Raw genomic sequence first — 72089 nt, 5'->3', positions numbered from 1 at the left:
ATTAAACAAATTATATGTGTTTGGTTTAATAGATTTTCCATTTCTTTTATTTGATAAATGAATTTAACACACTTATTTTGTCTTTAATATATTTTCTCATGTCATTGAAGATTTTAAATATAAGTTAAAATTTTCATAGTTCCAAATTATTTTCCTAAGTGCTACTGAAAGAATTGTGATGTTTATTTATAGATATGTCATTTAATATATGAATTCCTTAAAAATAGATTTCAAAATTATGAAATAATCAATACATTATTTTAAGTAGATTGTTTGTTATTCAGATTAATGGGTGGCCATTAGAAAATCTTTAGATTTATTTATCGAACAAAGTTAACAAAATTTTCTTAAATTATTTAAAAAATTAAGACTATCAAAATGGAACGGATGGTAGAAATAACGAGAGGGAAAAAAAACACACTTAATAAGCATGCAAATTAAGAAATAGCTAAATTAGTTTTATTAAAATTAATGAAAAGTATTAGAAGCCTTTGAAAAAAAAACTTAGGATTTTTTTTGACGATTGGAAGTAAATTTTATTAAAAGTTACTAAATTTAAGTAGATAATTTTATTAAATCATTACTTTTTATAAGTGTAAAATTAAAATTTGATACAAAATTTTAACACCAAATTTCGTCCCCAAGCTTTGTATATATAGACAGACAGAAAGATAGCGCCCTCAACATTAAATTAGTATTATTATTCTTCTATATAAGGTTCGTCCAATAAGCGTTCACTCAATAATCTTTTATCAAGGGAAACTAAGGAGAAGAAAAGTGACTAAATGACGACAATTGTAAAAAGAAGAGTGACTAATAGTTGTGCTTATTAGTGAGTGTCCTTAGGTTACATACTCGTTAAAAAATCCAAAATCATGTTAAAAAAAAGTTCATTTTTCTTTATTTTGGTTAGTTCTTTTTAGTATGTGTTTCTCCATGCTCTTCTGGGACTCTTCAGCTTTCTCTTTCCAGTACTGGTCGAGTAATAATGATGACAGGGATTCATTCAATTAATTTGTTTAATCATCACAAAAAGGAGTAAATGGCGAAATGGCGGCTGTGGCTGCGCAGTCCTAACGGCAGCAGTTGCGCTCTCCCCGTTTCTCTCTCCCACTCTTTTTGAGGATTTTAATCATACATATCTTCCACGGGAAAGGGGGCGTTACCATCATGACCCCATTTGTAATCATTACTCCTCCCTCTCTCTCTCTCTCTCTCTCTCTTGCCTTTTCATATACGCGTAACAAATCTACGTGTACATTTGTCTTCAGAAGAAATGGTTGTTAGATTACATGTTTGTCAAATGTATCAAATGCATAGTTATTAAACCCTGCCCGGAAGGGGATCGACGAATGAGTTGGGTGAACGGGGTTACTGGTTTAATCAGTGGGCGAGTGGTTCAACCGATGGGTCATAAAATATATTTAAATATTATATTTTATAATTTTTGATATGGTTAAAACTGTAATAAATTATGTCATAGTAAATATTCAATTAGTCTAATTTATTATATAATCATTAATTCTTATAAGAATTAACAAAACCTAAATTCAATTAGTAATTCATCAAATTTCAAGTATAAAATTTTATCTAAATATAATTATCTAGTTTATTTATGAATTTTAAATGCAAAAGTTATTAGGAATGATATTTGCCTTGGAATGAATTGTGTAATATGATATTTTTTAAATTCATTTCATAATTTATAAAGTTTTGGGAGTAATAAAATTTATTACAATATTCCAAATAAATTTTGTTTTGGAAAATTAAAATAAGAATAAAAGTCTAATATATAATATAAAAAAAGACTGAATAACAACAAATGAGCTGTTGGTGTAGTGGCTGTTGCGCTTCCTTCAATACAAGAGGTCGCTGGTTCGAGGCATCACTCCAGCATTTTTTCCATGCAACCCGGTGAACCGCCGGTACGTTGAAAAATCAACGGTTCACTTGCAGAAACAATCTAATTAGCGAATCAACCCGATTCCATGGTCGGTTCACCGGGTTGACCGGTCGAACCGCCGGGGCGGGTCAGGTTTAATAACTATGATCAAATGTATGTCCAACGCTACTGCATGTTCGTTCGAAAGAAAATATTAAGAATTACTCCCACAGGTTGGATTGAAGATCTGGGACCTGTTTGGCACTTGAGTTTTTTTTTAAAAACTTTAGCTACAGTAATCTCTTAATTAGGAGGTATACCTTCTTAATTGACTTCATAAGACTAGAACTTTCGGAGTTATTGTTTTCTCTAAGTAAAATTTTTTTTAAAAGAACTATTAGATTTATGGAATCTATACATGACACAATTGAGGGTTCAGATGTATTTATTTTGAATTTCGATGGGGTAAAGTTAATTTGGTACAAATTAATTAATCATAAAATTGATTGTGTTTTTATATGTTACTATTTTAATGTCTATGTTTATTGGGTTGGTATCTAAATATCTCATTAGATTGACATTTACATTTGTTTTGATAGCATATATATAGGTTGTGTAGTAAAATTAAAACTAACAATTGTGTCTTGAATAAATTGAACTTAGGCTTTGTTTGATAATTCAATTCAGTACTTAAATTTAATTGGTTTCAGATCTTAATATATTCAGTTGTATTTGATAACAAAAAATAGAATATCTGAATTAATTAAGTGACACTCAATTTTTTAAACAAAATTTGATTCTAAAATAAGTGATAAGTTATTCATTTATCATTTAATGTGATATACAATCAAATATATCAAATTGAGTACTTGATTAGTCAATAACTTAATGCATTCAAACTTCATATTTCAAATTTCAGAGTTCAATTTTATCAAATACACTCTTAATAGCTGTGAGAATTTTAAGAATCCTTTTCCGACCGCTCAGCCAATACCAATAATTTTGCGTCTTGATTTTTAAATGAAATTGCTTATGCTGTATTGATACTTGACAGGACTCCTCTATACGCCATTTGTTTCGAACTACGACAAACAAGAACATATATACGACACACAAAGTTAAATTTATATTTTGTTTTTGGTTTTTTATGGAGTCGGGCCATGCATGGATGTTGGTCTGTATATTGTCACTTTCATGTGGGTCGTCATACGTGTTTTTCATGACTTGTTTTGTGCGTTATTCTTTTTATTAATGTGCTTGGCAAAAACACTTTTTCTTTGGTGCTACATATACTCTCCAATTTCGCTCCCAAGTGTATTTTTCAGCGATTATTGCAATACTATGATATTATTTGGGTCATAATCCATGATTAATCAAATTTGAGTTTCTTTTTAGTAAATAACTCAGATATTTTACAATAGATGAGAAGCAAAAATAACGCAAATTCTTCAAACATATCTTCCAATCATTTTTATATTGATTTTATTATTTTTTTTAATATACATCAAATCACAAAAAGTGTTACAACGAATAAAAGAAATTTTTTTCTAAATAATCTTCAACCCAAACACACTACTATAACTTCTCTTAAAAAATGTAATACTTTCACTCTCAGTAATTCGAAACAAGAACTTAAACTCCAGTAGTTGTAAGCATAGAATGATAGTCGAGCAGTCGTGCCCATGTGAAATGTGTGGAACCGTATGTCTTGAGCCCTAGTGTGAAAATTATTGGCATGCAATAGAGAATTCAGGTGCAGTCTTTCAAATTTAAACCCTCCCCACCATGGTTCAAAGTTGTGGTCGTGTTCGTCGCTCAAACTGTTTCATATCGATCGCGGTCTCGATGAAACGCAAAATTTTGAATATTTAATATTCTAAAAATTGTAAAAAAATAAGATAAATAAAAATAATAAAAAATTAGTAAAAAAATAAAAGTTCGAGTTAATTCGGGATAACTCAGGTGATTCAATTGTTTCTATGCGTCTGGAAGACGTCTTGACGATTCATTATTTTGGAGTCATCTCGTCCCGATATCGGAACGGAAAGCCTCATTTCATTAACGACTCGACTGAGTCTTTGAACCATGCTCCTCACCCCCACCCTAACAAAAAAATAAAAATAAAAATTGCTGCAATCAATTTATCAAGTGCCTCTACAATGACAATCTTCTGATGTTTTTATCCACTTGTAATTGTTTAAAAAATGGAAAAGTTTAAATCTATTGGAGGAAAAGTACCTACACAAATATACGCGTATCTAACTTTGACTTCTTTTGGAACGTTAGATTTTTCCAGAATCCCAATATCAACTATTTGAATGCAACTGTAATATAAGTGCGTACTCGATTTATATTGATTGACTAGCACTTGAATTCTTAGAATTTTGGGATGGTCTCTCAAATTAATATGTATTCGCTGATTCTTTGAGAGAACCAACCCTTTGTATCACTCTCTCTTAAAGTTACTGTATTGCCAAGAGTTGACGATGGGATATCAAGAGAAAATTATTTTGTAGTACTAAAAATATGATAATAAGAATACGTGTGACTCGGGGATTATAACCCTACTTATAATAGATAACACTTTCCTGTTATATTTAGATCCATATTTTAGTCCATCATAAAAATAAAAATTACCCTTAAAATTTGAACACCATTGCCAAAATAATAACACTCCCTGTCACAAAATTTGAACGGCATTGCCAAAATAATAACGCTCTCTGTCACGAAATTTGAACGGTAGAAAAAATAACGGTTTTTCGACAATGATTGGATTTTCTAAGGACGCAGTCGTCATCATAAAGCATGATTACCAATTTAATAAGCAGCATTTGTTACTTGGTTTCGAACTAGCATACGCAGTTACACACAGGTGAGTGGGGCATAACAACCGTTTGATATTATTAATTATGTAGTAAATAAATCTCATTGAAAATGGCCTAAAATGATTGGCAGTGCTTATCTTGAGAGCCAATGAAGTGAGGGAAAGGTTTGAAGTGAAATTTATTATTGTGTCTTGGCGGATACCTGACAAAAGATGTGACTACTAGTAGTCCTAAACATTCTAAGATATAGTAGAAGAAAAAAAATGTTATATTATAATAATATGGAACATAATTAGGCAAATTTTATAGATTGGCACTTTCACTAATATTGGCAAGAGGGCAGATGGACCACATCTCTGTTTTGTTTTTACCTTTTTGGTGCCATAAGATGCTAATAAGAATAAGAGTGGTGGACATTGATGGAACAATTGGGAAACGTCCAGGACGCCAGGCAAGGATAATGAATTATTTTGTTCGGCCCCATGAATTGCGTCTATCATGAAGATCAACAATATACTCATGAGATATATAATTCTAAGTACATTCTATTTGAGTTGACACATCAACGTAATTCGATAACAACAACAACAACTAAAGAGCACAAGAGTTTGGTCTGCGTAAAATAGTGTAAAGAGTTAGTTTTGTCGGACCACAAGTCGTGAAATGAAATGTCTCATCACTCCGAACGCTTTCTCTTTCTCTCTCTTTCTCATCACCCCTGGATATGCATTCAATGTTATGTGTCGCATCAGCAGTATTAGTAAGTGAAACTACGTAATTTTGCATTCGACAGGAAAAATGAACAGATATAATAATGGACAGAGGATCCCGTCTGTTATGTTACGAAGGAGTTTAGGGTTTATCTTACTAATTTTCTCCCTTTGTTCTTTCTTATTCGTCTACCCCATAGCTCCCATAGCTATTTCAATTTCCAAACTAATAAATAGGATCAAATATTTGATGTGATCAACCACGATCCAAAAAATAATAATCTGGAAACTAGTAGAGTCATTAGACTTAGGTTCATATGCTAATATTATTTCCCTTAAACCAAATTAGGTCTAATATCATCACGAGTAAGTTATATTGACTTCGTCAACTGTATATGGCGTTCATCTTCCAAATCATCAACGTAGTAGCATTCCACATATTCTTTTTTTTTTTTATATAAAAAATATAAGAGTACAAGTAACCCAATCAATATTACAAATTGATTATAACCAATCAACTAGTTGACCGTACAACTAATTAGCCCACAAATAATAGGATCATAACTAAGACAAAGCATTCCGCATATGTAGATGGATCAAATTGGCGGCTCAGTTTTTTAATCAGATTTTCTTTTTCTTTTTTTGGTTTCCCTCGCTGGGTAATACCTCAAAAAAAAAAAAGGAAAAAAACTTCTCACTCTATAATTTAATAATATGCGAACAATTTATCCCTAATTATAATGGATTTAGAAGCACATTTTGCCAATGATCTGTGTTACATGACTCATATAAACAAGCTAAAAAAAAAAAAGAAGAATAGATTGACGAGGAAGTCTATACAAGACAGCAAGATGTTGAAAATGCATAGGTTGTGTACCCTCCAATAAAAGTTCAGGAAAAAGATAGAAATAATGCAATGATGACAGTAGTATAAGGACGTGATCACGTTGTTGAATTTCATAATCCCGTGAACAGTGAACCATCTGCGGAAAAACTAAAATTTAGAGAGTTTAATCATTACAAGAGTTCTTTCTACAGATCGATGACTAGGAAAGTAGCAATCCAAAAAAGAGGACTACATAAGGTTCTTTTCGACGGATAGTGCATTGGCAGTCAAAATGGAATGAAGCATAACAATTGCGTATAAAGATATATTCTCAACTAGCATAACAATTATTATTATTGTTCTAAAGAAATTGGGATCCGAATAAAGTGAAGAAAAAAAGAAAGAAAGAAAATCTGCAAATTATGAGGGCAGAGGAAATATATTCTTAGCCGTCAATAAACTATACGCTAATCTGCACTATTGCGATATGAAACTATTAGTGTAAAAGTTTGATCATAATGCTATTCGTTAATTGTCTATGCTGATGTAAGCCCTGTGAGATATGGAATCAAGTTTAATGCGATTTCTTCAAGATTTAAAGGTTGTAATACCCTGATTTGGTTTATTAATTAACTCGGAGTGCAAATTTAACTATAGGAGAACAGTTAGTGAATATACCCAAGACGAATCTCCTTTCGGACAAAATCATCAATTGGTTATAGTTTAATTCGTTAATTGGAATATTAGACGTTAATTTAAGCAGCTGATTCGCCAGGATCTAATGATGATGATATGCTGATGAGAAGATAACAGTCGTAAAATATATAGTATAATTATAGACGGAGCGGCATATTTGGCTCTGGTTTCGTTTTTATTGTGCTTCCGCTTTGATATACTACTGTTGGTTTTAGCAGCACACATCAACAATTGCTAGTTGGGACAAAATCATCATTTTTCTTCATCAAAGAAAATTTTTCACCATAAAATTCTAGGATGGATGAGAGATTGACCGCAACGTTGTTATGGTCGACAGACCCTCTTACCATCCATCTTACACCATCATCGAGTTCATAGTTGACCAAAACCAAAAAAAAAAAAAAAAGAGTTCATAGTTGACAAATGTTTTAAACCTTCCCGTCAGCAATTTTCTTTTCTTTATTTTTTTTTTAAAGAAAAAAAATGCCAGTAGTGCAGGTATACAAACATATTGGGGCAGGCGAGTCAATTGAAGACTGGAGAGGGGAAGAAGATGGGTCCGGGGAGAGGACGAAGACGAGCCATATCTGAAAAGGCTTTCAACGGGTAAATGATGGAGCAAAAGAGAAATGGAGGAACTGCAAACAATTAGAGACAAAAGCCTCGAGTATGATAATGCCTAGGGATCTTGTTCCCTTTTCGTAATCTATCTTATGCTCCGTACGTCCCCTTTTGCCCAATCATAGTCCCACGACAAATCAACACCAAGCACGACAACCTTTGTAGGCCCCATCCCGAACATATACCAGTCCTCATATCAGCCACTGTCCCTTCACCAATTTCACATGCCTAAATTAGTAAATTTATAATAGTCTTCTACATACATGCATCCATGTCAAATTTGGGAAAATACATGTAGGACTAATATCCATCTATCTAATCTTTATTAAAATTAGGCTAGTATTAAGAAGGCCGAACAATGGACCGTTTTTTAAGTATTTTTGGAGTTTTATAATTTTATCTGTTTTGTAATATCTTTTTCTTTCAGATATTTGATATTTATATGCAATTTTTACTATTAGCACGTATTTTAATAAAATTATAGTATATTTTTTTTTTTCAAAAACAATGGAGTAGATAGTAATTAAAAGCTCTAGATATGTCGCATGATCTTTTTCACCATCTAAGCATATATATTTTTAGTAACAGATGATAATGTCTAACTCAGCTTAAAGATGCTTGGGATTATCTTGAGCTTTGATCTAATATTAGCAAAAACAAAAAAAAAAAAGAGCAGTAAAGATGAAGATATTACGTGTAACTCCTTTTTATCTATGGCCTTATTTGGATTGTAATTTTTCTTCAAAATTTTTTATATATATTTTACGAATATATTTTTCAATCATTTTTTTTATCTCGTATACATTAAATTGCTATCATATGGAGTATTTTTTTAACAAAAATTTCAAAAAAATAGCAATCTAGATCATAAGGAGAGCAAAGTGTTTGTAAATATTGACAAAAATGCACAATGAAATACTCCCACTTGGTTTTCTATTCTCGTTGAAACAGAGATGTTTCGATTAAAAAAAAAACCAGAAAGAAGAGCGAGTTGGGAAACATGTTTACCCTCAATTTGCTGATACTGTCGCCAGACAGGAAAGTAGAGTTGACAAAACTGTTAATGATAGGCTTAGAAAGTTGGGAACCAGGATTTGAACAGGTTGACCCCAAATTAGAGAAGGATCATGTTCATGGTTGATGAGTGGGTGGTGTGGCTCGAGGAAAACAGCGGATTTGATTAGAGTTTAATTTATGTTCAGTTAGTGCTCGCTTGCAGAAAACACACATAGCTGGCTGCCGATTATGTGTCAGTCAGAGTCTCCTCCACCAGATCTTCTGCTACAAAAAGAAAATTATTTTGACCCGGCAAAACACCTGGTCAATAAAAGGAATTCAAAATTTGCGCTTCCCCGAGCCACTCATGTCTAATGGGGACCTTTGTTTCCTCCTCCATGCATGCTTTAAAAGCAAAGGGTCGGTCACATAATACAAGCAAGCGACCTACCCCAGAAAAGAAAAACCCTATCCAATTACTGCTGTGACTTATACCCGACTCATTAACGAGTTTGACCGACAAAGCAACGACCCGTTTCTTTCTTTCTTATGAGCAACGACCCGTTTCTATATTTTCTTCTCAAACACTCGAGCATCTGCATGATCTGAAGTAAAAAAAAAAAAAAAAAACACAAAATAAATAGTACCGCATCATCTCCTTATAGCCTGGTCACCGACAAGAAATCTATCCGATACTGTAAAATTCAGTTGATTTGTAATCAAAGCAAACATGTCATATACAGTGGCTGGCTGGCTGGCTGGCTGGTATGCCTACCCAGATCTCTGCGTGAAACCAATTTGTATAAAGATGATTTTTACGTACAATAAGACGCGAATTTGTCTCAATTGTAATAAGAGTTTCGTGGAAGTGAATATTGAAACAGGAAAGACTAGCTAGTGTACCCCATTTATTTATATATGATGATTTTTACGTACAATAACATGCGAAATTTGTCTGAGTCTTAATAAGAGTTTCGTGGAAGCGAATGAAATTGGATAACAGCAAAGATTAAAAAGTGACTTCAAATTCTATCTGCTAATAAGTAAGCCAGTCGCGAAATGGCCTTTCCAATATTTATTATTGTCTGATACTTAATACAGTAGTGTATATATATATATATTTATATACTAATAATTGCACAGCTATGAATGTTGGGTTCTCAAGAGAAAAGCGTGCCAGAAGTGGGTAGGGCTGTGGAGACCAGAACTGGGCGGATATACTGGGAGGGAGTTTGGCGTGTACTCTTAAAAGTTGTTACTAGGAAGGAGGATAGGATAGGCGCAGGAGAGGTAAGTGTGAATTTGGGAGGCTTTGAGGAGCTGTCATTTCCTTCCTCCTCCCACCCACTAATAAAATTCTAAATCTTTGTTCGGCTTTTGGCCATTTGTAAGCTGAGTGTCCGACACTAGGGTGCGGCCGCGGCTCGGCCGAATCCCCTGGATTATGCACCATGTCTCCTCTCACTGACTTGCCAGTTGCCCCCACCCACCCCGCGATTTTTTGCCCCATCACTTTTCCTCACTCCCTAGTCCTCTCTCAGTCACTCATGAGTCATGACTCATGGGGGTCAAGACATTTTTTTTTTTTCGAAGTGACCGTTCATGAACATCGATGACACTCTGCGTCACGCAGAGCCAGGTGGATCGAGGGCTAATATACTACACAATACAGTACTACTAGCCTCTTGTTTGTTTCAGCGAATTGATGTGTGATTGGAAACTCAGGATAGCCATACCCTCATTTAATGCTAATTTGTGCATCACCATCTGTCTCGTACGTCCATCTTGCATATTTCTGGCCACGCCAAAACCTGGCCTTCAATTTGTCTTCTTGATTTCTTGTAGCTTTCGTCTCATATCTACATAATAGTACTGCATCCGATGAGTTCCATGTGGCTGATTCAGAGTGTAACAACTACAAACTCGATGGCTACTTCGCACATGTCTGTCCCGTCCATCGTGACAGATGGAGATAACTATACTTTTGCCTTCATTTTCTTTTACATTTCCTTTGATGAAGATTAGCATCAACTCGGATTTAAGTTTGAAGTAGCAATTAACAAGCAAATTGTCAGAAAAGTCGCTAGAACGGATGTACATCCGCAGTCAAGAATGTGATGAAATTCAAACGTTCATGCACAAGAGCGGAGCTCACTTACCAGTAATTGGTATACATTAAATACACATGCAAAGATAAGATTTGGGCTTGTCAAACTTGTAATGCTGGAAGTAGACAGGCTCGAGCAAGCTAGTAAATGTGACGGGATTCAGCTTTCTGATGTGTCCCTTTAGGGTTCTCCAAACCCTAAACATGGCCCCTCCTAGATGCTGGTTTTATTAGTATTCAAACACACAATTAAAAAAGGAGACAGGGAAGCAATTTAGGGTTCGTTAACATGTGCCACGCGTTGTTAAGCTCATTTTCTGTGATAAATGCAAATTAAATATTTCTTCTTGGGCTTGGGGTATCAAATCAAGATAATTCAGAGCGTTTTCGATTATCTACCACATACATTGTAAGTGGAGGATGATACAGGTAAGACTCGATTTTATGTTGGAGATGTGCCGTTAAGCAGAGAATCTTCTGGGAGGCAGCTCTAGAATCAAGCCATCGTGTTTAGACGATTTCTTAGCCTGCAGAGGAAGTGCTTTGTTTAGCATCACCAAATCAAAGTTTGTTTGACTGCTACTGACAGTTTACTGCATCTGCCTAACGTATGTACACTGACACAGACAATTTACTGTGCCTCTGACAACCTATGTACATATAGTAAATACCAGAATTCGAGCAGATCGAGGGTTTTATTTCCATTTCTAAACGATCAGTAATCCCCTTTGGATTGAATATTGTCAAAAATTTTAGCTATGAAGAATTAAAGGCTAATAATCTTGCTCAATTTGTACAGCCAGCTAATTTTTTTGCTAATTGTGAAAAGAAAATCGGTAGAGGAAATGATACAGGAGCTTAGAACTGCAAATTCGCAGGAAAAAGGGTATATGAATGGAGCCGCATAACAAGAAGGAAAGGAACGTTAATTCCCTTAATCCCCTTTATTACCTCTAATGCGTACATATATCAATCCAAGCGCCGGAATTTAAACAAAAAAAAAAACCATGAATGGTTATACTTCAAAACTATGGTAGTCGATGTAGAAATTCAATTGAAGCACTCCATCGAGTTTCTAATCTGTGAAGGAAAAACCAAGAAAATTCTCCTATCAATTTATGTCTAAGCTTTTCCAGTCAAGGAGAAAGGAAAAACTACTGTAGAGTTAAGCTTCAAACTGTTATTATTGCAACGCATAGTATTTCAATTGAATTGCATTATAAATTAACAAATGAATTCGATGCAAGGGCTAAGGTCATTATATATATATATATATATATATATATATATATATATATATATTTTAAACCCAAAGGTTGAGCTACCTTTACAAAACCTTGTTCCGTTAAACTTTGCAACCTCTTATTCTGTTAAAGTAAACATCAGCTAAACCGGGAGATACGAACATAAGCTAATAATAGAGTATTTCTACTTCCTTTAATAATTTTTGGCCAATTTGCAGTATATAAACAAAACCTTCAAGATTTCGAACACAGAGCATATGACACGTAGTGGTAGTTGTTCCTGACTTTATATATATATATATTTTTTTTGCTGACGGAGTGGGTGTCCGGGTCAATCTTTGCGGGGCCCGACTAATCTCACTCCGAGACGGGAGGAGAGGCCTCATCCCCCCGAACACGATAACCACGGGACTCGAACCATTACGGGCACTGGACATCAGCTCCTAAGGAGGCTTGCTGAGACCAATCGAGTTGTCCATGAGAAGCAGACAATTTGGTGGGAAGCAAGGGTTGAATCCCTGACCTCCCACCCCACCAGGAGAGGCACCCCACCAGGTGAGGCGGTGGCGCTGAGCTAGAGCTCAGTGGTTTCCTGACTTTATATATTCATGGTTAAACGGAGGAAGTATCTCGAGGACTTGCTTATTAGACTATTCAGATAAGATAGGTAGCTTTATTACTCGTTTCGGACATTAGTTTTATTGATTTGAAAGCACGGAGGAGAATTGCTGAATTCCAACTTGTGTGCCTGAATGCGTAGGCCCCCTTTAAAAGATTCCCGGCAGCGCAGAACCCTTTGAAAGTTGTAACAGAGAAATAATTTCAGCTAAAATGACCCCATCGCTTTTGTCTGTTTAACAATTATTCTGCTAACTCTGTTGCGGTGAACGATAAAAGAGGCCTAACGAGATCTTAATTCCAAAAATTATACAGAAATTTAATTTAAAGAACGTCAAATAACACACACACATAGAGAGAGAGAGAGAGAGAGAAGCATTCTGAGAAGGAAGACTACTACCCAAAATGAAATTGCAGAGCAGAAGACATGCACCCTTTTTACCAATGTTTTTAAACCCGGGCTGGGAAGTGAACCGGAAACTTTTCGGTTCACAGTTCGACCGGTTCGACTGCGGTTCAAAAGTTTAATAATTTTTTATTTATTTTAGCATTAAATATTTTGAATAAAATTAAAATATTTATTTTAAAAATAAATACTTAATAAAATCGGTTGAACCTCCTGATTTTTTTCCGTTTTGACCGACTCAATTAATTCTTTGAGTTTTTAATTGAACCGGACCGACGGCATGACCGGTTCGCTGTTCAACCGATCGAACCGATCAATCCGGTCCGATTTTCAAAACATCTCCTTTTACTAGATTGATCAGTATAAATGCACACAAATTGATCTACACTACTAATTGATTACTCGAGAATTGGTCTACTACACTAGATCCCTCTCATCATCTCCTGTTGAAATCTAAAATTTTCAAGAAAAAATAAAAATAAAATGCATTTTCTGACCGACAGAGGGAGAGAGGAACAAGGATCTATTGAAAGTGATATTACAAGAATGCCCATAATTGATTGGATATGGCCGCTTCATTAGGTTTTGGAGTGGAGCACCAAGCAGGTTCCATTTCGTTAGATTCTTAATATTCATTGGTTGAAAAGGTCTTTCGATTGTCACAAATGGACAAAAAGGTAGTGAAAGAGAGAGCATGGAGTCTCGCTTCCTAAGGATAAGAACAAATATCGGATTGCATTTGCACGAACTGATGAAGATGATATTTCATAATACTCCATTATTTTTCGTGTGTGTGCATATGTATATATATATATATTTACGTGTATTTATTTACATCATAGTAGTCTACTTTGGCCGTAGCCGTATCCCTTTTGGGGTAGTGATCCTACGTACGATGATGTGTATGTGGAATGTGGATGAATGGTCATGCGACGCATAGGTTAGGAGTTAGGAGTCATGAGATGTGATGTTCTAAACACAAGACAGACGTATCGCGATGCACAGGCATGCACATGCAAAATACTATCTGTCCTATATATAGAGGAGTATTGGGCACACGTAATTGTATTGGGATTATTACGTATGTAGTAATAGTAATTAAATGTACTCTTTTGCATGTCTATGTATTTTCTATTGGCTAAAGGCCGAAAAGGAATGAACCAGTAACTAGCTAAAATCTCCAAGATCAAGCTCAAGAGTGAAGAGTCGAGCCAAAAGGTAAAGTCTATTTTTAAGAATCCAAATTGGGATACCAATGCAACGTATATCTAATTTAGCATCACCTTTCCTTTTCTCACAAATGGGTACGGGTATTGACCTGTCTCGTCACGTTCCTTTTCAACAGCTACAAATAATTCTCTGCGAATCGCTTATTCAGCTGAAAGCTAGAAATCACAAACTTTCTCTGGATGATTTTCAAGGATCGAAAAAAGCTGAAAATATCAGATGCTATACTCGAGACTCTTAGGAGAATTGAGAGGCTCGGGTTAGAAGGATGTGCCCCTTTAAAATCAGAAAAATACTTCTTAGATTCCTTGAGGATTCTGCTGCTCTTCAAAACAAATGCATTCTCCGGTTGTCATTTTGTCATCATCATCTACGTACACCCGCCCATAGCGCTTGAGGTTCGAGGTGCTACATGATGTCTCCTAAAATCCTAATAATACATATATATATATATTTCTTACTTCTATAATTCATCCAGCACCTCACCGAGTCATGAGAACCATACGCAGTTATTGCAAATTAATTGTGTTCGTTTAACTAGGGAAAAAAAATGGTGTCAATTAACTGCGGTTGTACAAGTTAATTCAAATCATTTTCTTGTCCAACTCTAATTGGTGACCCACAAGGCTACAAGGTTAGGTTTCCTTTCCCCTACTTTCAAGATTTTTAAGGTTGACCCATGCTGAATTATAGTTTGCAGTAGTAGTAACTAACTTGGTGGTCATATCATATCATATGTCTAGTAACTTTTGTTTAGATAGATACTCATACTCCAACTAAATACCAGTAGCAAGATGCTTGGTAAAAAGGAGGATCGGACACTGGAGTTGAGTGCGTTACGTAAGGTGAATGGTCCCTTCAGCCAAGTACTTTCACATCGGATTGGATGCCAAATGTCTGATTAGCAAGGAGAACCTGGATTCCTCTGTCCTTAACCTGTCTCTCCAATTACTGGATCCCCAATGATATAGTAATAGTAGTAGTATTCTTACTACTCTTCATGGCCCGTCTGTAATTTCTTTAAAGACAGACCTTGGAAGAGAATCCGAAATCCCACAAGTTTACACCGGGGACCACACGTCTAGCAGAAAATAAATACTCCGTTATTTTCAAATTCCGGCTTCAAGAAGATACCCCTACCCGAAAATCCATGAATGTTCCAGTTCAAAAAAGATGGTGGGTAGAGGAGATCTTCTTGGAAATTATCTGGCGCATTTGTGCGGGGTTACAAAATGGCATGAGAAAAGGTTTTGGAGGTAGAGCTGTCTCTGTCTCTCTCAAATGGTCGGTCATTGGTTCGGTTTTGGTCTAAAAATTATTTGCAGGTTTGTTTGTGCAATGTCTAGTCAAGCTTCAAAGTCCAAAGTGCGAACTCAGTAAATGTCCAATAATTTCTCGCCACTGGAATATATATAAAAGAATGTGGGAATGTGTTAATGTTGACCTTCAGCAATTGTTAAGGACAGAATTGAATCTAACAACTATTGACTATTGAGGCCCTTGTCCGACTATAGCCAGTTTGACCCTAACAATCAATATGCTTTTTGGTTGAGTCTTGACACCCTCATGATTTTTTTTTCCCCTCAGCAGCTCATACAATGTGACGTGTGATGTGTTAATAAATACCAACCTCGAAGAACGTTTCCAGAGAATACAGGTAGCGCTGATATTATTGTATGATTAAATCATAGTATGATGTAACGGATGCTTTGCAAATAAAAGAATTCCAGAACCCGCAATAATGTTGGCATCTTTGTCTCTAATCTCTGGTCAACATCAGTGACTTGCCCAATGAAAAAGACCATATCCTATGCCTATTCCTCCTCCACTCTACCAAACTGGGCACATCCATGAACACTCAAGTCGTCTTCACGCAGTACTAGTACAGAAGCTTCTGCACATATTATCATCCAACCCACTACTCTAAAGGGAACCATTTTTTATAATTATTTAGAAGTGATCAGCTTGTTTTCAATAATCCTATGTGCCGACTCTCGTTTGCTTCGAAGTCATTTGAACTGTTGGAATGTTGTTTTGTACAATTAATTGTTCCGCAAATTATGTATAAAAAAGGTCAGCAGTTTGTTCTTCTTGTCATTTTTTGGTACTTTAAGAATGGTAGCAGTTTGTAACAAATCGGTGGCAAAAACAGAAATGACGACCGATGCCATAGACAAAGATAATGCCATATTGCTTGCCTCAATTCTGTTAAGAGGCAAGCAAAGTTGACGTTACTCACAAAAAATTCTGGTACTGAGATCCCCAAAAACATATAATAAAATACTCTATTATAAATTAAATCAAGAGTAACGATTCTAAACCTTGTATTTTTTTATTTTTATTTTTGTGAACTGTGTGACAAGAAGTTTTCTTTTTGTGTCAGCATTCAGCATTATCAGCAATGTTGTTATTAGTTTCTTACACTTTCCATTTTTTTTTTATCGAAACCCAGAAAATGTGGGAAATTTTACGTCAAAAAAGAAAAAGTCCAGTGTGTCTTGGTGAAGTGTCTTTTTGTTTGAAATTGAATGAAAATTACTTACAAGAATATCTCGAAGCAACCATCCCCTTCAGCTAAAATATATTTAAGACGTTGAAAGTTACAGCTACCTCTTCCACAGTATGAGACTGCGATCGTGAGAGGGCCGAGTGTGAGGACTTCATCGTGGTCAAACTCCAGTCTCTTTTTTACGATAATTACCCCCATTGTCTGATGATGACTATGTTATCTATTTTGGATAATGGCATCGTTCTTGTAACAATAATATTACTTGGAAGTCGAGTCATTAACCTACATTAACTGATGCCACCAATACATTAATGGGGCCGAATTAGTTTAAATTCGATCCATTTGCCTCGCAAAAAGCCCAATGAGCTTTATGGTAAATAGGATCGAATAGAGTTTGAGTCTAAATAAGACACTCAAATTAAATATGAGTCGAATTTGGGTCTTGCTAGATTCAAACCCGATTAAGGTCTAGTCCATTTTATACACACACACATTTACATATTAAATGATACATATAATATATAAGTATACATATTATAACGTTAAAATATTAATAATTTATAATTATGTAGATAATTATAAACTTAGGTTGAGCCTAATATGAGGCCGAAACCCATATTAAACAATATGAGTTGAGCTTAAGTTTTCTAACCTAGGTCCGAGCCAAAAATTCTAGAAGCTCGAAAGCCCCAAACTTGTCAAAACCTGACACGTAGAGTCCGATTGTCACCCTTGCCAAGTACTTTATACTACTATTATTCTTCTAGTAATGCTTATCGAACGAGAAGAGGGTAATTAGCTGGGATGTTAATGTTCTCGTTAATTTAGAAAGATAAAGCAGCCGAAAGTCAGCATGACAAGTGCAGCAGGTGTCAGCTTTGATGCGTGTCATTCATTTAATTCTTGTTTTTCTTTTTCTCTTTTTTTTTGACACAGTTTGTTAGATAGAAAGCATATGGTAATTCATATCATTTGTCGCCTTCCCCAAAATATACTAACAGTAGTGTGTGTGTTTTTTTTTTTGGGTAAAAAAATACCAACAGAGTTTATGCTACAATAGGCAATGGACACAGGAAGAAAAAAGAGGATGACCAGATAAAGGGTTTAGGAGCACTGCCCAAGGCCCGGATAAGATCACAACCCACGCAATCTTGGTGGATGGAGCCGGGACAATGTAAAAAGCTGCTACCGTCAGCCAAGGACTAGAGAGGAGGGGGGATTCCGTCCCCCCACAGCACAGCTGAATCGCTGCTACCAGCCTAAAGGCTAAAGCCTATCTCCCTTGTTTGGAAGGAAGCTGCCAAACCCAGATTTCACTAGGTTCCATGTCAAAGACCTACTACTACTGACACAACATCAACCTTTCCTCGTAGACCCAGCAACCACCTCCCATAAATGCCTAAAGGCTAAAACCCATTTTCCCTTTCCATTTTCATCACCTATCCACTCCTATCCTTCCCCACTTCTCACTCTTTTCTCCAAAATGGGGACAAAAATCGTGCATATCATGTATAAGTATAGCAGTCACCTACAAGTATTTGAACTACTCTATTTCTTTCAACCCAACCCTTTCATAGGTAGGTTTAAGCTTTTGACATGACAAACCTCAGCAGGAGGACTGCGTTGCAAAATCGTTGATATTCTGTCGAGTAATTTATACAAGCAAGAGCAAGCACAAGAGCTGAACCATTAGGCATACCAGACAAAAAAAACACCCTAATCTAAACACCACCGCTCTCACCGAGACATACCATAAATACTACAAGCATTCCCTTCCACTGAACAATAAGCAAGAATCTGTGAATCCATTTTTATATTTCGTCTAGCATTCTAGCATTTTGGCTAACTATGCAATGCAAGGCAAGTCCAGCAAAATCACTATTCGCCGCTTCTCTCCCCAATATCAATGTGGCACGAAACAACATTCAATTCTACCACAATAAAGAAAAACAATTGGAACATTGCCCACAAATCCTCATTAAAATATTTCAAAGCAGTTGTTATATGATATTCCATATACAAAACTTCGCTACAAACTGCAAGTAGACATGGGGCAGCTGAAGGAATTAGTGCTGCCTGAAACTAATTCAGGAGCATTGAAGGCTTAAACTTTTGCTTGAGAACTAGGACGCTCAAAGGTGAATAAAAGTGAACAGAGACTTCAAAAGCAATGGCAACTCAAACAAATTCTAGAAAAAGTAATTCAGAAATGTTACAAATGGTACAGGAAAAAAATGAGATTGCTGAATCTGAATCTGATTTTATGTTCGAGTTCTGCTACTTTCCGCATTTCTTACAGGGTAGAAGTAAGGATGGGCCTGCAGAAAAAGCTCCAGTATTACAAAACAACTCACAAAACTTTCTAATAATTAAACATGCGCCACTAAACCCATAGCCTGAGGGTCTTGCCACTGAGTATATGTAGCCTTAACCAGACTTGGAGAGAGGGCACTTTAATGTATCAGAACTCTGAAACTTTGCAGCTCATAACGAAGCATATAACAACTACACAAAGGTCTGTGGTTCTCCTGCTAAATTTAATATACGTGGTCTCCTATGAAACAAAGAAAACCCTGATCCTTAAAACAAAGTATTCTTCCCAACTCATAGTTGAAAATAAGTTCCCTAGTCAAAAGGAAAGAGTTCGGAAAAGAAGATCAAGAAAGCACTGGCATTGGGCCTGTCAATACCAGACATTACTGTCAATGTAATTTGACAAAAATCTGGCATTTTCCTAAACAGAGAGAGAACCAAATAACAAAATAAATCAAAAGTTGCTTCTTGACCTATAAAGGAGGGTTAAAGAATTTTACCATCGCTTCTTTTGCAGTAGGCCGTTCTTGATGGTCATACCGCAGCAACTTGTCAACAAAGTCAATTGCCTTGAAAACAGAATACATACAGAATCAGCAAGAATCAAGTCTAATTTGGCTCTTCACAAGTAAGACTATGTCTCCTACCTCAGGCACGGCTAAATGTTGATTATCAGAATTAACGAACTTCATCCATGGTTTCCTGCTATGCCTGTATAACAAGAATGACCAGATTCTTATACATAAACTGAGAATGAAATATACGAGAGTTAGTCAACATTGAGGTTTTTGCATTAACCTCCCAACAAGTGTAGCTAGTTGTGGGTCTAGTTCCAAGCGATACTTGTTCAGATAAGCATTTAACTCATCAGTCCCCAACACCTATCATCCATGAAAAACTAAACTATTATCACTCAAATGTGATCATCCAAATTATTCCACTCCAGAATTAAATGGCAAGCTATAACTTGCCCATGATGCATGTCAATGAAAGCAAATGCAAATTAATGCTAATTAGATTTCCATGGCCATCACCATTGACAAATATGGTTCACAAGTATTTAAACTAAACACCATTGATAAATATAGTTCACCAACGTAAACAAGTTCAAGTAGACTTAGCCACATCATGCCCAAAGTAATAACCAGATGGATAGCCAACCCAAATATCAGTTATGCTACTCTTTAACACATTCATGATTGATGGTGTATCCTCACGGTAGTATTTTCTGAATGAATACTATTCTACTTACCTTAGCAATCTTAACCAATTGATCATAATTGTCATGCCCATAAAAGAAAGGCTCCTTCCGGAATATCTGCCAGCACAAGCCATCAAAATAAGCATCAAGTAAAAGAGACAAGTCCACATTATTAATCTAGTCTGCCACCAACATATAACAGTAAGAAATCATCCAGATATAATCAACCTATCCCAATTCTGTTTATTGTATGAGCAAGGTGACACTCAAAATTCAGGTACATGAAAATGAAAACAAACAAAAAATGGGTATGTGCATTTGCAGGACAATCATATCAAACATTCATCAAAGAAATGAAGATAAGAAAAATTTAAAACCAAGCAGATTGCAAAGAAGAAAATGGTTGATTACCATTCCAGCAAACATACAGCCAAGACTCCACAAGTCCAGTGAGTAATCATAGTCTTGCAAATCAACAAGAAGTTCAGGCCCTTTAAAGTATCTGCAAAGTAAATGGTAAAATAATTAAGTAAGCTTAATGCAGATGAAAATGAGTACTTTCAAGGTGGGGATTACAAACAAAATGATAAAACCACTCTCCGAAAAGATTATATTTTAAAATGGCTCTTGAACTTCTAATTAAAGTTGTAAGCAGGCACCAAATGCTCCAGAGTTTAAGCCATAGGTCTCTAGAAGAAATAGAGAAGCCTTATCTATGGCATCCAATACCAATAAAATCATTATTTTGATCCGCTGTCAATACCACCAGGAACAAGAAACAAAACTTCAGCTATACTGAATGAAAAGAATTAAAAAACAGAAAAATCTCACTACACTCCAACCAGAGTACTCAATACACCATACCAAACTCGCAAACCATCCCGCTCTAACTTGGGCTTTAGGTTAACAAACATCATGTCAATTTTCAGTCCAAAGGTGCAACCCATCCTGCTCTAATTTGAGCTTAAGTTTAACAAATATCATGTCAATTTTCAGTTCAAAGCCATTCAAACTTTTCAAATTTACTTCTTCTAGACTTCTGAATTGATAAAAGGTCATTTCCCCACTCCAATCTATTAGGCTTGAACATCAATTCCATCAGCTCAATAATGAATCCAGTCAAAAGTCAGAACTGTACAAATATCATGTCAATTTTCAGTTCAAAAACGCAACCCATCCTGCTCTAATTTGAGTTTAAGTTAAACAAATATCATGTCAATTTTCAGTTCAAAGCCATTCAAACTTTTCAAATTTACTTCTTCTAGACTTCTGAATGGATAAAAAGGTCATTTCCCCACTCCAACCTATTGGGCTTGAACTTCAATTCCATCTGCTCAGTAATGAATCCAGTAAAAAGTCAGAACCGTACAAGTTGATTCCTTTTTTTTTTTAAAACTTGTCTCGAAATGAATCATATCATTTCTCATCTCTTTTGTTACTTCCCTTATGCATCAGCATAAGAGTTACTTCTCATCAGTAATTCTGCAATTGAATGTGCCATAAAAGTCTAACAGAATTCTTTTAGACTAGCGTGTCCTTCCTTAAAAAAAGGGTAGGCTCCATTACTTTAAGTAAACTACTAGCATAACCCTCCGAGTTTCAGGAAAAACTCAAAATATCATGGCTTTGGACTATGATTCTGTAATGTACTGGAGATTTCTATGAGAATTAAAAGCAACCTCAATTAGGAAGGTGAATACCAAAAAACTCTGGATGGCAATTGCTATCATTCTTTTTATTTCATCATTTGGCAATCAGCATCTGAGGCCCTAATAAGAAAGCATTTCATCCTCCAAAACTTCTTTCATGCATATTTGACAGCCAATGCAACACAATACTACACCAAGAATCCACAACAGACATCCTAAATCTAGATTACAAAAAGTACATAAGAAAACACATTACTAGCATCATATGCAATCTAACCACAACAATTGGAAGGAGGCAAACCTAGAGGCTACACGAACATTGTATTCTTTTCCAGGATGATAGAATTCTGCAAGTCCCCAGTCTATAAGACGAAGTTTACGCTGCTCATGATCAATCATGACATTATGGGGCTTCACATCACGATGCATGATACCTTGAGAATGGCAATAATCTAATGCCTGCACATAAAAGGGAAAGAAAACCTCAAAATTAGGATTCTGAAAGATGACATCTTTATATGTTGGTAACTCAATAGGAACTGGAAAATGATGTCAAAGGAAAATAAAGAGATTAAAAGATTCCAGCGCACATAAGAAAATCAAATCAAATGTCAAAAAAGTCATAATCTAATTGATCAAAAACTCAGCATTTTGACACCTAACCTTCCTCAATTCTCATAGCCAATGGTGAGGCTCATTTACCAGGCTCAAGGAAGTAAATTTTATACCAGTGCCACTGAAATTTTTTTATAACAAAGGTACAGATACAGCTCTTACCTGGAGAATCTTATTGTACCAACAAAGTCAGTTTGCAATCTTACTGAATAACAACCCATGAATATTACAGAGAGAGACTCTTCTTCATCAACCTATTCTTCTAGTTGATCACCAAAATCTCTTATTGGACTTTCAGGAAACAAAATAAAAGACAATTCATGATTACTTAGAAGACACCACTTTCAATTTTTTTTTCTACTGATATCAGTTTAATCAGCATTCAGCAGCAACCTTCCACTGACCCCCTTTGCCCGTGCCCCACAAGGCAGGTTGGCTCAGAAATATGTCAGTCACTCAAAGAAACATAAATTTTCTGACACCATGTCCTATTGTAGTGAGGCTCCCTTGTTGAGAAAGATATGATAAAAAATTACTTTTAACTCCAGTTGCGGTGACAAAAGATCAGCATGCCAGCCATTACTATTCCTATCAGTCATTGTATTATGAGATACAGGTCAAGAAAGAATGTCAGGAGCAATGATCTTCAAAAACAAGTATTCAAGCATACATTACAAGTAGAGTTTTGGAAAGCTCTTGGCAGCACTTATGATAAGTCTCAACAATATCCCAATGCAAATCAACAACCACCTAGACAAATTAAATGATCAAGGTAGTCAACCCAAAATAATCAGCAGTTTACTTGCAACCTTTTGACACTAAAAGCAAAGGTCTTCCTCTACATTAGTTAAAGAGAGAGAACAAGAGGCTTGCCTTCAAAAGTTCATAAATGTAATAGCGGATATCAAAGTCTGATAGTGTGGGATAGAGCACTTTAAAATCTGTGTTGTTCACATATTCGAATATAAGACTCGGAGTCTTTGACTGCTGATCCCTAACAATATCAAGCAACTTTACAATATTTGGCCCACCACAAAGATTCTGCAGAATCTTAATCTCCCTCTTGATCTGCAATGCATGACATATAAGTAAGTTTTACAAAAGGACATAAATTAAAGAGCACAAATGAGTACTTGTTCAGATACTCGGAAAAATTCAGTCAGATTATCCATGCTAAATATATCATGCTACTACCTTAGCAAATATAGTTTTCCTCGAAACTGCACAATACCCTCAATACAATTATAAGATAAAACAAAAAATAGTAATTTGCTTCTTTGGGATATGCTAGGAGGTAAATTAGATTGCTAAAAGCATTAGACGAAGAATTTTAACCGAAGCTCTGCTGCCAGTAGTGACAAAATCTATGCATTCAAAGTAAGTGAGCGAGGAAAGTTCTCTCCTTGTGCTCCTCTAACAAGTAGGCAATTGTGAGAAAGGACAATTTTGACTATGAATATTAATAAGAACATGATTTTCTAGAAAATTTTCTAATTCATTAAAATGCTATAGTAGAATGACTACCAAATCACTTTACATGTATTCAGCTACCAATACACGAGTTTGCTTGCAATCAAATTACTTATGCCAGCTTTTCCTCTTTCAGATAAATGAGGGGAATCCCATACTATGCTCCATTTTACAGAACTAATAGAGACTAAGAAGGAAAAAGAAAACATACAAGGATACTTCAGGCATTCATAAAATATCCATTAACAGGATTTCCCTTCCCTTTGTTTCCATTCGAAAATGCGAATACACTAAAATTTTGAATAGTTTACTTTAAACCTCAAATTTCATTTCTTATCCCCATCAATAATATCCACATACACAACACAGGATCCTTCCAGGCACCTCTCTTCTGTTTGCCTTCCATTTTTATCTAAACAAAGACGTCCCAACCTTTTCTAACCATGCACTATGAGAGACTAAAAGCCCAAATACTGACCAAAAACAACCAATCACAGGAGGCTTACGCATTACAAGGAATTTAAGACGTAATTCTCAAAGAAAGACAAGAGATTGGAACCTTAAATACGTTAAGAGGGCAGTCAGGAGATGCACCAAATAATTCTTCACAAAGAAAGAAGAGAACAAAAAATTGACCTTTTTCTTTTTAACAGGCTTAAGGATTTTGATAATGCATTTCTCATTGTTGGTAGTGTGAACTCCTTCGAAAACCTCACTGTATTTTCCTCTCCCCACCTTCCTTACCACCTCATAATCATCCTGCTCCCTATCACCCAACAAAAAAAAGCCCATAATCAATTAAAACAAAAAAAAAGGTAAATAAAAAAAGGTGACGAAAATAATCCAAGAAATTCATTAATTGTCACCCAATTTGCCCATAAAAATGATGGAGCAATATTTGTCACTTCAATACAATCAATTACCCCCATTGAACAGTGAGGGACTCATAATCCCAGTACTCCTTAGGGCGGATCACATTAATATCAGTATAAACCCGGGCCTTGGAGGCGGCGCCAGGGCGGCGGACAGACTTTCCGATCTTCTGCGACATGGTTTCGGATGGTGATAGCGACGGCCGGAGGCGAGTAGACGCAGGCGTAAGCTTGGGAGAATGTGTGAGCGGCGGTGATTGGGGTGGAGGTGGAGGACAAGTTTGCGAGGGTTTCTGCTTTTGCTGTTGATGAATAAGAGAGAATGGGGACCGGGAAGATAAACGGCGAAGGATGACGGTTGGGAAGGTCTTGGTTGGAGTAGGGAGAATCAAAGAGGAAGAGAAAAGGGGGCCGGTTTGAATATGAGGATGATGGTGACGAGCGATGGAGACGATGGATTGGAAACAAGGCCTTACGGCCATCAAACGGAAGAATTAACGGGGAGACTTCTTTATGCCCAGCAGCAGCAGCACAATCACCAGCATCCAAATCAATCAAGTGGAAATAGGGATAGGGAATCCCCCCCCCTCTCCGACAAACCCTTTCTTTCCTTTTCGTATTTTTTCCCTTTTCCCTTCTTATCCCATCTTTTCCTTTGTCACTCTTTTCTCTTCTTTTCTTTCCGTTTTCACTTTCAACTTTGGTTGGATGGAATGCTGTTGATTGGAAACGACGTCGTGCAGACGTTCATCTACCCGAGCCGGCCCCCGGTTGCCATTTTAGTCCTTACTCACCTCACTGCCCTTTTCACCTTCTTCTTCAATTCATCAATGCAATGCAGCTTTAGGAGTTAGGAGTCCCCATTATGAAGATTTACTGCTATCATCATCAATGTTGCGCATGTAGGATCATCACTCACTTCAAGGCGCAAGGGCAAGGCTAGACTGATTATTATTATTAACTAACTAATTAACGACCTTGTCCAATTTTTTCGCATTAATTAATGATGTAGTCATTAGCAACGCCTTTGCTGTTGCCCTCCGTTAAATTTTACTGCTTCTTATTTGTCACATTTCTTGTCATTTGGTGGGTATTTTCCAATTCAATAGAAACCCACATGTCCCATGATAGTACCCGATCATTCAATTTTAACCCTTTGGAATTTTTGTTGTATAGTTTTTTTTTTTTTTTTTTTTTGCATCAAGTGTAATATTGTCCCTACAGTATAAATCGTGATAGAACTTTTCAATCACTTTTTTTTTAAAAAAAAATCTTGCATATACATTTATCAGAAAATATTATATTAAAATTGTTCTAATAATACAACCACCCAAAATGGAGCTATAGTAACGTCAACATAACACAGGATCATTTCATATCTTAGCCAAAGAAGATAATGAGCACAACAATATGCTAGCCATAGTAACGTCAACATAACACAGGATCATTTCATATCTTAGCCAAAAAAGATAATGAGCAAAACAATATGCTATATAACGAACGAAAGTGTTGACGGCTTAATGTGTTTAGTACTCATTTAAGTCATTATTTTGCTTTTGTAAGGGATTGGAACGTGGATATGATTCTTGATGGTGACAATTTCTGTTCCAACCGGAAAACCGTGAAGCGGAAAATGACTTCGATTCCATATTTGGATGGCATGATGACGGAACCTTTTTACCTCAAGAAGTGACCAAGGAATCCAGGTACTCCTTTTTTTTTTCATAAAATCATACGGGTGCACCGTATTGTGATGAATTTAAAAAAAGTCACATATAATGGTACATTGATAAGAGGTACGGTTTGAATTTTTTACCTCTCACAACCATAATACATGTGATAGCCAACTACTCCAAAAGAAATTGATTGTGATATGGTCAATTAATTAGTTACTGCATTTTCCAAATATAATAATTGCCTGTTTGTCTTTTAACGTCAATTGCTCGGATAGTGTGACCTTGATCTAAAATGCTACCTTTTGAAAGCTATGCAAGGAGCAAATGTTAATCTTTGAAAGTTGCAGAATAGAATCACTATGTGATGCACAAAAGTGGCAGATAATTAAGTTAGTTTTCCAAAAGATTAAGAACCAAAGCATTAGGAGTGGTAGGTGCTGAGATTAAAAAATCTCTATAAAATAAAAAAATATCATTAGAAATCTCTAAGAGAAAATAAACTCTTACTACCAAACCAAACCTTACGAGAGACTTTTTATTAAAAAACACAAAAAAAAACAAACAAATGAAAGTATTGTTCTACTTCCCATGGAAGAAAGATGTTCTATTTACTAGGAAAGAAAAATGAGAAGGAGAGCTTAGATTTAAAATAATTAACATATAATGGGAAGGAGGGATGAGATATGTGATATAGGGAGGGAGTGAAGTGATAACCCTCAACTTACACTTAAATAATAATAATAATAATATTGTAATTGAATGGTATTTTTACACTACATGGAAAAGATACAAAGATATGCAAGTCTAATGTGTGTGTGGAAGTATATATATATATGACATTTAGCACTACTTCTACTTCTAAACTAACCTATACAAGGGAGGAGCTAATTGGGTTAGGAAGAACCAATCGGAACTGAATCATCATTGTGACCAAGGTTTGTAAAATCGGGATTCCACGTATGATCGATTTTAGTTTCACAAAATCGGATCGTAGGATCGAATCGTAGGATCGTAAGATCCCACCAAAAGCTCCTAAATTTACTAAATTAATGAAATTGAAATTCATATACCATTTTGTACATCCTAAAAGATATCAAATAAATAAGTTACTCATCAATATATAGCATTTTTTACTTACTATCTGACAAGTAATAAAAAGATGAAGAAGTTACAGCCGACAGCATTTCAAGAATGTTTTGATTGCCAATTGCCAATCACAAAAGATCAATAATATGTTTACAATTTCGAATTAATGAAAAATATGTACGTAGTTGAAGAATGAAATTTTTAGAAAAGTAATATTAATCAAAAAAGGTATATATATGAATATAAAAAAAGGTTATGCGTGTTAGAAGTGCATATACATAATAGGTGTGAATTGAATGTGTTAACGATCAAATATTGAACATTCATTACAAAAACTTAATATATATATATATAAAGCTCAAATATTAAATGGGCAGAAAAAGTTCTGGCATTAGATTTCATTTCATCATTTAATTCAAGTATTTAAAACTTCCTGTGGTTTCACTAATTAAAGTTGCCAAATACAAATTTCAATTATTGAGAAAAAAAAATAGGAGCACCATCCAACAGAATAGAATTCCTGGTATCATATAATTTCCTACAATGTAAACGAAAAAAGCTTGAGAAAAGGTAAAATTTGTACATTTCCATCCTAATTTCACACGCCATTAATTAGTCACTATTGCACTCATGTTTAAACGCTTACAAAGTAGTATGAATATGAGAGAGGAAGATGATGATTTTGCTGCTCAGCTTTTCACCCAATGCAGAAGATGAACTTTTTCTGCAATAGCTGTCGGCTGTAGCTTGTGGGTTCCTGGTAGAAGCCGCAGCGATTTGTCTTGTGGGTTCTTGGTAAGAGCTGTAGCCGAAGCTTGAGGTGGTTTGATGGTTAAAATTAGGGATTTGATTTGGGCAGCGGAGAGGAGAAGAGAAACGTCAAAGCTCTGCTTGAGGGGAAGATGAAGAAGGCCCGAAGCTTTTTGACGGAATCTTTTGACTTTGAGGCAAACTTTGTTAAAACATTGCAACTAAGGCCTGCAATTGAGTGTGAACTTACAAGTCTACCCCAAATGTCGATTTTTACTTGCAAAATGAACCTTGTATTCCACAAATTAGCAAAAAATTGTAGGATCGAAGTAGGATCGTAGGATCGTACGATTCTACGCGATCCTACCGATCCTACCTCGATCCTATATAGATTCAAGGAATTTGCGATTTTGAGTGCGATCCGGATCGATTTTGCCTTTCCAGATCGTAGGATCGTACGATCCTACGATCCGGATCGCGATTTTAACAACCATGATTGTGACAGTCCCACCTCTTCTCAGGGCGAACCCTAAGAATTAGCGAACTGCTTGCCCAACTCTCGTCGGGATTTAGTCAACTAATAAACCAGTAACCCAAAAAAACTAACTAAATATTTTCAAAGTAAAGGTTACAAACCATAATAAAAATATAATCGTCACACCAACTTCTTAAACTTATAATATAGAATTAAATGTCAAACTTACAATTTTAAACTTAATTTACATAATAAGTGCCCAACTTACAAATTCAAACTTATAAAACTCAAAGAAAAAATCTTCTAAACAAAAGAATTACAACTCAAAATACAAGTTCAAGATAAAATTTAAGACTACGCAAGTTCTTGACAGCAGTTCCATCACAGACCTGTTAAGGAAAACAAAATGGAGTGGGGTGAGCTAAAACTCAATGAAATTCCAAATAAACATGTAGGCATATACCCAATTAGAGGCGTAATATAAACAAATAAATACAGTATAATACTAGAACAATTTAATCACAATTCAAGAATACGGGTTGTGTCGCGCCCCATTTTTTACAAGAAAAATAAATATAAAGGTGATTTATAAAAGATGTGATCTTATTTAAAAATAAGTGACAGGGGGACCTAGAATGGGACTTTAAAAAATGCGACAATTTAGGTCCAAAAATTTAGTCTAAAAAGGGTTTTCAAGAAAAAGGGGAGTCGCCACTTGGTATGGATTTTTGGTGTACCAAGTCACCCAAAAAATATTTTTGACAAAAATAAAATAAATCAAAACCCTTTTTAACAACTCCAGGTCTTTGAAAACAAGAGAAAATAGGTTCGGGAGTCACGGTTGAAGAAAGGGAAGGCAAAGGTTTAATTGATTCAAACCTAAGGCACCCTTTCAACCTAGTCTAAGCTAGTTGCGAGGTTTAGTCAAAATTTTCCTAATTTAACCCTTAATTTTATCACGTTTGGATGTTTCTTACATGGATGCAAATCAAAATTTATAAAAATATCGAGAGGGACACAATGTTCATTCAAGGGTTTAATTGAACCAATCGCATTAATTGCAAAGGCCAAAATGATTCCTTGAAAGTGTCACGAGTATGCAAATGATGAAATTAAAAGAAAAGAAAAGAAAATTAAATTATATACATAAGGTATAAGTGAGCAAAGAAAAATGAATGCAAGCATAACGGGTACGGGGGACAAAAATTCGTGACATGATTTTCTTATGTAGGGATTAATGGAGTATTTAAACTAAAAAGTTATGATCACCCCATTTTCCATATTTAAAGAATAATTCTCCAAACATGAACAAGCAAATGAACTAACTTAAATGAGATGCAATTCTAAATGACATGATTAACGCCTATAGAGGGTAGGGGATAATATAATAAGAAATATCATGCAAATGAGAAAAGATCCTAAAAATAAAAATATGCATGAAGATGTAGTGAATAGCACACAAAGATGAATCTAACGCAAGACGGCCTAAAGGGTCTAGCGTTGGACTAGCCCATTTCTAAATATCCTTACTAGCGTTGGACTAGCAAGTAAGCGAAGAGAGAAGCCACAACTAGCGTTGGACTAGTGTGGTGACGTTATGCATTAACAATTCATAGTGAAGCAAATAAAGCATAAATTAAAACAAATAAACACATAAGAGCACGTAACACATAACACGTAAGCATAATATCTAGATGCCAAAATCCTAAGAAAAGCGGATAAAACACTTAACACATAAGCCACATAAACACGCAACCTATCTATTACATCGGGGAGCGCCTAACTACAATCTAGGAGGAAAAATATAATAAAACAAATCTAATTATCCTATCTATTACATTTTTGAGGTATTTAAATACCTCTCGAATCATTATAAAAACTAACTAAAACATATATAAGAAAATTTGAATGAATATTTAAATCAAATAAATAAATCATATAAAGATATATAAACACATAGGAACACATAAGAGCACATAAGAGCACGTAATTGACATTGAAATAATAAAATAGGAGTACCTCCCGTTTGAAGTGGTGACTAAATGGAGTCAAATTGTCCTAATTATACTCACAATGAACAAAAGGATCATGGCACCAATTTAATTGAAAAAGAAAATAATAATACAAGCACTAAATTCACACTAATATGTCAGACGTAAAGAAATTTAAGCAAATCTAAAAATTACAAGTTAAGTATATTCAAAAGTAACATAATTAGTAATTGAAGAAAAGAAACAATCATAATAAAGAGAGCCAAAATTTGTCAAGGACTGAATTGCAAAAATTGAAAACTTTTGGGGGACAAAAATTATATTTTCCAAAGTTCAGGGGTCAAAATTAAATGAAAGATAAAATTAAAGGACCAAAATGAAATTAAATTAAGGACCTTAGTGAAATAAATTTAAAATGTTCTGGGCCAAAGTGAAACTACTCCAAAGATCAGGGGCTAAGGTGAAAATTTCGGTTTCTGATTTGGGAGAAAAAGGCCATCGGACCATATTTTTATTTATTTGGGCCGGACACTACTTAAGCCCAGCCGAAACCCAAAAGAAACGAGCAGGCCAGCCCGTCTTTTTATCCCCCAAACCCAACCAAAAAAAACATGTGCTCCGACCTTCTAGCCCAACCAAAAAATAAGAAACAAGCCCACTAAAAAAAATTAACTTAGCCCAAACCCCTTTTTTTCTTTCTCTTTTCTTTCTTTCCTTTCTTTTCTTTCTTCCCCAATCGTTTCTTTCTCTGCTTCTTCGGCCAGCTGAAGCTTCTTCAGCTGGCGGCCATGGCGGCCGCCGGTGGCGGCGGCGCCACCGGACCGCCGGTCACCGGCGACTTTTCCAGTCGCAAAAATTTCTCAAAATACACCTCCCCACTCCATTTTTCGCGTAGGTTTCATTTCCGGAATTAGTTTTTACAAAAGATGATCCAGAAGTGGCCAAAATATCAAAATACAGTCCAGTTTTCATTTTTTAAAACACCCAAATCTTCACCAAAAAAATATAAAATTTATGCTAAAACACTCCTTATAGCTTCTACATTACAACTATAATCTTAGTTTGACAAATAAACAACAACAAAATGATGCATTAAGTCAAAACAGCCTAAAAAAATGAAGAAAATTATTTTAATGCTTATAAGGCTCAAAAATTCCAAAATATTTAGATAACCCAACATTTTCAGACCTACACTAGCAAACGGTCACCTATTTTGACAAGAAAAACATGCACAATGTTCAGCTTTTAATTCATTTTCCATTTTGGCATTTTTACAAATACCTAACATGCATTCACAGAAATCATCTTTTTTCTTAATATTTATTCATGGCTTGTCCCAAAAACTTCAACAACACCACAATAGCAATAAAAATCAGTGAAAGGAAGAGACAAATAGGTAGCCAAACATGCATTTAATCTAATTAATTAAAAAAGGAAAAGCTGGAAAAAAAAAATACCTCAATGAGGTTGTGGTCCCTTGACTAAAATTTTGAGGAAGTTCCAAGCTCTTTGTCCAACCGGCGGCTGCCTCCTTGTGTCTGGATAGTGTGTGGGTGTGTTGTGTGAAGTGAGCAAAGAGAGGGATATGGCCGAGAGAGTGAGGGAGCTTTCTTTCTTTTTTTGTTCTGTTTTCTTTCTTCTGCCCAGTCCGAGAGAGGGAGAGAGTTGGGGAGTGCTTTTTGTTTCTTTTTTTTTGTGGCTTCTCTTCTGTGATAGGGAGAGCCGAGTGAAGAGTTTTTTTTTTTCTTCTTGTTATGTCCGTCTCCGAGAGGCCAGAGAGTCGATATTTGGAGAGAAAAAGAGGAGCTTGTGTGTGTGTTTGGTCAAAATGATTATTTTTTACCAAATGACAAGAAAGTTGAGTGTAGGAATGGGTTAAGTGTATTTTGTGGGGAAAATGATGAAAATGTGTAAGTTTAGTAATAATTTGATTTTGACTTCATTTTTTATTTTTTTTATTTTTTTTTAGTTTTATTTTTGTTGTTGTTTTGTCTTCTTTTTTTTTTTAAACAAACCTGCAAAATTGAGAAAAATGCACATTAAAATGCTAAAAAATAAATAATTCATTAAATAGAAAATTTTGAGAAAATATTAAAAATCGACAGAAATTTGGTGTCTACAGGTTGTTTCTAAAAGCCAAATCCATTCAAATTTGATCGTATCGAGAATCCGCTGACTCTCCGCCAACGTTTGCATTTAAAGAATATAATGTTCGTAAAACATCACTTTCTCCAAATTTCGTCCACCAATCAACCCCTTTACTAGTCCCGAACACCTCAAATAATATAATTAGGTAATATTCGAGTATACCAGTTTTCAAATTTTGAGTAAATAGTTCTCCGAGTTCATCAGTCTTCTCGACCAAACTCTTACTGGCTCGATACAATCGACTCACCTACGATATTGGGTACCCAAATAGTCATATTAGTCTATGGGATATCACCCAAATGACGTATAGTCAAATATAGAGAAAACACATCTTAAATTATCAATATACAGAGTCTCAATAGAATCGAAAGAACTCGAGTGTGATAAAGTACACGTTCACCTTGAGTTTGTCAAATCAAATGTTTAGATCAAACAATCACAGACAAAATATTCAGATATCTCACATAGACAGGTAACATGCAGTGGAACACTCGCCTGTTAAGAAATATAGAGTTTGTCCGTCAAGTCTTGTGGTTACCCTCACTTTCGTTATCCAGTCCTAAGGTAACGAGTAAAAGTCGTTAATATTCTAGATTTATTTTTCAACCCAAACGTAAATTTATTAAGTGACCAAGTGGTCCGTTAATTGACTCAATTTACCATGCAAGTTAGACAAAAAATGTAGGAAAAGATCATAAGAAAATGAGTGTGACAAGTGCAAGAAAGTTGAGTAAAAGGAAAATCTCATTCAAATTCAAAAGGGTTTTCTCGGGTGTAACAGTCACACGCTCGCAGTCTCGAAAAAATGGCCATATCTCACTATAGAAAAATTGAAATCGAGCACCGTTGGCGACGTTGGAAACTAGACTCAAAGGGCTTTCCAACGGTATAAAATGCAAACTCTAGTTCATCTCCTATCAATACAAGAAGTCCGAGGAAGTTGACTGATTTTCCTGTTCTGATCAGATTAGGGCTTTGATAAAATCGCCCTATTCCTCCTTCTTAACCTCATTCATTTTGGCCCAAATTCATCAAATTCAATCTCTTAAAGTTAATATACAAAAGGTCAAGTTGTATAGCACTATTTAAACTTAAAATTCAACACACAAAATGATAAAATGAATCAAGGCAGTCCGGCCAACGAGGAAGAACAAAACAGTCCGCTACCTTGCCAAATCAACCAATTTACTTGCTTAATTTCACCTCAACTCACACACAAGGTTAAACCAATGTTTAGCCAAATTTCTTAAGTTTAATTAAGGTTCAATAAGTCACAAAGATTAAGAAAAAACCTCCAATCCATGGCCGGCCAGCAAGGAGGAAAAGAGAACAGTCCCAAGTTCACATTCACCACCAAATTTCATCCTTTCATTATTTTTAAGTTAAACAACATTTCAAGAGTTATTTCTAACTTTAAGAGGGTTCATAACATGCTAATATATCAAGAAAAATCACAAACAAAGTTTAAACAAAGAATCAAACACATGGCATGCCATACATCTAACCTTACTTCTACTTACTTAGTTCAAGGAATTAACCACAAACAACATCAAATCAACTTCTAATTTATCATTAATACCTTAAACACTTGATATTAAACAATAATGTTAGGGTTTAAGGATCATTCACCTTTTTTAAATGAAGTTTGAACCAACCAAAAGTCGGCTAATTTCTTAGATTATATGTAAAAAAAAAAAACTTCGCACAAATGTACGCCTGACAGACTCTGTTTCTAATTCTATACCGGCCGTGCTGAGTCAGCACGGCCGCAAAATAAATTGTCAGAGCCTTAGTCCTCTGCAACAAGTTCAGCACGGCCGCAAAATAAATTGTCAGAGCCTTAGTCCTCTGCAACAAGTTCAGTGCACTAAGCGGGCCCACCTTTTTTTTTTAATAACCTTGTCCCCAGCCGTGCTGACTGGACACGGCTGGGGTCACCAAGTCCAAAAAAAAAAAGGCGCTTTATCAGCCTTTGTCCGACGCACCCCCAACCCGGTATTTTTTATTCTAATGGCCAAAATGCAAATGCTGCAAAATCCATTTTTTTTAACTAACCTTTTATTCATACTCTACTCAAATTTAGGCTACTTAGACTACCAAAGTGATTTACAAATCTGCAAACAAAAGAGTATTCATACTAGTTTCATAAGTAGACTTAAATTCAATCGGATCCCAAACAAATTTACTTAAACCCCAGTTTATACCTAAAAAGTCAGAATTAATTCACCAAAATACAGATTAACATCATAAAGAAAGGCCAGGACTAAAAAATGAGAGGCATTCTTTAATTTTGTAAAAAGTTTATTGTGTTCTTATGCTTATTGATTTTCATCTAAGTCCATAATTTATATTTATAATTTGTCCCCTAACTCTTACATAATTATGCTAGGGCGTCAACATTTGCAAAAAAATGGATATAATTTCTCATTTTTGAGTCATGGCCTTTCTTTATGATGTTAATCTGTATTTTGGTGAATTAATTCTGACTTTTCAGGTATAAATTGGGGTTTAAGTAAATTTGTTTGGGATCCGATTTAATTTAAGTCTACTTATGAAACTAGTATGAATACTCTTTTGTTTGAAGATTTGTAAATCATTTTGGTAGTCCAAGTAGCCTAAATTTGAGTAGAGTATGAATAAAAGGTTAGTTAAAAAAAATGAATTTTGTAGCATTTGCATTTTGGCCATTAGAATAAAAAATACCGGGTTGGGGTTGGGGGTGCGTCAGACAAAGGCTGACAAAGCACCTTTTTTTTTTTGGACTTGGTGACCCCAGCCGTGTCCAGTCAGCACGGCTGGGGACAAGGTTATTAAAAAAAAAAAAGATCGGCCCGCTTAGTGCACTGAACTTGTTGCAGAGGGACAATTTATTCTGCGGTCGTTCTGACTCAGCACGGCCGGTATAGAATTAGAAATAGAGTCTGTCAGGAGTACATTTGTGCGAAGTTTTTTTTTTTTTACATATAATCTAAGAAATTAGCCCCAAAAGTCCATCAAAGCAAGAGTTCCAAGAATGAATCACAAGTAAACCTTGAAGATAGTTTACTCAAACTAAGGTTCCTTCTCTTTGGTTTTCCTCAAAATCTAAGTTAGGGTTTTAAGCAAGAAAAATGAAATTTTTCTCCTCTTTTTGGAGCTCAAGAAAGTTGGTCAAGTAAGGAAAAAAAATTGAGCCAAAAGATTTAAATTGCTATTTTCCTTGGTCAATTTGTTTGAGTGGTTGGGACATAGACACTTGGCCTAATCTTGGCCATTCCTTCTATTAAACTTTGCCAAATAAATGTTTCTTCCCACCAATTGCTTCAAATGTCTAATTAGCATCCTTAAACTTTCACATAAGGTTTCAAACACAATTAAAATGGTATTTGGTTTTAGTGTATATAGTGAAATAAAATGATGTCAATTCAAGGAGATGTTACAATTCATATAGAAAGACAATGCAATACAATACAAGGAAATGTTATAATTTATTTAGTCTTAGGGCAATGCAAGTGATTTATGAGAACTTATATTTTTTAGCGAGGGTTCTCACAATCATTGGATTAGATACATGCACTATACATATGTTTAAATTTGGAGAAAACAAATATTTAGGTGGCGTTTGGTAAAAGGATTTCGGAATGGAGAATTATAATAAATCTCATAATTGTTGATTGGATTACTACTATCAAAATTGAAATTTTGGAATCATATCTAAAACTTTGAAAATTCTTAATTCCTTAGTAACCTGGACGGTTTTGGATAAATCCAAGTTTGATTCCCGTTTAAAAACGGGTTCGTCCTGCCACCCTTAAAAAAATTAATATATAATTATATAGAATATATATTAATTATAATATTTGTATAATTATATAATATATTTATAATAATAAATATAATATATATTTATATTTATATTTATTATATACACATATATAATATATTATATAAATATATATTATTATTTAATTAAATATAATTATATTTATATAATATATTATAAATTTATTAAATTTATTAAATTTATTAATATTATATAATAATATACTTATATTATTTATAAATGTATATTATATATGCATATAATTATAATATATATGTGCATATAATAATATATTATATAATTATAATTATATTGTATATTAAATATAATAATTATTATATTTAATATATAATATACATTATAATTATATAATATATTAGTATAATTAATATTTCTATATAATATATAATTATAATTATATATTTATATTATAATATTTGTATAATTATATATAATATTCAATTTAATTAATCACAAACTTATAATAATGATATTATTATTTATATGTATTATATAATGTTTATTAGTATATGTAATATAATTGATATTATCAATTATACTAATAATTATACATGTTTACTAATAGAAATTATTAATTAGTTATACTAAATTTACTAATACATTTAATTAGTGAAAATTTCTTATATCCCATTTCGAAAGAATCAATGAATCTAACATTAACTATATTAATGATATACATTCCTCGTATTGAACCAAATAGATATATTTGAATAACTGATTCCATTCTAAATCCAATATGAATGATCCCAAATTTGAATCTGATTTCAAGGTACGAAACAAACGTCACCTCAATAACAAATGAAATGATAGGAGGCAACGATCGAAACTTTGACCTTCCAAGTTCCAACCAATAGAGACCTTTACCACAGTTTTGTCGTGGCAAACAGCCCAGGGCTGTTGGTTCTACAAATATATCCAATAGAACCTAAATGGGTTATCCCACAGCTTTTGGGCCGTCACGTGCTAAATTGTTAATTGAATCTATGACCAATTTACCAATTCGTTTCCCAAATTTGAGCGTCACGTGTTAATTGAATCTATTCCAAGACTTTTCCGAAATTGCAGGCGTTTTTATCAGTCAAGTCAACCTTTTGAAAAGCGAAGCCAAGCCAACCTGAGCCTGAGTCCCGAGAGGCCGAGACCTAACGCCTCACAAGTTGTGAGTCACAACTCTGAAACAAACAGAAAGCGGGAAACTCCAAAACAACCCAGAGCTGCAAGCCTTGGTCCGCATTCCCTTAGAATCTTCGTAATCCATTTAGGGGTTTTATCTTCAACGACATCCAGGAATTGCGTAGAACACGGAGGCTGCTATGGAAGAGGTGAGGGCCAGCTCAGCTTGGGTCGCCAATCACTCCTCTCACGTCACCGTCGACTTCTCAGGCATATTTATGATATTTCATTTTTGGGTTTTTGGTTATAGCTGTCACTTGTTTGATTTTGATGGGATGATTGAAATTTGAGTGTTTATGGTGTTGCATGTGCAAATGAGTGTGAATGAATGGGAGTAAGTATATTCTTGCAGGCATTGAGAGAGTTGCGGAAGCTATAAAAGATTCGATACCAAAAGTGGAGTGGGATTTTGAAGGGATTCATTATTTTGACAATGGCCCTCTTACTGTTCAGTACTTGTTTGTTTTGGATGCTCTAAATTTCTGCTTCTGGCCAGGTATCTTCGTCTGTATTTAACGGAATTCATTCTGTTTAAATTGGTATTCAGCTTTCTTATATTTTTGTCAACACTAAGTACAAAAAGGATTTAATTTTTAATTGCACTTCCGTTTTTAAAATGGTGGAATTACCTTGAAATTAAGCGCTCAGCTTATTAATTCAAGGTCTGGATTATAAGTGCGAAGACATTTCTCGTTAATTTAGTTAGACCACCTTTCTTGTCTTTTCTTTGGTGTCAAAAGGAACCCTTGCACCACAAGCCTTTTCAAATCAATTCCACTTTAGCAACAATGTTGCTGCAGTAAAGAGAAGATAAATACTGGTTCCTTAACTGATATTAACCGATACATGAGAGAAAATATTCAAAAGGCCTATAATTGTGACCTTGTATTGTTATTTTATCCTTTTTTTCAAATTTCTGTATCTCACTCCAGTATATCTTTTTACAACCTTGGGTTGTTCAGTTCTTCCTATTAATGGCTGACATTTTCTTTTTGGGTTTTGTTGCGATTTGATGTAGACAAGGAGATGAGCTATGAGCATTTAGCATCAGGATTGAAGGAAGCTCTTCAGAATGACAAAACTGCATTTGATGCTGATCGCCTGCAGAAGTACACTGGTAACCTAATTCCTTAAAAGGACTTGTCTCTTGGGGTGAATTCCTCGATATTATTTGGTCAACGTGAAATACCTCCGTATCTGTACTTTCTGTCTCCCACCTGTTAGAGATGGTCAAGCACTCGCTCAAATTTGTGTTGCAAACCAGTACGAGCCATATAATGCCTTCTCTTAAAATCTGTGTTTTTTTATTATTTTATTATTTATTCGTGAGACTTATAGACTGCAATCAAAATCTTGGCACATTTTAGTACGTTGTACTCTTTGTTACTGATATTGATATACTTCGAGATTTCCTTTTTCTGTAAATACTCATTCTGGGGGCATATCGTCAAATCCACTTCTGAAGATTTTCTAGCTCAAGTTCTTGGAGGATAAGCTCTTATTGTAAACTTTCACTTTAGATTCCCACTTTTCCCATTCATCATTGCCAACTGTTGCTAAGTGTAAGCTACTACGGGTATGTCTTGGCCGTAAAGAATCAGATTTCGATGGCCAATGATTGTCATCTCAAGCATTGTTTCAGGTCCTGAACTACGCAAGATGTTGAAATGGCCTAGGCCTCTTCCTTTGGAGGATGAAAGGGTGCGCTTAATGCATGAGGTACTGTTGCGGAGTTTTGATAGAAACAGGTTGGAGGGCCTGTTCTGTTTGTTCCATTTCTACGTAGCAAACCACGTTAGCTTTTTAACCTACTTTCTTGCTTTTTAGGTTGGATTAGAGTTGGAAAGAAATTTTGAAGGAAAAGCATTAAAACTTGTTGAGTCCTGTGGAAAATCAGCTGTCAAACTTGTGGCACTCATCACACGCAATTTCCCTGGTATGACTTGCCTGGTTCTTTATTCCTGTTTTGCTGAATAATTTTACCATTTTCTAACATGTTATATGTGATGCAAATGAACTTGTTTTAGGCTTCCGTGACCACACTGTATACAAAGGTCATCAGGTTTTCCTGTATAAAAGAGCCCAGATATTTGCTGCAGATTTATGGGGTGCATTTAAAGGTCAAGGATATGGAGAATTTAATGACATAGGTGCAATAACCATATTTGCTGATTATATTGTCCCAGCAGTTCTCCAGCAGCTTGGAGTGTTGAGATACAGTTCATCTCTAGCTAGTAATGTTGATAACCAAAGTGAAATTGGCTCAGGCACTGAGGAGGAAGTAGAGTTGCGGGCATGCTCTGTCTATGCCGTGGAGAAAATGAGAGAGTTAATAAGTAAAAAATGTGGAAAGCAGGTCTGTCTTGCTTGTCATTGTCTATTATGGTTTCCTCTGTTCTTTAGTTTCACGTTTAATTTACTTGAGTGCAATGTGTATGGATGAAGACAAAATGGATAGTGATTCTGTGATTGTACTTGGTTTTTGCTTCTTTACTTATGCACTGAACCATTTGTGGCAGAGTTCTTCCAAAGGCCTTGTCCTTTGAAGCGATCTGTATATATTGTTATTGCTGAAGTCTGGACTTATGTTTAGGCTACAATAGTTTGATAAGCATGTGAAATCTATAGTTCACAAAACTGTAAAATGTATATGAGGCTTCACCTCATGTAGCTTTGCTCTCAGAATGGCCACATTGTATTGTGTATGTGTACTACTTTGTATTAACCTTATTGAACCCTTCACCAGCAGTATATGCTTATATTGTGGGTCAGGGTCAGCGGTTGTAAGACTAAACTATCAAGTATTCATGTTCTGTGCAAGCACCCAGCATCACCAGGAATGGCAATTGACTTGTACTGTTCAATTTTGCCCATGCTACATGTCTTGAACTGTCTATATCTAAAATTCTGCGTAATTTGCATCTGCCCTATGGTCAGAATAGCATAAATTCTACTTGATATTTCTATGCCTAATGGTCTACGTGAGTTCCAGTTGAGCACAGCAAATTTTTTATTTGCATTTGCAACTAAGATAAGAAACTATCGGCAATCTGAATGAGAAGCATTTTACAAGTACATATTCAGTGCAACGATTTACATGTGAAATTCATGTTGTCTTTTGTTGCTTCCTTTTCTACTGTTGGCTTCTTTGCTTAGCGTGATCCTGTATTTCAACTTAATTATGCCTGACTAATATTTTCGTGTGTTTCTCGATTCAAACTTTCCTGTATTTCTGGTTTAATGTTCTTTTATTTATATCTTATATCTTCTTTTCTTACTTATTCAGGTTTTGAGTGTGGAACTGGATCTTTGGTTATGGTCTGTTGGTACACGATGCCCATCTCTTGAGCACCATCGGACACTTTCTATATACTATTGATGGACCATGCAATGAAGTTGCTGTTGTTTGGGCTCTTGAGTTTTCATTTTGTGTAGGATAGCCTGGGGTGGGTTAGATCAACAGAGAGAGAGAGAGAGAGATGATTTTGAGAAGCTGGCAAAAAACACGACAATGTACTTGTCTTATTGGATCTCTTTTTTGTTTTATGAAAGTTCCTCCGTCACTAGTTGAATTCTGGCTGTTTCTTGTTTTAAGACCTCCTTTTCAACCTCTACATGTGAAACATGCTTCTGTATCATTAACTAGCTTGAGAATAAGCAGTAGGAATCCGGACTATAATGCTTTTAATTTGTTGAAAAGTCTCAAAGTTTTTTGACTTAAGATTACAGTACTCCACTTCTTTCTTCATTCTGTAATCTTGCTTTTTAGTTTTTTCAATGCATTTTGATTGGTAGCTGTAGGTAGGAATCAAAGGTTTGATGAAAGCTCTTTGGGCCTGTATATCATGCCCTTAAAGATGCTTCTTTCATGTAAGAGTCTCCAAATTCTGTCTCTGCTTGCACATTAAACATACTGAAACATTTTCTAACTTCTCAAATAACGCTTCCACGAAGATGCTGCTTTTATTGTGGCAATTAAACTGTAGCACCAGGATTTTTTGTGGTTGGCAAGTTTCCTTCATAAGGACACTGTGGTATACCTGGATACCTGACAACCCGAGGTCCAGCAGGCACTTTGTTGGCTTTGGGACGGATATCCTGCATGCAAACAATTAAATCAGTTTCAGCGGAGTAGGGCTTTTGACACTCCAGGATAGGATATTGATGACTTATTTTGACATCTTTCTTTCTTGTTTCCTTTGCAGCCTTGTTTCCATGAGGTATTGATCATGCGTGCTTTGTTTTACTAGGATGACATCATGATTCCCACTTCTGAAAATCTTGGCTTCACCACTTTGTATATGTCTAAATCAACTACTCTTAGAGTAGTTGCCCTCTCTTAAGAGAAGTTTACTACTTTATTTGGATGTAGGTCAAGAGATTAAATGCCTTGACCTGCATGCTAAAAAATCCAAAACTTCTTGAAAGGTTTTGCCAGTGGATGTGTAGTCATCCGTCTGAATTAGTGGTGGTTCAGTCTCTTTCGAATTCACTCCTTGACCCCTTTGGACCCCCTCCCTTGGTCCAGAGTAGGAGTAGGTGTAGAATAAAATTTATCGTGTCTGGCAAAAAAAACAAAAAAGACTTTTTATATGTCTAAGTCCTTGTATATTTTAATGAAGATGACACTGCCAGTGGCACTTGGGTATTATTCTTGAAGTCATCCTGAGATAATTCACGCTATTAGTGGGATGCTCCAGTACTTCACACTTTGATTCTGTAAATGTATCTCCCATGGTCACTTTTACGCTGTCTGAATTTTCAGTCAGGTGTGGGTATCTCTTCAATGGGAATTTCTATATTGATATTAAGTCAATCAAACTTCTCTACCAGCTGCTGAAACATTGGCTGGTTGAACGGAGGTAAATTCGTTCTGAAAGACTTGCAACTATGACTAGTGGCTAAGACATCGAAGTAAGGTCCAGAAAACAAATGCTCAATGTATCTATGTGCACTTTCTAGGCAACATAATCAGCCTAAGATCATGATCCAAATTAGGAGTTGATGACAGGTTTTTTTTGTTGATTACTTGTTAGTGCCTTGCTGTTAATTCATCTGATTTTTACACTTCCAACTTCACTAGAAGAGAAGCTCAGGGGGACTATCATTACCTGGTCAAAAATAGCAGTTGGAACTGCAAGGGTGGCCAGAGCATTGGGGGAATCGACTATTCCCGAAATCCTTCCTTCGCATGGACAGCATGAGAGTAGAAGGTAGACCTAATAAGCAAAGCAATATCACTAGGGTCACGATTGCGGTACAATATTAGGCATTGCATTATGCTGTTGTTGTAGGAAATTGCATGAATAACTCTTATATTATAGAGCTTCTATTGATTTCTGAGTTTGAAAACTTGTTACCCATTAACTTCTATTGAAGGACCTCACCTGCTCCTTAGTGTACCCGAATTTTGAGATGTAGTCAATTGCATTCAGCACTGCTCGTTTATAAGCAACGCTGGCATCAAGGAAGTGTTGTCTCCCACTTTCATCCACGCTGATGCCCTCAAACACCAACCATTCAGAAAACCTTGGTTCAACAGGGCCTATCTCAAATATAGGATTGACATGCAGGGGAGTAGGCCCCATAGGAGTGAGGTACTGTTTCATGCCATCTCTTATGATCTCACATCTGATAGCAATTAACAAGATGCCAGATAAATTTGGAGAAAGAGGAAAAACATACATAACTGCATGGCCATTATCGATTGTTTGGAGGGTTTGAAGATTGTCTAAGGTGTCCAAAGCATGCAGTAACATATTGGATCTTTGGACAACTTTCAGGAATATCGACTCGAGTGTTTCGGTGCTATTTAGTGTAGATCTCCTCTATTGTGTTTACACTAGGGTTCTTCAAATTTTAATTTGCTATAGTTCTATTTCTTTAACTTCTTGTCTTGTTATTGCTGCTCCCTTGCCCTTTCCGCTTAAAGGAGGGGAATACTTTTTGTTAAATCTAGGGTCTGTTTGACAGGTGTTATCACCCTGTTTTAAAAAGACAAAATTTGTCTAATACACAATCTACAAACTCTGAAACAGACACAAGTTTTGGAAAAAAAAAACATTAAATAGGGGATCAATGGCAGAGGTAGTTGATGGTGGTGGGTGGCAGAACGGCAGGGGGAGGATCTAGGGAGTTTTGTGGAAAAATAGGTGCTTTTGAGTGTTTTGGACAAATACCAACATTTTCCTAAAACAATCAACAGCATTCTACAGTAAAATTTGAGACAAACATACCGACCAAACAAACCCTAATTTCTGAACACAATATAGAATTTCTTGTCTGGCAATTACTGCAGTTTAGACCAAAAAAAAAAAAAATTACTGCAGTTTATGATATATATCACCCAACAATTCTATTTATGTGTGTTTCATCAGTCACAAGTTTGCTGCCAATATTTGATTAATAATGATAATCAATCCATTGAGTAAGCTGATAATGGATGTTTTCACCTTAATCTCTCACTCTCCGTCTCTTAGATATGCACTTAGTTAATTGGAAATGAGCAGTTATTATCTAAATGTTATCAAGTATGGTTCTTATTTGCTTTAAGACTGTCAAACTGTAATAATTTTTATCTGTCGTAGTTTCGATGATGGCAAAACAGAAGTCATGAAATGGGACTCAAGCTACGGTCTCGAGTTTTCTTGTCCCAGGAAGCAGCTCCCCCCACCACCCCAACAAAAAGCACCCGAATTCAATTTGTATAAACTTCTTCTAAAATCCCTTCTTAACCGTTATTGGACAAAGTATTCTCTAAAAGTCTCAAGTTTGATGCCTGGATTTTAAGCAGGAAAGACTAATTACTGAGATCGAGCATGAAAGTACTTGAGTTCTAGAAAACCACTCATCTCAATTGCCCCGCAGAATGCCACCTCCCCATCACCTTGGGAGAAGTGCATATCTCCAGTACTCAGATTTGCTCCTTCTACGAAGACTGGAAGGTAAACTTTTGAACCTCTGCTCAGGTTTTTGATGTCACAATTCCCTCCATTTTCTCTTCCAGGAATAGTCCTTGCTGCTTCCCGAGCAATCTTTTCCCATTCAGGTGTTCCGTCTTGAATCTACATGCAATGGGGAGCCGGATTAGTTCTTTGCTATACGAAGCTATTTAGTTCTCATTTTATTTAGTGCTGACTAGCAAGAGAATGGACCTTAAATTTTTCAACACACTAGAAATTACATCAGAGCAAAGCAGACATCTTTAACTGGGGCTAAAACTTTATGGGACCTAACGTTTACGTTGGTTATATATCCATTGAGTCATACCTTGCCAAGAACGCAGCCTTTGGTTGATGGTAAGTTTGCCAGTGGTCGTGCATGCAATACCTCACATAATTTCAGAGAATGAAGACCAGTTTCTTCAAGGGTTCTCTCTCTTTCATTCCATATAGTAAGGAGTTCCATGGAGGGCGCGGTTCCTATTATTCCAGGGTGGGTTAAACCTGGAAACCTTACTCCTATGCTCGGTAAGTGCCCCATCAAACCGGAAATCAGTCATGATCAGAATACATGCCCGTGCTGGTCTTGCCGACAAATAAAACTCAAGCACGACATACCTGGTATATGAGGAGAGTAAGCATATATTCCTTCAAAGTACCAAATAGCTTTAGTTGCATTTGGAAAATGGTCAGTCAGAAATCCTCCGCCATTCTCTCTATCGAATATTGCAGTGAAGCCCCATTCATCGCCAGGAAGGGGACCCAAGTTGCAAATTTCAACTGCAAGAAGATCACCTGGCTTGGCTGGAATCCCATCTGCGTCAGTGACCTTGATTGGTCCACTAAGATAGTGTACCTGAGCCAGATCTCAACGAGCCATAACTAGTAAGTAGCTGGTACAGAATTCTGCACTGTTGTCTCTCATAGAGAACATCAGTTTCGAGATGAAAAATTTATAGGCGGGATCAAATCTGTAAAATCGTTCCAAGTGGCGAAGTACACTTTCGGGTACATATTCGATCATATGAAAGGAAATAAATATACGGTGGACGGATTTTCTCTTGATGTAGTACCTAGTTAGTCATTCCTGTTTTACTTGCCATATTAAGTTCAAACTGTTTTAAAATCACTTGTTTGGGGAGAGTTGTAGCGGCGTAAGCTGTGGTTAAACTAGAAGCTTTGTACTTACAACTGATAGGTCTAAAATTTTTATATCAACAGCAGAATTGTCATCTTTGATTGCACCTCCTGTCCAATCTAGCATCTCTATTGTGAATACCTCACCCGACTTGACCTCAGCCACCGGTGGTATCTCTGGATGCCAACGGTTGTGAAGGGGTTGCATCTGCTCCCCTGGTTTCTTCTTTAGGTCCACAGTTGCAACTCTTCTTGGAGTTGGAGGAGCCATGTATGAGTTGCTCTATAACTATCATGCACACTCAGGTGTAGTTTATTCTTTTAAGTTTTATCAACAGAGCCTTAGGTAGCTGAAAATTGTTCTCAAAGCTGCGGTAGCTGAGAGAAGGCAGGAGTGACAATTTTCCAAATGGTCCCCCATCAACCTTAGGGTAAAGGACAATGACCGTTGAAAATGGAAAAAATCTCTTATCGGTAAGCAGGATAATTAAAAGTTCATAGTTTTAAGTTTCTGTGATATTTTATCATTACCCTTTTACTTTAAAAAAAAAAAAAAAAAAAAAACTGTCAATGGCTTTTAGACCAGAACTGTAATTTAGCTACACAGTTGAGTCATGGGTTTTCTTTAAGAGATAACTTGCAGCTTATTGCTTCCAACAGTTGCTTTCACATGGTGATGAAATAAGTATGATACAAGAAAATCAGAAGGGGGAACTCACGCCTGAGGGATCCGCATGCTTGATATCATAAGCTGTATATTCTTTTGTGATCCCACCCCCGCTGAAATCGACCATCTCAACCCTGAATAGCTCTCCAGTTTTAACCTCTGCAACTGGCGGTATTGCCGGATGCCACCTGTTGTGAAGCGGAAGCTTTTGTTCCCATGGCTTCTTCTTCACATCAACAGGAATCACTAGTCTAGAACCGTGTGAAGTCATGGTGGTGCTTTACTCAACTCTAAACGTCTTTCACAAATCGGACACAGTTAAATGAAAAAAAATGTTGGTAATTTAATCAGCCAGTGGCGCGATTCATTGGATCATCTTAACGATCACTTTCAGATGTAACGTGTTGACAGCCATGATTTGGCACCACATTGAAATTTTACACCCTCCCCAATTTGTTGGATGGTGGACCGATTTTATTTCAGTTTGATATTTGCAACATCAATATTGATATTTTCTATCATTCAAGGCTGGACTCAACTACAAGTCTACAACAACAACAACAACAATAGTGACTGGTCCGTCCTACCACGCTACTACTCATTTCTAGTATCGGCACCCACAAAAGCTTTGCTAATCCCTTACGTGGGAATTTTAGCCGTTCCATCTTTGAAGGAATAATTACAAATCTAATTGACGGAAACCTTATTGTATTATGATCAGAGTTGGTTTGATTGGATCAAGGATTCCAATATTGAATTAAAAAAATGTGAAGACAAATGACGGATGGATGCTTATATTTATCTGAAAGGGTTGCTTTATAGTAACTTTATTTGCGCAAATGCTGGGGGAACAGGTGGAATGGCTTGATTTTCAGTACTCTCATCATTTTGGAAGGGAAATCGGTGGTTCGAGCTAAATCCAAATTACCCGTAGAAAGTACCCGCAAATCCCGATCTGATGGATATTGCCTAGATCCTTTGTCTTTTCGAACATAATTAGTCTAAGCAGATGATGATGCAATTGGCTTCTCTCTCTTTTTCCTTTTTTTACATCCTCGTAAGACAATATATATATATAGTTTAGTTGTTGATCTCCTCAAGGCAGTCTTGGTGGTGGTTTGATCATGTCCAAATTGTGATGATCGATCGTATCCACATTCTTACTATCCTGATTTTGAATGTTTTCTGCTTGCGGAAAAAAGGCAAAAATAAAAGGGAACCTAGCTATCGTTTCAAGCATTGACAGTTGACAAGAAGGATGCAGTGAACAGACCATGAATGATCCAAATGCAGTGAAGCCTCGGAGGCACGCGTACCAAACAGCGGATGCGAGCACGCGGTGGGGACATGCGTTGGTTTCCTGGGCCGGCAATTAAGAGGAAAGCCATCGGTTTTTGTTTTGTTAGAGTTAGAATAAAACATATTGAGGACTCTCGCGAAAAGCTTCACCGTTAGGTTTTTTCTGATGTACGTTCGTTTGCCGGCGGCCTCTTACAGTCGCAAAAGCACAAAGAAGATTAACTTAAATGGATAAGAGGAGACGACGTATACCATCAATGGTCCTGCGCGCAATTAGTTTACGCGCAGCATGCGCGCAGGAGGTTCTTGTGTTCTGTTATTTATCTTTATATACAGCAAACAGAGAAGAAGGTGGAAGAGGGACTTGGAGATGCAGGCAGCAAGTCGTAAACTTCTTCGAGTTTGAGCTGTAATTCTATTCTGATTGCAGAAGAATTAATGGTACTGGAATGATAAACTAAAAAAACAGTAGCAAGAAATGGCCTGTACCCTACCTTTATAATTGCGATGGGGTCTCGCTCATGTAGGATTCCAGTTACTAATCATTGACCAAAAGTCCAGGTCAAGCTCGAGTGCTGTGGCTAAATGAATCTTCTCCTCATGCCATGAACTACTCTCGACTCTCGTCATTTTTTTATTTTTATTTTTGGGTAAGAATTATTCTTGACTTTGCAATTGCGATCTAATTAATGACTGCATTTGAACTGAGAGAATCACCGTCCCCGGAGTGGCCAGGTCACAACAATAAAAGCTTTGAAATCTTTATGGAGCCACATATAATTTATTTAATTCTAATTTGAGAACACAATAATATAATATTATGTGCCCTGCCATGCAAATTGCAAATTGCAAATTGCAAAGCCAAGCGGGAAAGGGACGACGCATATTTTGGTTTTAGAATTTCATTTTCTCGAGTTGAGGAGGCCTAATTAGTTTAGCGAATGAGGTTGTAATTTTTGAATTTAGAACTCGTGTGTGTAAATTGCTCTCCTCTTTTTCCTCCATGCATCTTAAATTCTACCTCTTCTTTTCTTTTCTTTGGGGAGAAAAAAAACTCATTTTCTCAAGCGTGCTTGTTAGAAGTCGGGTACGTAATACCTAAAGCAAGCTGCAAATTCACACATTCTTGTCAAAAACTGGACTACGATATGCTAAAGTAGGGGTGTGCAAAATCGAAAAATTCCGATTTACCGACCGAATTCGAATTGAATTCGGAATTTTCGAAATCGGTAAATCGGAAATCGGAATCGAATTCGGATTTTCCGAATTCATATATTTCGAATTTGGTTCGAATTCGGTAATGGAGTTTTTCAAATCGGAATTTCCGATTTCGATTTCAAATTCGTTTTTAATATATAAATATATTTTTTATACATGTAATATAAAATTTATACTATATAATATTATATAAAATTTATATAATATAATATAATATAATATAATATAAATTTTATAAAATTTATATAATATTATATATTATTATAAATTTTATATTATATAATAATATATAAATTTTTCCGAATTCGGTGAAATCGGTGAAATCGGAATTTACCGAATTCCGAATTGAATTCGGTACGAATTCGAATTCGGAATTGGTGAATTCGAAATCGAATTCGGTCGAATTACCAGGTACCAAAATTTCGAAAAATTCCGAATTCAAACTTCCGAATTACCGAATTCGAATTCGATGCACACCCCTATGCTAAAGAACTTTTTTGGTCAGTGTATTGTGGAGCAAACATGGTTCGAGTTTATTCCAAGTACAAGAAACTTTGCCTTCGTTCCTAATGTGAATCTAGCTTTGTTTAATTACAAAATTCTTTGTCCAGTTGCGGACACAATCTAAGACAAGGTCCTTGTGTTAGCAAGAAGAAGAAGAAGAAGAAAAGAAAACGATGGGAGAAAGAAACCAAAAGGTGTTTTAGATAAAGTCTCAAGAGTCGGGACAAATTTCACGAAAGAGTAAATACTTTAGGAATTTAATCTTTTATTCATTTGCTAGTTATTTTAACGGCGGTTGCGGAAGGCGACGAAGGGGAGGGTCATTTTCTTTCGGCTAGGCGGACGTGGCATCCTTATCCATCCGGCCTTAGCCCGCCCCCCCCACTTGAGAAGTTGCAATTGACTTGTGAAGCATAACGACAAACTTCAAGTTGCAAGTAGCGGAAAGGGCCACAAGGGCCTAGCCCATAAAGCCAGAAAGTCACGCCTGTTTCTTTCAATTTTCATTTTCAAAGCCCAATCTCATGTTGTACAAGCATTGTACCCGTGATTTGAGAACTCAGAATAGACCGGCTTCTACAAAATTGACCGTCCGCATGGCATTTCATTTTTAAACTGGAATGACTGAAAACATTTGGCTAACTCCAAACGGACTAAATATACTCTCTGGTAGCAATAAGAATTCATGATATGTGGTGTCATCACTCCGTTTGGATTAGTTATTTTTTGGGGTGTTTTTGAAAAATTTTACTATAACAGAGTTTTTTAAGTATATTTTGAGATATTTTTAGAAAATATTTTGAAATATTTAAATGTAGTAGAGTTTTTAAAATATATTTTGAGATTTTTTTGAATATTAAAAAAAATTTAGATTATTTTTTAGAGTATTTTGTTAAAAACTTTTATAATATTTAAAAAATTAATTTTTAAAAAACTAGTGAACCCAAACAGAGAATTCATGTCTGCGGTGAAAAGAAACAACAAACGAGAAATCCAACACCCCAAGTGCGTTGCAAATACATCCACAGCGACAATTAATTATTTTGTGGCTTAGCTGCACTGAATCTATTGAGATTGAGAGAAGGGGGTGGGAAAAATAAATAAAAACATATACAAATATCCACTGCACCATCCTCCTCTCCTCTGTCAGATGAAAACTAGTGGACCTTGTCTCCCAGACGCGACACTAGTAGACGTACGTTTTCCACTAGAAAGAAAGAAAGAAAGAATGGAAGGAAGGAAAGGAAAGGAAAGGGAAAAAAAACCCATAAACAAAAGAATTAGTATTTTATTTGAAAAATGAAAGTGATTGGGTAGCAGTAGCATTACGTATTTTCCTCCTCTGGTCGTGGAAAGTGATAAGATATCAAAATCCTGACACGAGAAAGGGAATCCAACGGCTGAGGGACAGCCATCCGCGGAGACACGGAGCCGCTATTGCCCAATACTTTGGAATCTAACCCAACCACACGCACATACACCCAGCGTCACTCTTTCCTAGTGTCTTGCTCTCTCCCCACTCCCCGCTCAATTTCATTACCCAACGAGCCCCACCACCGTTTTTACCTAAACTTCCCACCTCTCTAGTCTAAAAGTTTAAAATTTCCAAGAATAAGAATAAAAACGCACACACTTACTGCTAAGTGCTAACAACTTCAGCTCCACACCTTCTCTCTTCTCCTCTCTTTATATACAACACGCCCCTCGTTTTCCTCTCCCTGCTTAAATCTCTCTCTCTCTTCCTGTTTCTTGCGGCCAACGCAGCAGTCTCTTGTATTCCTCTGGTGCTCAAATTCTACTTCATCTTAACGACTTTTAGTTAGATAGCTAGCTAGATAGCTCTAGCTAGCACACGATAATCGATCGCTTTTTTTCTTCCTTCTTCCCTCTCAAATTTATTTCCTTTCCTTTTCATGTCCTGACTCCTGAAATATACACCTACAAGTAAGGAAGCAAACATCATGAGCTGCAATGGATGCCGAGTTCTTCGAAAGGGTTGCAGTGAGAACTGCATTCTTCGGCCATGTTTGCAATGGATTGAAAGCCCCGAAGCTCAAGGCCACGCTACCGTCTTTGTAGCCAAGTTCTTCGGCCGCGCGGGCCTCATGTCTTTTATTTCCGCTGTCCCTGAAAATCAAAGGCCTGGTAAATCTTACTTAAATACTCCATTTCTGTTGTGAGTCGAACCCTCCTTCAAACAACTATCCCCGTTACTTGCTACTTCTTTTTAACATTTTTTTTTTCCTAAAAAGAAAAAAAAGAAATCATTTTTCCTTATATTTTGGTAGCAGCTCTATTCCAGTCGCTGTTATTCGAAGCAGCTGGAAGGACGGTGAATCCTGTGAACGGGGCTGTGGGTTTGTTAGGGACGGGGAATTGGCAGGTTTGTCAGGCAGCGGTGGAGACGGTCCTTCGAGGCGGCACCTTGCGGGCGATTCCGGATCACCTCGTTGGTGGCGACTCATCCGACCTTGACGAGACAGTATCTGAGTGCACCACCGACATGTTTAAGCTACACCGTCATCAAGATCCTTTCAGCATAAATGCCACCAATTATCTCTACGGAAGATCGTCGGACGGTAGTAAGATGCAGAAACGGCGACGCAAGCCGGATGAACAGGCCGTCAAAGTGATGCAGTTGGCTGATCTTGATCTTAGCTTAACACCCGGTTTTGAGGGGGGTAAATATCGATGCCTTTTGCCCGAGAAGCGGCGGCTCGGTAGTCCTTCCATGAATTCTGAAGAGTCCGGGACCACCACTTGCTTCGAGAGTAATACGACTGATCATCAAGCTGGAACTGGAAGAGAGCGAAAGCTTTTGAGCTTGTTCAATTAGGTTAATATATTAATTTATGCCTGTATCCTTTTTTTTAATTTTGGGGTATTTATTTTTATTTTTAGGTTCCTTACTCTAAATTTATTTAAGGGTGGGAAAGATTTTCCCGGAATTATTGAATTCCGGCGAGTTTTTGCGAACCATCGGCACAGGATTTCCCTCTCTATGTATCTTAGTTACTAAAAAGCATGTTAGATCCAACAAGACGGGGAGGGGAAAATGAAAGTTTGCCGATGATTCCTTCATTTCTGTTTTAGCTACTCTTCTCTCCCTCTCCCTCTGTTATCATGTCTGGTAATAACTGTAGAAACTTGGAACATGAATAAATCAACGACTACTCGTCTGTTTTTTCATTTCCGTGAATTTTTCACTGCAGATGCTGAGAATCGCTGGGGGATGACTTCTAGTCATCAGCCAAAAATGTTTAGCAGCTCATTTAGATTGCTGAGTTTTTTTTTTATTAGAAGAGAAGAATGCATCGTAATTATTTGATGTTTATGAAATACTAAGGTCTTGTTTGGATTGCGATTTTTCGTCGGAAAATTACGTCATTTTCCGTGATCACATTTCCCTATTACCTTTTTCCCTCACATACATCAAATCGCTACAGTAATTTTTTCACGAAAAATCATGAAAAATGCAATCCAAACAAGATTTAATACAAAAAATTTTCTTTAGAAAATGACGGTATGCGCTTCATGTTCAATTCAGGTATAGTTCTTGGTATGACACACGACACGACTATTAATCGTACTAAGGGGTACGAAGGGCGACAATAAAATATGACGATTTTTGATTTGATCCGCTTGCTTGCTTTTGTTTGAAAGAAATGTGTATGGTGCAGGCGTTTCACAGACAAATTTTGTTAGTTTTATTTGCCTGCCTATCCCCATTACACGATTATATTCATCGTATCACGGTCATGAAGATCCAAACGTTTAGCAAATGCCTCGGACAAAATTAGCTGGAGTGAACTTAGTAGGTGTATTTTCAATAGCAAAATTTTTTTAAAAATATTTATTTCATTTTCATTATAAATATTTTTAAATTATTATTTTATTTTTAATTATTTTTTTAAATCTAACACACATTACATTATTGAGAAAAAAGAAAAAGAACGAAAGAGAGAGAAAAGAGGGTGTGTTACAAGAATATTTTAAATGATCTCCTACTCAGACACATCTCAGTATTTCCTTGTGTGGTAAACGTAATGCAGGTTCAAGATTGACCTCCATTGCCGATGGAATCATCCCAAGAAACGAACAACTTAGCAACCTCCTATGCATATGGACGAGCATCATCGTAAATGATGTTAAAAAAAAAAAAAAAAAAAGTAAGGAACCAATCCAATCCACAGGGATTAGTAGTATGGAATCTCAGGCTGATGCAGAGTTTGACCTTGTTACAACAATACGACTGCTTAGAAGTTAGATCCGTATAAGCATTACGTGGAAGCCGAAATATTTAATGTCTTCATCCGAACCAAATCCTTCTGGACTGGTCCTCCATATCTCTAGGATGATGACCAATTCATCTTCTACTGCAATATATGCAAAATAAATATCTTTGAGAACTAATTAACAAGGAGAAAAACTACTGTAAGCCGTCAAATAAAAGAAGAAGAAGAAGAGGAGCTGTGGTGCAGTATCTCGGCCTCCATTACTTGGGAAGAGGACCTTTCGGCGGAGAGAACGGGCTGTTTAGGTCAGGACAGAGAGAGAAAGAGGCGGCTTTTGGGGGTGTAAAGAGGCGTACATTCCATGTACCCACCTTCTTTCATTTTATTTTATTTATTTATTTATTTTTTGGCTTGAACAAGTTCGAATCAATTGATGCTACTATTAGTGCCATTTTTTTACTTTTTTTTTTATGTAAATGAAAGGGTTTATATCATTCAATCTATCTAATCCTCCCCTACTATTAGTACTATTTGATTTTCTTCTAGTGATCGTTTTTTAATATATACTATGTATATATACGTATATGTGTGTGTGCGGGTTTGTTTAACATGAAGAATTAGAGAATCACATCAAATAAAACTCGTATGAAAATCGGTACTAGCTTGCCTTTCTGGTAAGTGATTTACACCCACAAAGCAATTTTTTAAAAATAAAAAGAAGCAAAATTGAGGTCAAACACAATCAATCCATGTCTAATTGTTCTCCCAAAGAAGCCCCAATGCGAAGGGTGATGTGTGGAACAGCAAGAACGTGGGGACATGCCCGCCCGTCACAAAGCATCCAGGACACAGCTTGTAGTTCCTGCGGCTCCTGGGCGATCAGCCAACAGACCATAGTGGTAGACGACAAGTACGGTCCACGTCAGCCTCGATTTTGGCTGTCCTAACATTTAATAAGTCCTAAAACAAAAATAGTATTTAAATATATCTTAATGCATTAATACGCCCATTATCTTCTTATCTCATAAGTATATTTTATATATATATATATACACAGCAGCAGCGGCAGCAGCAGCGGCAGCGGCTGTACTAGACGACTAGTCATTGATTTGGTCTCCTCTTCCGCCCACTTGGGGGATGATGGGGTCACTTCGTCATTGTTCCTATCTTTGAGGGCACTCTCTAGTGGGTTCCATATCATACATCATTCTTTTGTTACTGTAAACTACTCTAATTTTTTGCCCTTTTCATTTCTAGAGTTGGTTTTTTTTTTTTTCCATACTACATATTAATGGAGCGTTTTTGCTATGCTGCGTCTCGCCGCAATTGCTTAATTGCATTTTATAGTGGCCCCTCGGTTCCAATTCCACAGTTGCCACCAAAGGATTTGTTGCTTTCTTCCATCCTCTCATCTTTCTGTTAGAGACTCTGTGGTTTATTTGAACGTAGACTTATCTATATATATATATATATATATATATATATATATATATATATTTACAGAAGGTGATTAAGGGCCGTTTGGAGTTGCAATATTTTTAATAAAAATCACTTTTGGATGCTAAAATGTACTTTTGAGACGTTTAATAAGTATCATCCTATAAAATTAAAATCAGGAGTGAAGTTTTTTGTGTTAAAAGTACATTTAAGAAGAAAAATCATATTTAGTGCTTTTAGAGTGATTTTTATATTTTAAAAAATAAACTATTATATTTAACCATTTCATCCTCTATTTTAAACTAAATAAAGAGATAAATGCATTTAAAAATCAATATAATAAGTACTTATTGAATATAAACCCAAACAATATATTTAATAAGCGCTTCTATTAGGTGAAACGCTTTTCAATGAAGTCATCGCAACTCTAAAAGGGCCTGACCTTAAGTATATTAATGCAAAACGCACTTTCATAAGCAACTTCGGCATTCGTCAGTGTTCAATTTTAATCTTTCAAAAGTAATTCCACCTTCATTTTAGAATTATTTATCATTGCATAAAAGGTCAAACTTTGTCATTAGTACATCCACTTTAACAAGGAAATTGACTTATCGAGATTTGAGAGGGCTCCGTCCCTATTACAGTTTGTTTTGACTCTTAATTCATTCACTCTTTTACTCTTTTTTGATAAATAAATAGTAGCATATTCCTAGTTTCCACTCCTTGTATCAATTGACATGCAAACTCCTTGTATCAACTCAAGCAGATGGTAGCAAACGTGAATGCGTCTGCATCAATCTTTCTCCTCACTTTCGTTTAGCTTTCCTCTCCTGTCCCGTACATGGAGCTCACCGATCTTTTGCGTCTTATTTAAAGGTGGTGATGATACCATCTGAGATTGACTCGGGCCTGTATTAAATGCCAAGGGACCATGATATCATGTATCCATAAGTTAAACCCGTTTTTTTTTTCTTTTCCTTGGGAAAATAAATTCGAGGACCTGATTTGCATTTTTTGAGGTTATGTTGAATTTGGAGAAGAGGTGTGGAGCAACAGTTAATGACAGGCAAGTTTGAAGTGGGCTATTATTATACTCCTATAATTGAGAGGCCACTAGGAGTTTGAATGTATCCGATCCAAAACGCGGACAGAGGACATTGTGATGCGGATTTCAGCGCCGCTCCTTTTCATTGAACGTGGCCAACCACGACAAATTCCAAGTTTCTGGGTGCAGGCCTGCTTACATCAAGATAATTTATACGTTGCATTATTAAATGCTTTGATACTACTATATATATATATATATTCGAATCGCACTCTACTGTTTTGAATAGAAACTTTTCGTGATTTGCTTCATCCATTCGAGTAAAGCAAGCGTCTCTGGACTTTTCTTTATTCATTTTATGTTTTGCATGGCTATGCGAAACTAGGAGATACTGTTCTCGTAAATTAGTAAGTTTCTGTGTTAAACTATCATATTGGTCGCAGTTGTTAATTGTTGCTTGTATCTAAAGTCTACTTACTGTGGTTATTACACTTATTTTATTTTGTTTTACATTTTATATATTAATTATAAGTTTGGTTAACGGGTGTCCAAATCTTACTTCTTTTGTTAGAGTGTTATTAAATATAAAGGGTGAAATAAATATGAATGAGTTTGGTATATATTAAAATGTATGTTGGTAACCGTTCTTATGGTCTCCGTTGCAAGTAACAAGAAAGGCAGATTAACTGTCACCAAAAACAAATTCAGCATACATATTGAATATTCCCCGGGCTAGTGATCTCCCACAACTATATATGGTAAATGCAATTCAGAGATGAATATCAGTGCAATAGATAGAAAGAATGAGACCTAAGTTTTGTCACTGCTTAATTACCGGTATTTAGTAATGAATTTCTTTTTCTTGTTTCTAAACTAAATAACTTCGAGGGGTTGCCCCAAAAAGTACGTATAGAGGTGCCTTTTATTTGTCTTCTGAGGACAGGGGCTGGTGCGTATGATAAAGGAATATGATCATCACACTTGGGAAATATGGTCCACATCAAAATACAACTGATACAACCATGCTGGCGGTACCATTCCCAATTTCTTGATTTGCTCTAACCATCGTTGGCACCACTTCTGATTTCTTAGCTGAAAGTTTCTCTATGACACCTGATATACCACTTTGCTATTGTGGAGGCCAATTGTGTATTTGTTACCTCGACACCATTTTGGGGTTAAAGACCCTATTTAACCCTGGTTAGGGTCTTTAAGGTCGAATGCCTGGTTTAAGGTCGAATGCCTGGTAGCTCTACCAGGCATTCGACCTTAAAGACCCTAAGGGTCAAGGGTTTGAATCCTGGGGAGGCCCTCCAAGGTACATCACCAGGGTCTTAACCCTAAAACGGTGTCGAGGTGACAAATCCACAATTAGCCTCCATAGCTAGCTATCTTATGTTCTTGCACGTCAAACTATCTATGGATGGTATTCAGCGCTTCGGCGCATGCCAAACCTGACTCAATTATGGCCAAATTTGCAAATGTCCAGCCGGACCAACAGACCCAGATGAAATAGAAAGAAAAACTGGTTCTGGTTATTATTTCAATTTTTGAGTGTTTCTTTTTCCCCCCCCCCCTCCCCACGAAAAAAAGAAAGAAAAACAAATTTACTCGTGTGCGATCAAACAATTAAGAATCATTGAGTTGCCAGCTCCCATAAGTCTATAATAGATGACATAATAATAATAATAATAATAATAATATGTTACCACCAGACGCTTAAGCAAGGTCTAGCTAAGACGTTAGGACCAAGCTAAGGAAACCGGCCAAAGATGGCAAGTTCTTTTAATTTCGATGTTAGAGGGACGAACAACATTGATGATTGATCTTTTCCAAAAATTCTGTCCCGTCTGATGTTCTTCAGCTGATTGTGTACTAGTTTATAACTACTCTTTTTGACCAAATATTAGTTTCCTTATCTGTATAAACAAAATTGGTTAATTTTCAGAAAAAAAAAGATTTCTTATGTTGCAATTTTTTACACTAATAGTTATAGATATATACTACATGTGTATAATTTAAATTTTAAATTTAAATTCATTTTATGTGATATGATTTAAATCTGTTAGTGTAAAAAAATTGCACATGAATGCTAATATGTCAACCTTTAATTTTTTTTCACCCATCTTGAAACATTTAATGAACCAAAACATTTGGACAGACTACAGCGGTAAAAATCACCATTTTTGTCCAAAAAAAAATTAGCTTTATATTTCTAGTTACAGAATAGATTGGTCTTATTTCATTTAATATTCATTATTCATTAATAGATGATAAATATAAATTATGATACTAAATGTGAAAACACGTGTCAACTTTGTATAATGGTATGGGAAAGGAAAAAAAATCCAAAGTCAATAAACAGAGACTCAAATAAAGAACTGGAAGCAAACTCAAATGGCCCATGGGACCTCGTTCCACTTATCTTTGCATTGGGTTTCAAGTTCGAAATTCTCTAAGTGGCCGACTGATTGAATTACTGTCGGGTGAAGGGCTTAGAATCTAGACTCCTCCGGCGGGTAAGCCTTGTCCAACATACAAACAGCCAAACTGTTGCTTGCATTGAAAGGGGTCCAAGGCTTGGACTACTTACAGTGGGTTGTTACTTCTGTGACCCAATCAAGAACCAAAATATTTTTATAATTAGAAAAGAAAAAGCAAAATTTTGCTTAGTAACAGTGCAACATAGATCCTCCTAATGTTTGGACAGAGTAGGGATCGCAATGGGGGCGGTTGCCCGCGGGGGTAGAAATGGGGCGAGGGCAAAATATTTACCCCTGTCTTAAAACGAGGCGGGGGATGGGGCAACATACACTCGCCCTGTCCCCCGCATAAAAAAAAAATATATACACACATATATATGTATATATGTACAAAAGTAACAAAACCCCTTATTATCCCCCTTAGTTCCTCCTTCATTCCCTCCTTCGCAGCCACCGCCGTCGCCTCCCATTCCCCTCAGTTCTAATCACTACTCAATTAATTGCAGGCGCAAAGGAGAGAGGTGAACTGGAAGGACGCGTGACTACATTATTTAAGGACATCAAAAAGTCAGGTGTGCCCACTTCTTTTGATGCATTTGAAGTAAGTCGTCTATTGTGGCTTAACTTGTTGTGACAGCATTGCAAGCAATGTCATTGTTTTTATTGATGAGGTTCACACACTTATTGGTTCTGGGACAGTAGGACGAGGCAATAAGGGATCTGGTCTTGATATTGCCAATTTATTGAAGCCATCACTTGGATGGGGTGAGTTACAAGTAATATTTCTTCCTTGTTACATGCTTTAGTGTGCATTATGTTACTGGATACTCATTGATACCTGGACAAGAAATCATGTTACACTGGTATGATCATGGATATTGTAAACTCATATTTCTAATCTTAGTTTGGAATTAGTAGCCGAAAGTTTCTAATCTTTCCTCGCGGGGGACCCCGGGGGAAACGGGGCGGGGGGTTGGGCGAGGGACGGGAGGAGTTATTTAACAACCCCGCCCCATTGCCACCCCTAGACAGGAGATTATTTACTCAAATATATTTGCTTCTATCATCATTACAATTTCCAATACACCTTTTTATTTTTTCAATTACCTTTTTATCTCATATACATCACATCACAAAAAGTGCTACAGTAAAAATATCTCAAATAATTTACGATCCAAACAATATGCACCCAGAAAGCCCAAAAAAAAAAAAAATCCATTCTTATGCGATAAAATGACTTTGAAATATTCCCTTGTGAAACACAAGCCTTTAGTTATTGCTTTGCTCCCTCTGAAATAAAAACCAACATTTCTCAAATTTCTAAAAATTCTGCTTGCTTCCCTCTTGCCCTTAAATTTTCTGAAGCAATTAATTCAAATCATAATTGAATGTTCTTGATAACCATGAAGTATAACTTACGTATACCTTCCTTCCTCTCATGGCGCCACAATGTAGACTATAAGGGCATTGTGGCACTTACACAACTTCACCTTTCCACAAAGCGTGGTATAATATATAGTATATGATCACAACGGGGCATTTACATTTTGCACTAACATAATACTACATACAATTCTTCAGACATATTTAATTTCGATAGTTTAAGCAATCATAGCGATGTGGCTTATGCCTCACGAAGGACAACGATATTATTGTAGTTCAAAACTTATAAGGACGAGATAACTTATCTGTCATTTTTTTTCCGGTCATCCATGATGCTTTGCAATTGCACATTTGAAATTTAAAGCTGTGGGCTCCTTTAAAAACCAAGAACAATGGAAATAAGCATTTGTTTCAAGAAATGGTGAACATGCATGGCCTGCCTGGTGTGTGTGCGTGTCTGTATAGAACACGATTGCTAGCTTTCCGCCAATGCCTGTGCTTTTTTTTCCGGATCAGCCTTATCAAAGATGTAACTAATCAAATATCATCATTCGGATGCTAATATGAACTCCGTACTTTTGGTGGGCAGAACGAGGGCTTTTTACAGGTTAGATAGATGGCATTTGCTGTAAATTCTTTTTCTATACCTATTCAATAATTGGGTCGTAAGAAATTCTTCAGAAACTTGAAAAGGGATCATACTAAACCAGCTCCAGAAAAGAAAAGAAGATTAATCCTGTAAAATTGAAATTTTTGTCAATGTTTATCTCATAAGGCATTTTATTTAGTGTGTGGATGGCCATCTGTCTAAGCCAGTTCAAGAGGAACGGAGAAAGTCATTCTCTTAGTAATGATTGATTGATTGGATGACTCCTGCAATCATAACATGATTTAAATTCACCCTATAAGTTTATGAATAGACAGGTAGTCAAAATTACCCAAAATTATACTTTTTCTCCCGGCTCGTAATTCCAAAACCGTGTCTCCATGCTTTCGGCTTCCATACGTTTTGGGTAAGTTCCGCTTGTTTAGGCTATGCTTGGATTGCTTATTTTTGTCGAAAAATATTGTCATTTTTCGTGATTACATTTTTCTATCACATTTTTTCTTCACATATATCAAATCGTTACAGTAATTTTTCCATAAAAAATGATGAAAAATGCAATCCAAACACAACCTTAATTAGTACTACTAGACTACTAATAGTAGTACGTAATTCAGCAAGTAAAATATGCGTAAACTGAAACTGGAACTTGAACCATTGAAAAAAAAAAAAAATACAAACCAAGTGGAATGTCTCCAGCACATGGGGTTATATGGAAATGGAACCTTTTAGTTTCATGTCACAGGGTCTTCCTTGTTTCATGTGATGTCGTACGTCCATGTTACAGTAGCGGCTAGAATGAAATTAAAACCCAGAGGACATAGATGCCAGAGAATTCCTTTGCGAGAAATTCCAAAAGAATAATGCTTCGACTGTTTGCTATAAACAGCGGATGTCCTCTAGCTCTTGTACCTCAAGTTCAGGAATCCTCCTCAATATTCTAATCCAACAATATATTAAACTTCTCACATTTTTTGACCTTACTTGATTTTACCTATGTGTATCTCTGCGATTCTTCTTATTATATTTTGCTTCATCAATTTGCTTGACAACAACCAACACCGGGGCTAGGATCTGATTGCTCTTATTATAACAAAACAATAATAATAGAAAACATAATCAAACTTCTGGCTCTAATTAATTTGAAGATAGTAGTATTATATTGTTGGGCGTCGTCCTTACGTCATCCTCACCAAATCTAATAGAGTATCGATACATGTACTGCCTTTATTTGCAAGGAGAACGTTGAGTGCCAGAAGCGTCGCCGAGGGGATGAGGAATCGAATTTATTTACAGAGAAACACGTACTTAATTTGTATAAGCGAATTGGGCTATATTTTTTTTCTTTTTCTTCCCATGTCGTTGGTGTTGGGGCAATGTCTTAGTTTTGAAGAACGTTGACTGGTATACTTGGTGTGCCGGGCACAATTGATTTGTAAAACGTACCACTTTATGTTTGGAAAACGGGGTGATTTTGTTCAAGTAGAGAAAAGCCAAAATTCTAATTCATTTTCCCTGAGGTCTTCTTCGATCCACAGCACAAGCTAAATAAATTTGTGGCACAGAAATTAAGTCATCAAAGTTTTGCTTTGGGTACGCACGTAGTTGTAAAGATCTTCTTTCGGTAATTGGTGGGGTAAATGAGTGGGACAAGTGAGAAATTGGAGCAAGAAAACGTAGGGAGGGAAAGGGATGTGAGGATATGGCGAGTTCTGGGTCTGTGGTAGCACAGCCGAATGGTCTATTTAAGTGGATTTCGACGGAGGACCAAAGGGAACAAACGTAAGTGCATCACGTGCAGGGGAAAGAAGATCCAAATATGGACCCGTTCCATATGGTGCGATATTCACATGGTATAGGCCATTTCCAGCACTCTTCGCTCTCCAGTCGCTTGCATGCCAGGTTTCATGCATATTTTTGGTGGATATCAAAAAATGGTACAGGATAAGATAGTTGTTGTTGTTTGTACTATCAATACATATTTGGATATTACTGCATGTCTAAGTAGCTAGCGTGTATAGTGTGTGAGAGAGAGAGAAAGAAAGAGGGACAGTGTTGGTTTTGGAGAATGTTGTATTAGCATTATGAAATTCCCTTACGGGAAGTGAGCTTTTTTTATTTGTGTGTTTTTTTTGGGGGGCGGGGGGTTAGGTAAAAAATAAGAGAAGGCAGATAATTGATTCTTGAATTATTAGCTTCAAAGAGTGGTAAAAGGAAGAAGGGTGTTTCTGCATCGGGGATGGGGAGACTGGGAGTTAGGTAGACAATTCGAAATAAGAGCTTAGAAAGCTACATGTTAGCTTCACATATTAATTAAAAAAAAAAAAAGAAGGACTAGTTTTTCCACAAGTATGACTCCCCGATGGTGGTTAAAAAATAAATAATTATAACTAGGAAAAATGATCGGTTTCATCCTTCACATTTCACAAAAATATTCTTTTTGTCCCTCATTTTTAAAATGAACCAATTTCGTCCTTGACATTTAAAAACTGAAATTATTACATCCCTGAACCCAAATTTCAATCTGAATCAAACCACCAATCAACCTGATTACAAATTTCGGGAATGTAATTGGCAGATCACTTGGTTAACTCAACTTGATATTCATGTGAAATTTAATGAACCTAAAAAGAAAAAAAAAAATTATAACATAAAAAAGAAAGATTAATCTTTCCTACATTATTATTGTATACACTGACGGTTTTATGTACCGCCACATCATTTTAATTTAGATTTAAACACCAAAATTTATATTTATGATACACATCTAGATTCGCAAGCAGATATACTAACAGTGCAAGAAAAGATTTACCAAAAAAAAAACTCTACTATTTCAAGACAAAGAATGACCTTTTATGTTATAATTTTTATTTTTTTTGTTTAATAAATGTCATGTGAATATGATGAAGTTGACCGAATAATCTATTAATTCTATTTTCGAATTTTATTACTGGGTTATTGGATGGTTTGATTCAGATTGAAAATTAGGTTCAGGGATGTAATAGCTTTAATTTTTAAATATCAGGGATGAATTTGCTTCATTTTAAAAGTGAGGGATGAAAAGAATATTTTTGCGAAATATGAGGGATGAAACGGGTCATTTTCCCTTATAACTATTTGATGGCATGAGAATTTCTGGTGGTTTTGTACAGAGAGATTGATATAGGAATTCCATCTCCAAAACAGCTGCTACATGTGAGCTACCGAAATGATTCCAGGTTGCTGGTTTTTTTTTTTTAACCATTAGCATAAACTGTTAATTTGCAGTAAGTAAATACTGGCCTGTTTTACCGGTACTCTTGCATCATGTGGTCAGCGGTGGAGGAGTTTTGCAATTATTGCTTGACAATTGGAGTGTGCAGTTTCAGTTTGATGCAGACATTACTTGCAACAATTTGACGTTATTCATGCAATGATGCAAAGGGGTCTGAAAAATACAGGTAACGTTAAACTATGGAACCTATGGCGGAATGTGTTGGCAAGAAAGCCGGACGGAGAAAAAAGGCGGAATCAGTAAGGAGTCTATTATCCTCATTGGCTTCGACAATGATCCTTCCTTTGTCTTATTGATTTTAATTTTTAAATGGCATGAGTCTCGAATAGATAATAGAATCAGCTGAAGAACAACTCAGCAGACAGACAGATATTGCAATTTCTATTCATATATATATTTCAGATAAATGAATAGGTTTATACTATATTTGCCTCATAATTAATGTCCATTTTCTGAAAACTTCAGTTAGTTTACATCCAAAAAGCACATACAAGCAAGCATGATCAACTGAACCCTTTTAAATATGCATGCAGGAAAGGATTATATAATTTAATTCTTGCAAGCACAAAGGCTTTAAATTGCAAAGATTGATGAAATAATACACAATTATCGTGGAAGTGGAATCGGTTATATATATATATATAATGTATATGCGAGGCAGGGCATAAATGATTTGAGCATGATGACCCGTGAGTGAGCCAAAGCTGAACTTGTTTCAGTCTTATGCTACGAGGAGAGTCTCTGTAGTAGCTGACAAATCCCAACTCTCACATATCGACAACCCTGTGGCCGGCTTTCTCACATGCCACCAAAATCCGACACAACTCTACTGTCTCTCCTTTAATACAAAATATACTACTATAATTATGCCATATTATCACTACCATTCCCTTCTCTGAGTTCTCTCTCTCTCTCTCCGTCTCTCTCTTCCCTTCTTGTGCTTATGTGTCTCTGTGGAGCTGTAAGACCCTTTTGTAGCCTTAAAAACGTTCCTCTCTTTTGGTGTATCCATACAGCCCTTTGTTCCAGCTCCTTTTGTGAGTGTGCTGAAAAAGCCTGCAAACTGAAAGAAATCTCTCTTTTGCCTATTTTGACTTCGCTCACAAGTACCTGTCTTTGGGATGAGAGACTCTCTCACAACTCCTTTTACTCTCCATAGCAAAAAATTGTAGTATCAAACTTGATAAAGAGAAGGAAAAACAAAAAATTAAAGGCTGAACAGTCTCTTTTCCTCGATTCCTTTGCAGAAATTTTCCCAAAATCTGCACCAACCGTTCATGGATCGCTTCCCAATGGCCAGGTACCACTGCTAGTCTAGTCCCTTTCCTTATATTTGTATCCAGCTTTTCATTCTTCCCCTCCTTTTCTACTACTACTATAGAAAAACTTGGAGTTTGGAATTACAAAACAGCGGTCATTATACCGCTCTGATTAATTCGACCCCTTTCCTCTCTCTGGAATCTCAATCCTTTCTTCCCTCATCATGCAATTCACCGAGACTTTACAGTCACCACCTTTGCACCAAATCTCACCGTTTGTGGTGCCCTCCATGAATAAGAACCAAATTCATCGAACAAGGCCATGGCCCGGTTTCCCTACATCAAAATCATCACTTGGTGGTAGCTTTGGTGACGCCAACTGCATGGAACAATTGCTAGTCCACTGTGCCAATGCGATCGAGAGCAATGACGCCACTCTAACTCAACAAATCTTGTGGGTTCTCAACAATATAGCACCCCCCGATGGCGACTCAAATCAGCGCCTCACGTGCGGCTTCCTTCGAGCTCTGATAGCCCGGGCCGCAAACAGCGGAAACTGCAAACTACTCAGCGCAATGGCTAATGTAAACACGAATATGGGGATCGATACCCATAAATTCTCCATCATAGAGCTAGCAAGTTTTGTGGACTTAACCCCCTGGCATAGATTCGGATTCACGGCGGCAAACACGGCCATATTAGAAGCTGTGGAGGGATATTCGGTCATTCACATCGTTGACTTGAGTTTGACTCATTGCATGCAAATTCCAACGTTGATAGATGCTATAGCTACCCGTCTCGAGGGCCATCCGTTGGTGAAGCTGACGGTAGCCTGCATCACGGACGGCATCCCGCCCATGATTGATCTGTCGTACGAGGAGTTAGGTTCGAAGTTGATCAACTTTGCTAGGTCTAGAAACGTAGTATTGGAGTTTAGGGTGATCCCTTCGACTTCCGCGGATGGATTCTCTTCGTTATTTGAACAACTTCGAATGCAACAAATTGTTCGGGCAGACAATGGCGAAGCACTTGTTATAAATTGTCACATGATGCTCCATTACATCCCTGAAGAAACCCTGTCCGTGGTCTCCAGTTCGACAACATTGTCAAGTCATCAACTTGAATCTTCTCAAAACGCATCTCTTCGAACGATGTTTCTAAAGAGACTTAGGAGTTTAGAGCCAACAGTTCTCGTTTTGGTCGATGAAGATGCAGATTTGACGTCAAACAATTTAGTCAGTAGATTAAGGTCCGCTTTTAATTATTTGTGGATACCTTATGATACTGTGGATACATTTCTACCGCGGGGGAGCAAGCAGAGGCAATGGTATGAAGCAGACATATGTTGGAAAATCGAGAATGTAATAGCCCACGAGGGTCTTCAAAGGATTGAGAGATTGGAGCCTAAAAATCGGTGGGTGCAAAGAATGAGAAGTTCGAGCTTTAAGGGGGTTAGTTTCAGTGAAGATGCATTTTCTGAGGTGAAAAGTATGCTTGATGAGCATGCAGCAGGATGGGGACTGAAGAGGGAAGAAGAGGATCTTGTGCTTACTTGGAAGGGACACAATGTCGTTTTTGCTACAGCTTGGGTACCAACTTGATGCTCATCTAAAATTATTGCCATCAAATCTCTAATTTCTTTCCCCCTGATTTAATTACCCCCTATTAACTGTTTTTCTCCTGTAGCTTGGCAGAATGATTTTAGAAATGATGGAGAATGCTGATAATCATTTTTTTTGTTAGTGGAGTAGTTTTCTTTACCATTGCCGGTCTGGTCAGCCAACTCAACTGCATTGAATGTAGACAAAAATATAATTAGCACAAGTTTTTGGCCTCTGATGAGGATCTTTTGCAAATTGACGAAATCCTTCAATGGATACGGTGCTAATCACGTCATATATATATATATACCTTAAATTCGGTTCTCAAACATTTTCTTTGTGTTGCCATATCTTGTGTACTGATTTGCTGTGCTGGAATGGAGGTTCAATTATGAAAGCTAGGTTTCTTTCCCGAGAACAGATTAATCAATAAATGCATCCTGCTTTTCCACATTTTAGTTTTCCTTCCCGCCTTGCTGGTTGGCGACGTAGATAATACATTTTATTCTTGAATACACTTATACACCAACCAATACGTATAATCCAAGATATCTAGGTCCAAACCTCTTACTGATAGACTTATGTTGAAGGTTTGAGTGGATGAAAGCAATTAAAATGCACCCCCAAAAAAAAAAAAATTCATTGGACAGTAAGTACAATTTGTTTAATATTATCAATCATTTTTGTAAGACGTAATGAAGTTGGGAAATGCTAAGCGGTAAAAATAGCCAAAACAATACGATACAAGTTTTGAGGTTTAGCATTGACCAAGCATAAAAGGTTTGTTGTCTTTTGGAATCTCTGACTTCAATGGATGGATGTAGTAGTAGTAGTAGTAGTACAAACATTTGATTTACAGGCATTTAAATAATTCCTTGCTTCCATTACCCAATTTTCTGCGGATTTAAGAAGAATAATAGGACTAGATTGGGAAATGGAATATTTCTTGGTCCTTCCATTAATTACCATGATGAATTGGTGAGGTAACTTGTAATTGACCATTATTTATTTTGACTGCGACCATCAATAGGCCATGCATGATTAGCCATTAAAGTTTTCGTCTCTAATGGAAACAATTGAAAATGTTGCACGGTATGACCTCTCCCTCTCACTATCCGGACATGTTCTTAAAGGACTCGCGTGGAACTAGCTAGTAGTTTAAAACAATTTGCCTAAAGAAAAAAGACTACTTTTTTGGGCACGTCTCCAGAGAATAATTTAGGACCCAAATATCCTGATACCATCTGACATGCGGAACGGGAAATTGTTAGAATTCAATCAATCTGACATTTTGTCTTAAGATCTTAAATTTGTTCTTAGGAAGCAGATGTACATGAAATAGAAATAAAGGCATTATTGTCCTAAGAAGTACCCTCTTTACCAAAATTATACTACGGATAAAAAATAGTAAACAAAAAAAAAAAAAAAACTAGTTTCGTGCAGAAAAAACTTCGTGAAGCATATTTCCAGAAATCAAGCAGCCAGGAAAGAATGGAAAGAACTGCAAATGAATGCTACTCAAAAACGAGAGACTGGATGCCCCCGAGGTGTTCTAGCCTCCTCTCTGTAAATTGGTATGTATAAACTACATCAGGGATAAATAGGAAAACCGTCGTGGATTCAGGATCATATGAAATGACCTTAAACTGAACCCGCGGTTTTTGCTTCTTCCTTTCGATGACCCAACCAACGCTTAATTCCGCAGAAACATCATCCGTCAAGCACCTGAAATCATCGCAGTCCTCCAGCTTCCATGTAAAGTCCTCTTTCTCACCAGCACTGTCATTCTTGCTAAGCGTCCACTCTGGAAAATCGTCTTCAAATCCATGGCAATAGCAGTGAATCCTGTCGCTTGATTTCCATAAAGACCTGCCTAGTGGAGCACGTGGAGCCTCCGATAGCATGGTTCCTTTCCGGTCAAATTAAAATCGCATCAAGGATATAACCTTCGAGAATCCCAGTAAAGGCTTCCATTGAAGAATACCTTGGAACCGCTCAGATACTCCAAACTGACTGGCGGAAGCTTTTCCTCAATCTCCATCCATTCAGCTGTTTCTGAACAGAAAATTGACAATTTGGAATATTGCTCGTCACAAAATTTTGATCTGACTAAGCACAAGACTCTGTACTTGAGGCAATTATGATCCAAGTCGGCCATCAGAGCATAGGAGATCCTGTTGGTTGGTTTCCGGGGATGAGGAAGGGCGATCTTTTCCCTCGTCAAAGGATTGCAGACAAAACATGTTGTCACATTGCTTGCCCAAGTCGTATTGCTGCAGAGTAGAAGGCCGTTACATGAATCAATGATTTCAACCACATCAGAACAGTCGACTTGCCATAAGAATTCCAAGGACGGATCCGGAACCCCACCGGCTTCTGAATTGACCGAAATATAGTAACATGTATTCCATTCCCCAGGCCAAGAAGATGCATTAATTTTCTGGAAAAACAACCCTGTGTGGGCTCTCCCGGCGATAGCTTTACAATTACGATAATGTTGAGATGGAAAATCTGCTTGTCTAATAAAATTGCAAAAGTACTTAGATACACACATGAATCTAAAAAGCGTTTGAGGAGGCAACCGTGAAAAAACCTCTGAAAGAACGTCAGTTCGCTCACGCAATCTCTCAAACATCCTTTGCTCTTCTTTATCAGTAGTAGAATCATCATCGCTTTTAAAATCGCTCACTACCTCTTCCAGTTCCAATCTCGAAGGACCCGACCTAGTTTTATTTTTACGGCAGCCCATGTTTTCCTGTTATCAAGCTGACCAAAAGCACCCAAAGAATCAAGTTCAAGCGGCAGGAAGAAAACAAGGCTACAAAATACCAATCTCTGTTAGAAGTTTTTATTTAATCAAGGAAGCGTACGGTTCATAAGTTTATCAAGTCAATCAGGACTAAAATTTAGCTGCAAGTAGTAGTTGAGCCTTTATGGAAATCCTAGTCCAGGCGGTAATTTGGATCTGTCCATCATCAATTGTATACAAGATTCCGAGTTTCTGTGGGATTGTGGCCCTGTTTAGGCAACATTACAAGTTTCTATTTCCAAAAAAAAGGGTACGAGGATTCAAAACCCTCTAGTTGTCTGGAGAATTGAAGAAGATACCTAATTACGTCATAGCTTTGACTCCTTTTGAGGATTGAAAATTCTTTTAGACAAAACACAAGTTCTATGACCATAAGGTTTTCTTCCTGAGGACAAGTTCCCCTTTTAGTAAATAAAATTAGCTTCAAGCATTCAACTTGAACATCAAGCAGAAAGAATAACATAGTTGCTACCGGCTTAGCTAAGATATCATTAAATTGTTGCAGGATCGACAGTTCTGTGCAGAAAAATGAATAAGCCAATTCATACTGCCAATTAACACATCGGGGATAAGAATCCTGCAAGTACACAAAATATTGCAACTAGCGTCTGCAAAAACAGGGGATGCCAACAAACAGAGAGACTAATAAATCTCAATGCTATATAACCTTGGCAACGAAGCCCCCGCATCCCCTCACACCTTCTTTTAGTTCAATACCTGTTTCTGCTTCATCATTCACGCTCATAGTATCTTGGGAATGCCATTCCCATGTCTCCTTCTGCATCACCATGCCCTGCTTTCTTCTCAACAAGCACCATCCACCTAAACCAAGACACAACACTTGACATCGAACGTCCTTGTGCCAAATAGGGTGACAGCAACTGACATCTCTTCAGTCTCCTTTCAGTTAATTGATGTCAAGGATATAGAACAATTGCGATAAAGAAAAAAGTTCCTTAGGATTGTGGAGCATAAGAAAGTATCTTAAACTGAAGTCGAGTTTTTGTATTTCCGTGCTTAGTTCAGAAACATCATTGCTTGGGTGCCTGGTTTTTTTGGGGTCCTCCAGGATTCAGCAGCTTATAGTTAATTTTTTTCTCCAAATTCTGGTTATCTTGTTTGTATCTTTGCGATTAATTTGGTGTATTCTTCATATGTCCAGGCACCAATTGACTGCTGATTGATTACCCATTAACGATACCATTTTCTTTTCTTTTAGGATAGTTTTTGTCTCTGTCCTGTTTACCGCGAACCAGTGTGAGAAAATAAGTTGAATAAAAAGCATTTAATTGTACAACTTTCACCCACTGGTTACCTAATAGACCGAGACGCACATCATGATTAGTCATTCAAGTTTCCAACCAGAAAGAAAAAGGAAGGCGGGCATGAAATGTCCTTTCTGCAATCTGGACTTAATATTAAGCTTAAGGCATATAATATGGTAGCAAAGGCATTAAATGTCCCTGAAGAAGAGTAGTGCTTGCAACTTTGTATGCTTTGTTTCGACAGAACATCCATGACTCGAACATAGGCTATAGGGAGTAATTACTCATTAGTTAGTTGCTGATTTTGTCTGTCAGTTTCATATTTCTCTGTTACAACTTTTTTGTCAATTCGCAGCAAATGAAGAATTATAAGCCATACAGACCTGCTTACGCATCCTGGGGAAGAGTCTATACTATACCTCTTCTCCCTTAAAATAGTACTGTATATCTAGAATGTCACGTTTCTCAGAAGGCTACCACTGAATTTGAATCCAATCAGATGGCCAAAAGCACCTAGACTGCATTTGCAGATGGAAGTATTGACTGGAAAATAATGCTGGTACCATCGCTTTTAATTGCACTAATATTAGTGAGGAAATTCATCTCAGACCATTCATCTGGTTCAGTAGGCACTTTATCGTGTGAAAGTATCTATTGCTGACACTCCATATAACAGGATAGTAGTAATTACTCGCCATTCTTAAAAATCACGGTCAAACATTCACTGAAAGCAAAACTTTTGCTCCAAAAAACATGTAAAGCATGTTACTACTGCAAAGTTTTTAATCAGCGGTGGATAATATGTTTAAAGAACGAAGAAAAAACTGTAATCACTAGTGCAAAACTAGGGGAACACCGAAACAATCAGAAGGACTAAACCTCTAGGCTATAATCCGGGCATTTTGGCGTCCTCTTATTGTGTCTTCCTCTCACCTTCTTCGTTTCAAATCCTATATCTGCGTCATGATCAACTCTGCGATTTTGAATGGACATTGCAATACTTGTTCCTAGTCGATTTC

General features: G+C 36.4%; 5 protein-coding genes and 1 long non-coding RNA gene across 8 annotated transcripts; 3 read left to right on the top strand and 3 right to left on the bottom strand.

Annotated features, from left to right (window-relative positions):
• Positions 1-18613: 18613 nt before the first annotated feature.
• LOC113701884 (casein kinase II subunit alpha-like) lies at positions 18614-25413 on the bottom strand. 2 transcript variants are annotated; one of them, XM_027222768.2, is made up of 10 exons: positions 24839-25413; positions 24552-24681; positions 23319-23513; positions 22132-22289; positions 20593-20683; positions 20233-20298; positions 19779-19861; positions 19628-19691; positions 19481-19549; positions 18614-18985 (listed from the first exon to the last, which is right to left on the bottom strand). In XM_027222768.2, the coding sequence occupies exons 1-10, from the start codon at positions 25267-25269 to the stop codon at positions 18929-18931; spliced, it is 1344 nt and encodes a 447-aa protein (XP_027078569.2). In that variant the 5' UTR covers positions 25270-25413; the 3' UTR covers positions 18614-18928. The 2 variants fall into 2 exon arrangements, 1 of the variants encoding a protein (XP_027078569.2); XR_011818212.1 differs by lacking the exon at positions 19779-19861 and having other exon boundaries at positions 18927-18985.
• Positions 25414-28954: 3541 nt separating this feature from the next.
• On the bottom strand, positions 28955-30931 carry LOC140011001 (uncharacterized). The gene is made up of 2 exons (XR_011818213.1): positions 30794-30931; positions 28955-29163 (listed from the first exon to the last, which is right to left on the bottom strand). It is a non-coding gene; the product is annotated as an uncharacterized lncRNA (long non-coding RNA).
• A 6759-nt stretch (positions 30932-37690) lies between these two features.
• LOC113702193 (uncharacterized) lies at positions 37691-41481 on the top strand. The gene is made up of 7 exons (XM_027223257.2): positions 37691-38119; positions 38262-38405; positions 38928-39026; positions 39552-39628; positions 39737-39845; positions 39937-40265; positions 41196-41481. The coding sequence occupies exons 1-7, from the start codon at positions 38050-38052 to the stop codon at positions 41286-41288; spliced, it is 921 nt and encodes a 306-aa protein (XP_027079058.1). The 5' UTR covers positions 37691-38049; the 3' UTR covers positions 41289-41481.
• A 243-nt stretch (positions 41482-41724) lies between these two features.
• On the bottom strand, positions 41725-46987 carry LOC113702192 (uncharacterized). 2 transcript variants are annotated; one of them, XM_027223254.2, is made up of 7 exons: positions 46707-46987; positions 45469-45706; positions 45179-45369; positions 44738-44973; positions 43297-43540; positions 43021-43128; positions 41725-42007 (listed from the first exon to the last, which is right to left on the bottom strand). In XM_027223254.2, exons 1-7 carry the CDS (start codon positions 46923-46925, stop codon positions 41885-41887), a joined length of 1359 nt encoding a protein of 452 aa, XP_027079055.1. In that variant the 5' UTR covers positions 46926-46987; the 3' UTR covers positions 41725-41884. The 2 variants fall into 2 exon arrangements, with proteins under 2 accessions (XP_027079055.1, XP_027079056.1); XM_027223255.2 differs by lacking the exon at positions 46707-46987 and adding an exon at positions 46040-46675.
• Positions 46988-51316: 4329 nt separating this feature from the next.
• On the top strand, positions 51317-52864 carry LOC113702207 (LOB domain-containing protein 37-like). Its single transcript, XM_072060501.1, has 3 exons — positions 51317-51459; positions 51621-51820; positions 51967-52864. The coding sequence occupies exons 2-3, from the start codon at positions 51637-51639 to the stop codon at positions 52509-52511; spliced, it is 729 nt and encodes a 242-aa protein (XP_071916602.1). The 5' UTR covers positions 51317-51459; positions 51621-51636; the 3' UTR covers positions 52512-52864.
• A 12144-nt stretch (positions 52865-65008) lies between these two features.
• On the top strand, positions 65009-67137 carry LOC113701538 (scarecrow-like protein 32). The gene has a single exon (XM_072058518.1). It carries the CDS (start codon positions 65620-65622, stop codon positions 66994-66996), a length of 1377 nt encoding a protein of 458 aa, XP_071914619.1. The 5' UTR covers positions 65009-65619; the 3' UTR covers positions 66997-67137.
• The last annotated feature ends 4952 nt before the right edge of the window (positions 67138-72089 follow it).

The sequence above is a fragment of the Coffea arabica genome, chromosome 7e (assembly GCF_036785885.1).
Source record: "Coffea arabica cultivar ET-39 chromosome 7e, Coffea Arabica ET-39 HiFi, whole genome shotgun sequence".
NCBI lineage: Eukaryota > Viridiplantae > Streptophyta > Magnoliopsida > Gentianales > Rubiaceae > Coffea > Coffea arabica.
This window is presented reverse-complemented; position numbering and strand designations above follow the sequence as displayed.

Excerpts from the sequence above, each read along its gene's own strand:
- LOC113701884 (XM_027222768.2), bottom strand. The coding sequence starts at position 25,269 with ATGGCCGTAAGGCCTTGTTTCCAATCCATCGTCTCCATCGCTCGTCAC. Across the intron at positions 24,682-24,838 it reads TCCCTCACTGTTCAATGGGG|GGAGCAGGATGATTATGAGG; the intron begins GTAATTGATTGT and ends GTTGGGTGATAG. Across the intron at positions 18,986-19,480 it reads CTACTGCAAAAGAAGCGATG|GCCCATCCTTACTTCTACCC; the intron begins GTAAAATTCTTT and ends CTTTTTCTGCAG.
- LOC113702193 (XM_027223257.2), top strand. The coding sequence starts at position 38,050 with ATGGAAGAGGTGAGGGCCAGCTCAGCTTGGGTCGCCAATCACTCCTCT. Across the intron at positions 38,120-38,261 it reads CGTCACCGTCGACTTCTCAG|GCATTGAGAGAGTTGCGGAA; the intron begins GCATATTTATGA and ends ATATTCTTGCAG. Across the intron at positions 40,266-41,195 it reads GTAAAAAATGTGGAAAGCAG|GTTTTGAGTGTGGAACTGGA; the intron begins GTCTGTCTTGCT and ends TTACTTATTCAG.
- LOC113702192 (XM_027223254.2), bottom strand. The coding sequence starts at position 46,925 with ATGACTTCACACGGTTCTAGACTAGTGATTCCTGTTGATGTGAAGAAG. Across the intron at positions 45,707-46,706 it reads AGCATGCGGATCCCTCAGGC|GTACACTATCTTAGTGGACC; the intron begins GTGAGTTCCCCC and ends GATCTGGCTCAG. Across the intron at positions 42,008-43,020 it reads CAACTGCTATTTTTGACCAG|GATATCCGTCCCAAAGCCAA; the intron begins GTAATGATAGTC and ends GTTTGCATGCAG.
- LOC113702207 (XM_072060501.1), top strand. The coding sequence starts at position 51,637 with ATGAGCTGCAATGGATGCCGAGTTCTTCGAAAGGGTTGCAGTGAGAAC. Across the intron at positions 51,821-51,966 it reads CCCTGAAAATCAAAGGCCTG|CTCTATTCCAGTCGCTGTTA; the intron begins GTAAATCTTACT and ends TTTTGGTAGCAG.
- LOC113701538 (XM_072058518.1), top strand. The coding sequence starts at position 65,620 with ATGCAATTCACCGAGACTTTACAGTCACCACCTTTGCACCAAATCTCA.